At 34.5% G+C, this 72,089-nt stretch overlaps 2 protein-coding genes, 1 long non-coding RNA gene and 4 pseudogenes across 3 annotated transcripts; 2 read left to right on the top strand and 5 right to left on the bottom strand.

Annotated features, from left to right (window-relative positions):
- Window positions 1-2,204: 2,204 nt before the first annotated feature.
- On the bottom strand, window positions 2,205-2,722 carry LOC120122681. The gene is made up of 2 exons (XR_005516102.1): window positions 2,679-2,722; window positions 2,205-2,648 (listed from the first exon to the last, which is right to left on the bottom strand). It is a non-coding gene; the product is annotated as an uncharacterized LOC120122681 (long non-coding RNA).
- A 138-nt stretch (window positions 2,723-2,860) lies between these two features.
- Window positions 2,861-3,707, bottom strand: LOC120122680 (proteasome subunit alpha type-7-like). Its single transcript, XM_039141801.1, has 2 exons — window positions 3,456-3,707; window positions 2,861-3,096 (listed from the first exon to the last, which is right to left on the bottom strand). The coding sequence occupies exons 1-2, from the start codon at window positions 3,626-3,628 to the stop codon at window positions 2,865-2,867; spliced, it is 405 nt and encodes a 134-aa protein (XP_038997732.1). The 5' UTR covers window positions 3,629-3,707; the 3' UTR covers window positions 2,861-2,864.
- A 31,263-nt stretch (window positions 3,708-34,970) lies between these two features.
- Window positions 34,971-38,572, bottom strand: LOC120122519 (annotated as a pseudogene).
- A 3,399-nt stretch (window positions 38,573-41,971) lies between these two features.
- LOC120122520 lies at window positions 41,972-45,773 on the bottom strand (annotated as a pseudogene).
- Window positions 45,774-46,289: 516 nt separating this feature from the next.
- On the top strand, window positions 46,290-47,837 carry LOC120122767. The gene is made up of 3 exons (XM_039141865.1): window positions 46,290-46,488; window positions 46,573-46,834; window positions 46,916-47,837. Exons 1-3 carry the CDS (start codon window positions 46,290-46,292, stop codon window positions 47,835-47,837), a joined length of 1,383 nt encoding a protein of 460 aa, XP_038997796.1.
- A 1,700-nt stretch (window positions 47,838-49,537) lies between these two features.
- LOC120122766 lies at window positions 49,538-51,614 on the top strand (annotated as a pseudogene).
- Window positions 51,615-52,211: 597 nt separating this feature from the next.
- On the bottom strand, window positions 52,212-53,319 carry LOC120122518 (annotated as a pseudogene).
- Between the last annotated feature and the right edge of the window lie 18,770 nt (window positions 53,320-72,089).

Raw genomic sequence — 72,089 nt, 5'->3', positions numbered from 1 at the left:
AGAAAATGGGTGTCTACAGGCGCAAAGCTAGTTATTTTCAAATATATCCTCTGGTTATAACAATAACTTATTAATTTCCTTTTTAGTTATATAAACACTAAGTTTTCATATTGTATCTTTATTTTTTATTTTTTTTTGTACATCAACTTACAATTATTATATTACTAAACGTAAAGGTTTTATAATATATATATATTATTACTACATGAGAGTGTAATTATTAAAGTTTACACTAGATAACCATCCCATCGTGGTTTATGTCATACATTAGATAACTTCAATTTTCAAATTAGTTAATCTCCTCAATGAGGATTGATTTATACTATGGCATTGATATATTTATATTACTGCCTAACTATTAATGATGCATTCTTAATCTATTTCAAGACTCAAGTCTAGTAGTTTATATGTTGTCAAATTTCATGTTTATGTTGCTTTAAAGTACATCAAATGGCCCATTAGCTCGGTTAGAGCATAGTACTAATCACGCCATGTTTGAGCCCTACTTGGGCCAAATTCTGATTTCTGTCCTTGCAAGTTTCATGCTGCAATTAGTGCTGGGTATACGGGTCACCCGTCCGTTTAGCCCGCAGGTTTTGACGGTAAGGGCTTAAACGGAACGTTTTATAAAGCCCGCAATCATAAACGATTTTGAATTCTAAGGCCAGCGGCCCGTCCATTTAACATGCGGGCTAAACAAGCTTACCCGCGGCCCGTTAAATAACAACAATTTTAAATGTTTTAAATGCAATAAAAAATAATGTTCTAACTTGCTACACCTTTAAAAATGATCCAGAACCTTGAAAAGGAAGGTAGTACCGTCAAAATAATAAATAATATTTAAATTTTATTTTAAATAGTCGGAAATGATTATAAAATAATATATTTTTGAATTTTTTAATCATTAATATATATATATATATATATATATATATAACAATATAATTACTTAAACTCAAATTTTAAAAAAAAATATTCACTTATACCACATAATTGAAAAACAAATAAAACAATAATCACATTATACATTTATAAAACACGATTATTCAAGGCTATAATATGAATATACATAAGTGTCTGTAAGCAGAAATTCAAACATAAAAATTCAACAAAGTCAAACATTATACAAATCTAACAAGAAAGTTGTCAAGTGGTCCTAATAATTGTATTTTTGTATACTTTAGAGAAAGACTAAAACATAATATGAAATATAAAATAAAATCTTACAGTATAAGAGTAAATTTGAAAGATACAATTATATTAAAATTGAAAATATAAGTCATTAATTATTAAATATATTTATTTATATATATAATAGAACATTCGGAAACGATATAAAATGTATGAATCATGGGAGTTTGATTAATTAAGAATTGATTGATGCAGCAGATCCAAGATTCTGAAACAACTGAGCAGTTCGTCCAATTTGACATTCTCCTGCTAAGTTTCAATTTTGCTACCTTTTTGTTTGGTTCTTGAATTTTCTTTACATAAAATGTATTAATATATTTTTAATTCCAAAAAATATTATGTGACATACTAGAAATACGACATCGAATATCGCATTGAATATAATATGTTAAACTCAAATTTTCTTTTGTAAAAGCCTTTAAAAGTTGATAAGTATGTTTTCAATTTTTTCTTTTACTTTTCTTTCTTATTTTTAATCCAAATATTACGTGTCATGTGATATATTATTAGAATATAACATACTTTTTATAATTAAAGAACGAAATGAATAACATATTTCATGAAAAAAATAAAGGGCAAAATTAAAAAAAAAAACTTTAAATACCAAAGTGATAATGATGTAAATTTTATAAGACTAAAATACTATATAAATTTTTAAATTTTTATTTTTAAAATGAAGAATAATTTGATACATTGTAAATGAAAAAAAATACAAGTAGCGATAGAATTATGATAAACGCCTTAATAAATTTAAGAACTACAATGATTATAAGTAATATCATATTTATAGATAATTTATTTTCTTTTTCTATAAAATTCTTTAAGTTTATTTTCTATAAAATTTTATAAATTTTAAATTAAGCGGCCTATTGTGAGTTACCCGCGATTATACCGATTAAACCCGCGGGTTTTACGGTTCGGGCTAAAAAGCCCGCACAGGCAGCGGGTTAAACGGGTAGCCCGCGGGCCTTAGCCCATATACCCAGCTCTAGCTGCAATTTCCTATAGTATCAAAACAGTCTTAACTATAATTTAAAAGCAAATAAAACCTGCAGAAATAGCTTCAACCTCCGGAAAGTGTTGAAATTCTTAACTGAAATAACCAACAGTAAACGAATCCCTCATGTGTACAATGAAACAAACTTCAAAGCCAATCAACTAGAAGAAAAGAGAAAAAGAAATGAAAAGTTACAGTTGATGCTTCATTGTCCTTTGGAGGGGCCTTCTTTGCAGCCTCAGCTGCTTCCTTCTCTGCTTCAATCTTTGCTGCAATTGCATCAATTTCAGCTTCATCAAGCTGCCGCAGACCATCCTTAGTCATCACAGCAACTTCAATGTTTTTCCCCCCACTCTCAACAACCTACATGAAAGAGACACAAACCCAATCAATCATTATTATTCATCATATAACATGCATCTTTACCGCATTAGTCGCACATAATGAACTGCATGTAAATCTGATGCTTGACATCGTAGTGGCAAAAGACAGTCTTTGACCTATCCAGACAACTAAACCTCAAACACTGTTCTTAAATCTAGCAAAAAGTAAATACTTTCACCATGCATGTCTTTATTGAGGTCATGCCTCAAAGTAGCAACGCAATGGAAGAAACAATTACACATAATATTCCACATACTATACACAAAACATTTACCCTAGCTTTCTGCGGTGTTCAAAATAAATAACTATGAAATAAGAACTTTCTCTTGTAACATGAATATGAACAATGTTCATGTTGTGAGTTTTTTGCTCCAATATACTCGACGGTAACCGGATCTTCAACAGTCAACCTGTGGCTTTGACATTCAATCCGAGCCCTATTTATAAGGACACGGGCATCTGCTTTGAGTCCAGCACATGCCAATGCAATGTGATCATCCAAATTCACAATCTTCCTAACCGATCTACACAACAGAAGCTGTAAAAGTGTAAAAGAGACCCAATTTTAGGAAATTAAAAAACCCTAGGGTTTTCCTTGCATGTTTTTATCATATAATTCCTAAAGTTTCTAGTTTCTATATCAACAAGACAAACCCTTCATCAAAACTAGTTTTCCTTAATTGGAGTAAAGAATAATTTTTTTCCAGAAAATCCCAATCTAACATACAAGGCTTAAGATAAAAAAATTGCATCTTTTAATTCCAAATCCAAACAAGAAACCCTAAGCCTAAATTTTCTTTTTCAACAAAAAGTTGTGAGAATCGATTTTCGATATACAGAAAGGAAAAGGGAAGTAAAGGGCTAGCATAGAGATAATAGAAACCTGGAGTCCTGGAGTTTGGCGGCGGATTTTTTCTCGACGCCTAGGACAACGATGTCAGTGCCGCGTACACCAACGGCGGCGTTACCCTTACGGACGGCTTCGAGGGCATATTCCACTTGGAACAAATGGCCGTCCGGCGAGAACACCGTGATCGCTCTGTCGTATCTCGCCATTTTCTTCTATTCCTTGGATTTGCTTTTGCTATAACCTATTACAGAGTTGCTGAAGCTTTGCTTTCTCGGTTAGAGCTTCAATTTAAGGAAAGCCTAAAAGAAGGAAAAGCTTTAATCAAAATATTTCTTTAATTATAAAAATTAATGTTTTTATATATTTAAATTAGAGTCAATTTATTAATTAAATTAAAAGCGGACTAACGTCTCACTTTTAACATTTTTCTATTTTTTCTTGTAAAATATTAGTGAAAATAATAAAAATGATTTTTATATTTATAATTTTCCCATCATGCCGGAAACATAAATATAAAATACAAAAAAACTATTTTTATGTTAGAAAAATAAATTATTATTAATTTTATAAATAACGAATGAGTCAATCCTTTATTTGATCACAGAAGTTTACAGGAAATTGGTTAAAGTCGCAGGTATAAAGACGTATTAAAAACTTTTCTTTATCCCCAAGAAATGGAATGCATGTCATCCATCTTTACTTATCAACTCTGAAGCCAGCCAAGACTTTTTCATTGCCAATCCAAATCATATGGTGGAGAATCACAAATCTCTGTCTGCAATCTGTTCGTTTTACATTCGTCTTCGTCAGCACGCAGTTGATGGCTTTGACCGCCTGCACTCCATCTCCGACAGCGACTACTGCAGCTCACATTTTCTCGAGCATGATGGTTGCTACTCTTTGGAGAATTGGTGTATCTTCTGCTAGCAGTACCCGTAGCCTCGGAGCGATTTCTGTTCATTTGTAGCCTTACTTATTATGTACGCATTATATCTGTCTTTTGCATTGCTTCCGACTGAAGGTTGTGTTCCCAGGAACTGGAATTTTGTATTTGAAATCTTTGGTGTATGTAACTTGGGCCTTCCATTTCATTGATCTTCTTCTTTGTGCGTGAACTCGACTAGGCCGTCCCTAAGTGTCGGTGGACCTGATTAGTACGGTCCTTCTCTCGGTTGCTCTCCGATATGCACAGAACTCAGAGAATTAATACCATTGTTTCAGAATATCGGAATCATTCGAGCTGCAAGTCCGAAATTTGGACATTCATGAGAATTTTCGATGCACGTATTGTTCCATTTGGACTTCTGTTTTGAAGTTCAACGGAATTTTCCTTAATCACAGCTTCCAAAATAGGTGATTTTTTCCGAAAATCACCATTGATTTGTATATTTACCGATCTAACACCGTCAGATTATATTTCCCAATCTATCACCCACATAAAGTGCGCCTCCTGAACGCGCTATATGATGATTTTGGCGCCACGTGGAGTATAGCGCGTCCCCTGTACCGCGCTATACGTGACTGGGTTACACGTGGGTATAGCGCTCCCTCCTCCGCGCTATACGCCACTAGGGATATAGAGCGGATCAGGGGCGCTATACGCCATACCAAAATTATATTTAATGCGTCCCTGGTTCGCGCTATATAATAATTACATATACGCGGTGCAGGTACAACGCCTTATATGTTTATAAAGTTCTCACATCTCCTCGCATCTCTCCTCTCTTATAAATTAATACAACAATTCCGTCAACGAGTAATAATTATGGCAATCTTCATAATTGATTTAGAAGTTCGTGCGATTTTTCGTTATAAGGTTTTGTTATAATTTTTTAATTACTTATTGTTTATTATCATTATTTGAAAAATATTATACTAATTATTTTCAATTAATTTTTATGTTTGTAAAATTGAAAAGTGGAAGCATACGTCGAAATAATTTTGCGATGCAGGTAATAATATAAAATTATATTATTTAAATTATTTACGTTGATGTGTAAAAAATTTTTGTGTTATATTTCGTTCATATATATTTATTTAATCATGTTTGTTTCAGTTATTTTTTTGCAGATATAATTGCCGCACTTTTAATTCAAAGAATGACGCGACTTTCAGCTATTGTTTATTATGATGGTGAAATTCGAGAAGATGAAACCGGCGTTGTTTTCGTATCAAATGAGAGTGTTAAAATATCATTCAAGAGAAACATAACTCTTGAGGAGCTGATAACGAGATTTCGAGGAAGATTCATGTTGGAAGTATAAGAATGTCATCGTTGCAGTACAGATTTCCAACATCATTGTTGTCATTAACTTATACAGCATTCGAACTTTCAAACAATGATGTTCAAATGATGGTTGAAGCTCAAAGTAATTATTCAGACGCCGCTATTGAGATGTATGCACATTTTGTTCAAGTGCGTGCTGCTCGGGGTCAATCTTTAAGCTCACATGGGCTGGCTGAACAAGTTGATCAAGTTGACAGCCGACTACAGTAATGTGTAATGATTTTAATGCCATAATGGGAGATTCATCTGCAACTCCTTACGATATGTACCAAGGTGGGTCCATGACAATCCGTATGGCAACACCGCGTCCAGTTCAAGGGGAAGACATTCATCTGCAAATTTCTTTGACCTTAATATGGAGATGTCATCGACGCAACAATCTGTACAGTTCCATTTGACACGATGGCTTCAAGCTCCAGGGGAGGCATTCGACTGCGAGCTTTTTCGATCTGAATGTTGATATGCCTTCCAGTTCAAGGGGAAGTGCAAGTAGTAGGTTCTTCGACCTAAATGTGGAGAGCATAGAGGAACCATCATCTCCACCAAAAGAACTGCTTCGTGAGCCTGGTGCGGATGGTGCTGAGACTGGACTATTCATTCACCTAGAATCACCGCAATTCAACTCCGATGATGATGTTCCAGGAAATGTGGCACAACTGACCCTCCTGCACATGTATGAAGCTGATTATGGTGCAATGTACGGGACAAAATTACGGATATGCCTCATCTCGGTGACTATGAATATTACTCATCAATAAATAATGGTGAGTTATCTTTAGGCATGGAGTTTTCAAGCAAAGAAGAAGCGATGATGGCTATAAAAAATTACAATATTCGTAATTTGTTCAGTCCAGAGTCAACCGATCGACACGAAAAATATGTATGCTACTGTGCCCGACGCGAAAACAGATGCAATTGGATGGTTCGCGTATCGAAAATGAAGAGGAAAAAACATATATGGGAACTACAGTATACAACGGTCCTCACACATGTTTGCTGGAAGGGTCAACCAAGATCATCCCAACTTGGACTGTGAAGTGATATGCCAAGCCATCATGCCCATGGTAAAAACAATCTCTTATATAGCTGTTGCAGTGTTGATTCAGCTATACAATCGCAGTATGGGTACTGTCTCCTATAAAAAAGCTTGGTTGGCAAAACAAAATGCCATTGTCAAACTACATGGCGAATGAGATGCATCTTACAACGAACTTCCAGGTTGGTTTAGGCTGGTGCGGACGTTGAATCCTGGGACAATTGTGGACCTCGAACCTCCTATGCATACCATAATGATCGAGTTCTTCGCGATCGATGCCAATTCTACCGAGTTTTTTGGAGTTACCCATAGTGCGTTAATGCTGCCAAATACTGCAAGCCTGTGGTCCAGATCGACGAGACTTTCTTGTATGGAAAATACAAGCAAGTTTTATTATTGGCATTTGTCCAAGATGGCAATCACAACATTCTTCCAGTTGCTTTTGCTCTTGTCGAAGGAGAAGATACAGATTCTTGGGCTTTTTTCCTCCGAAATTTACGTGCACATGTTATCACGAGGGAAAAAATCTGTCATTTCATATCACGGAGCTAGGATCAAAGCAGCAATGGAGTCTTTGGGTCCAATGTGGCAACCACCCTTTGTCCAACATAGGTATTGTCTCCGACACATTGCTGCGAACTATCTTGGAAGGTACAAGAAGAATGATGAGCGTCAATTAATTGTGCGCATGGGTAAGTGAAAGCAAGTTAGTAAGTTATACATTTTTTGATCATTTTGATTTTGCAAAGAAAGCAAGTTTGTAAGTTATACATTTTTTGATCAAGTTACAACTACTTCCTCGAACGTTTGAATCAATGCTTCAAGATTTGTGGGTAAGAACGAGAAGGATCGATTACATCAGCCTCATCGATAAAGAAATGTGGACGAACGCATATGATGGTGAATATCGATATGGACACATGACGACCAACTTGGCTGAGACAATCAATTCAACCTTAAAGGGTGCACGTCACTTACCTGTAGCGGCTTTGGTAAAAACTACATATTTTCGTTTGAGGGTGCTTTTTGCGAAGCTCGGGGGACAAGCTCAAACCTGGATGTAAGGCGGTCATGTCTATCACCCTAGATTAGTTGCATATCTACAGAAAAAAATTACTGCATCAAATGGAATGTCTGTAACAAGCTTCTCTAGAAGGCATGAAATGTTTCGTGTCACAGAGTTGTCGCGACCTCTTCAAGGGATTGAAGCTGTGTCGTTAAGAGTAATCTAAGGGACAAAACGTGCGACTGAGGGTTTTTTTCAAGCTCTGAAGTATCCATGCTCTCATGTGATAGCAGCTTGCTCACATACATGTCAAGACTATAACCATTTTGTGGATCGTATACCTACTATCTGAAGTTTTTAAGGTATACGAATTTGAGTTTCCCCCCATAATGACAAAGCCCCTGATGAGGTTCAAGATTGGCTTTCCGATTTTACCAAATCTTTTATTGAGGGAGCGTGGTCGTCCAAAATCCAATCGAATTTATTGCGATATGGATATTCGAGAAAGATCTAGACAAGACAGAGATGTGGCCATTGTAGAACCCAAGACACACTAGAAAAACATGTCCATTTCTGTTGTCATCAAGTAACAATTGATGAGGAAATGATGTATTTGTTTATCAAATAAATTCTTGTATTTTAATTTGTATTTACTTCAAGTTAATGTCATTCGATAATCGCTGATGAAGATTAAAAAATCGAACACAATCATTAAATTTTATCAAACTAATAACAATTTGGTATTTAAATACAACAAACTTACAATAAGAATTAAATGAAATGATAACCAAATTACAATAATGATATTAAATGGTAATAAACAAATTTAAATATATAAAAAAAGTCCAACAAATTTAACAAATAAAGTAAGTATTAAATGAGAAATAATAAAAAATTACAATTAAACAAAATAAAGTAAATACAAATAAAAAAAAAAATCTATCGATACCTGCGTCGCGAATGTGTTCCGTAGGGCGGTGACTGTCGGTCTCGAGGAGGATTTCTTCGTATCACTGGTTCTGACTCCTCGCTGTCATAATCATCGTCGTCGTCGTCACCATCGTCATCCTCGTCATCGTCGTCGTCGTCGTCCTGAGTAGGTACATTAGGTTGATGAGGAGCTGATGACGATGAAGCACCTCCATAGAATAAGGACCCTGGAGGTGTATGACTGACTATCCCACTGGCCTGCAAAAACTGGGAAAACCCAAACATCGCTGAGTGTGAAAACTGTACAGGAGGTGTCTGTGCTGCGGCAATGGGTGATGAGGCTGAACCCGCCAATATCCATATGAACCCTAAGTCAGATACAACATAGACCATAATAGCCTCTAGGGTCATCTGTGACGGTGGCGGCGGCGGGGGTCATAAAACCAAGTGAAAGCGGCGGCGACATCATCTGGTAATGAAAAGGCGATGGCGACATCATATATGTTTGTGACATCATAAATAGCTGTGGTGGCTGCTGTGAAGGTCCTGCTGGTGCAGTTGAGGATGAACCGGAAGCACCTACTCTCCGTCCACGAGTCGGGGGACGATGGTGCTGTGTCGGTGAATATCTCTGTCGACGTCGTGGAAAAGTCTGCCCTCGTGCATCTTCGAGAAGTAGAAACGGTTTCCCGTTACTGTTGAACCACAACATGACCCACTCATGATGCCTCACCAGCCAATCTGTATCTTCCTTGCCGTGTTTATCTAAGCTATGCAACTCGTCCATATTGCGAGGTACTTCCGGAATTAGTTGAAAACAACCAAATTGCCGGAGCACGCGATCAGTAGAGTGCCACTCGACGGTCGCATAACAGATCAGAGGGACTATCGCCATCCAAACATCTGATGGACCCTTAACTCAGGTGGGATCACCGCCCTCACATCATCAGAAGAATATGACACCCATTCAAACTAAAACAAATAATATATAATTTTTATCAAAATAATAATCTAATTATATAACTATAATCTAAAATCGATTTTAAACATTAAAATTCATACATGTGTGCCAGCATTCTAATCGATTAGCACCTAATTTTTTCTCTAAATCATCGGTAGCTACTGATGATTTTTCCTATCAGTAGACCACATTCAAGGAAAAAAATTTGTTATACGCTGTATAAAATTATTAATATACAAAATCAGTTTTTTAATTACCTCTGAAGTAGTGGAAATACGAATAGGTTCTTCACAACGGGACATAAAAAGGGCAATCGATACCATGCCTAAGACTGCAGCAGTAGGAGACATCCACCGATAGCATTACGCCTGTAGTCAATGGCTCCACACATCTCCCTGTACAGCAAAGCCAAAACTGTCGAGCCTCAACTGAATGATCCGACGAGATGAAAGTCGCTAAGATGTCGCAACCACATGCAGTGAACTAGGTTGCACGATTTGTCCGGCATCAACAAACCCTCCTATCAGCTGCAGTATGCATGCCCGTGCATACATCTTAACCTCATCCTCAGACGCGTCTGCGCTCAACTCCAAAAATTGGCATCTAACCAATTTAACGGTATCCTACCTCCGATAAAATTTTCCGGGACACGTCCTAGACTATCCTGACACAAAGTAGTCCAAGAACCGGAAGTTATCCCTGATATCACATCTCCATCCACCGGAAGCCCCAGGTGCATAGAAACATCCTCAAGCGTGATCGTGCACTCTCCACACAGAAGATGGAATGTGTGGGTCTCCGGCCTCCACCGCTCTACTAAGGCAGAAATCAGGTCTGGCTCTATCTTACAGTGACCCTGATATCTATCTATATAACCGAATCCAACCTCTACTAAATACGGCAAAAAACGGCTGAGCATCACTAACTTAAGATTCCTAATAAAAGGATCTAATACCCTTCTCCTAAAATAAATAATTACAAAATTAATTCTTAATCTAATACATGTATTAAATAATTTATTACTAATAATTTAATTAATTAAAATGTTAAAATCGTATCAGCAAGTGTCGATATTTAATTCTTAATAATAATCATGCATTAAATAATCAACTAATTATTACTAATAATTTAAATTAAATTAAAACATTAAATGTTACCGTATCAGCAAAGTGTCGAGATATTTAATTCTAATATAATAATCATGCATTAAATAATCAACTAAATATTACTAATAATTTAAATTAAATTAAACGTTAAAATGTTACTGTATCAGCAAAGTGTAGAGATATATGATTTCCATCCGAGCGAAGTAGACTGCCTTCCATTATATATCTGCAAAGAATTATATTAGTAAAATATTAAATAAAGTAAAATACTTAAATAAATTAAATACATAATAGTAAAAATATTATAAAATATACCTTAAAAAGAGAGAGTATTTGAGAGAAATTTATAGAATTTGAGAGAATTTGGTGTGATAAAAGTGATTGAGGATGAGGGTATTTATAGGGAGGATTGGGATATGGAGGGGCAGGTATTTAGGGGTATAGCGCGCCCCCTGCACCGCGCTATACCCCACGTGTCAGATACCCAGGTATAGCGCGGATCAGGGGGCGCGTTATACCCACTGGCGCCAAATCACCGTATATCGCGGGGCAGGGGGCGCGCTATACCCATGTGGTGCCAAATCAGCGTATAGCGCGGTTCAGGGGGCGCGCTTTACAGCTACGGGTGCTAGATCGGGAAATATCTGACCGGTGTTAGATCGGTAAATACCGATCACCGATGATTTATTGGGAAAAACATCTCCAAATGAATCATTTTAGCCTTATATAATGGCTTATAACCATCATTATGTGTCCTTTCCTGCGGAGCTCCATCTTTATAGCATTGGAAGTATCATGATTTAGCATCCGTGCAAATTTCACATGGCTGCAGAATTTGTAGAGAAAATTAAGCTGTTCTTTCCATATGTCGGGGCTCAAGTCGAGCAGCCCCAGATCGACGCCTATGATGTAAACCAGGTTCTTCATGTATAAGGCTTGTATTTGAGGGCCAGGTCTCAGAGGTTTGGCTAGTGAATAAGGAGTGTCAAAACTAGAATTAATAGTTGTGGCATGACACAACTTATGGAGGACTCGTGTTAATTCCACTCAAATGCTTCAAAAATGGGGACTCCATTTTTAGACAGCCACTTTGACATTATCAATCTACCCATGCTACCATCATTCATATTTTAAAACATGTAAGGTACACCAATTCTGGAGATGAGTAAAAGCTGTAAAATCGAGTTTCGAGATCATTGAACTTTACTGAAATCGATTCGTCCTTGTTGTTCTATGACATGCAGTCTGCACTCTGCAGGAGTACTGGGGAGCAAGAATAGTCTCATTAGAGTTCATTGACCATTCTTTTTACATACTTATTTCTCCACCCATCTTGTTAACTCGTCGTCGATGAGCAAAGGAAGATGCAATTCATCATTTCATACAGTTGATTACAAAGATTAAAACTTTCATTGCCCTTTCCTCAAGATTTTAGCAGAACGTAGTGTCGAAATCGTCTTTCGGTTGGGCCCCGGAATTGGGCTTCGACTTAGGAAAATGATTTGGAGTCGTCACTGACCATTTTAAAACGAATTTAGGTGGGTCGGACACCATCTTACCTGATCTGCGCCTTACCAGAAATGTCGTCGGGAGTCGGTACGATCAAGGAATGATTAGCACCTTGAACCGCCCTTTCGGTACCAATTAATTTGTCATTGTCTTTATTTGCGAAAAATTGAAATTTGAATTAAAATTTAAAAAACTCGATTCAAATTACTTACCTTTGATTTGGTAGGAGTTCTTCTAAAAAAAGTAAAAAATTAGATTAAAACAATACATAAATATTAAATAAATCAAGAAAAAAACGTAAAACTAAAATAATAATATAATAATAATCAAAAGACAAAAGAGAAAAAATAAAATAAAAATAAAAAATAATCAAGGAAAATAAAATAAATAAAATAAAAATATATTAAATAAATCAATGGAAAAATGTAAAAAATAATAATAAAAAAGATAAAATAAAAAAAAGGAAAAAAATCAAAGAGAAAAAAATGAAATAAAATAAAATAATATGAATCAAAGGTAAGGGACTAAAAAAATGAAAAACATATATGAAGGAGTAATATGAAATACACAAATTGCTTGAATCAAAATGTTACAAAAGATTGTACATTCCACATGTAATTATCCCATATTTCCCAAATTTGGGCTTTTCCACCTTTGCCAAGGCTATTCCACGAATTTAAGGTTATTTAAAACCTAATTATGCCCTGTCTTGTGCCGTTTCTCCACTTTCCCAACTTTAATTTCATGGCAACGCTCTTTCCTGCAATAACCACTGAACAGGCGACCTTTGGACGACCAATACCTGTGTGTTTAAAGTATTTCGTTTACCTTGTTGTGCAGCATCCGAATTCGACTGCTATTAACAAGGTACTGGTTGGTTGCTCCTTGTTCTCATATTTTTTAGTGTGATTTATGTCTGTTGGATGCCAAATGATATGTAATAATTCACAACAAGTCCAGATTTTGAGAGTACTTGTGTTTGGGTTATTGGCTTCGAACGATGGTAAGGTTTCTTCCCTCTGTTTTCTTTTCTTTTCGGTTGTTTTCGTTCCAGCTCGCCCCTCTAATGTCGATTTTACATATTATTTATACCACAGAGAATGGCTATTTTTAGAGTCCTATCGGACTAACATTCTAAAGTTTGTTGGCCTCTTGGTTTGTTACTTGGAGTGGCGTTGGTGCCGAAAGAACCGGCGTCAAATACACTGTGTGGAATGGACGAGGAGTCGTGAGGTAGGAGGGATCTCCTGGGCTGCTGGCTTAAAATGAATGATGGGTCTGTAAAGAGAAAAAAAAGAAATGTATTAATTTAAGTAATATATATATATAATATACTATATGCATATGGACAAAAATTAGTGTCCACATCCCTCTTTATCATTTTTCGTGAAACGAAAAATAGGACAAAGATAAAATGACAAAAAATTTCGTTCGGTGGAGTTGACAATTGAATCTGATAGTTCAATTAAGTATAACTCCCGGTCGAATTGAGTTCCAGATGGCTCCTCCATCGTGAAGTCGAGTCCATCTTGAAATGATATGGAATTGAAATCGTAGTTCGGAATTTTAATCGGGATGCGGCTTCTCGTTGCCCCAATTGTAGTCAACCTCGGTCTTCTTCTCGGTTTAAAGACCTTGGTTAAAAAATTTGACTAGAAAATAGTTCATAGACTCCTCCCTGTGTTGATAGGCCCTCGAGCTGAATGAAATCGAATTTGGAAGGTCTTCGTCGACAGATAGCTTTTCTCGACTTAAGCTATGCTGTCGGAAAGCAGTTTTTTTCAATAAGACACAGTTAACCCATGTCTTCTTCTCGACTTGAAAACCTCGATTGCAGCCTGACAGTAGTGTGATTGGGGTGTCATCGAACTGAATGGAATCGAACTCGACAATTTTGTTGACGGATGACCCTTTTTGCCTCGAGCTATGCTGTAAGTTTTATTTGCCTTTGAGCTAAATGTAATCGAACTCGAAGGTCTTTGGATGACAGCTAGCCTTTCTCGACTTAAGCTATGCTGCAAATGTTGTGCCTTTGAGCTGGGTGGAATCAAATTCTACGGTCTTTGGCAGAGAACCCTTCTAGCCTTGAGTCTTGCTGCAAATGATGTGCCCTCGAAGCTGAGTGTAGTCGACCTAGAAGGTCTTTGCGTTTCAAGAGAAACATTTTCAAAGGTTTTTTTTGTGTTTCAAGAGAAACGATTTCAAAGGTTTTTTTTGTGTCAAGAGAAACAATTTCAAAGGGTTTTTTTTCAAGAGAAACGATTTCAAAGGTTTTTTGTTTCAAGAGAAACTATCTCCAGGGAGGCAAAATTTGTTTCAAGAGAAGCATATTCAAAGATTGGTGTTTCAAGAGAAACTACTCAAGAGAGACAAAATTTGTTTCAAGAGAAACTCTCAAGAGAGACAAAACTTAGTTCCAAAAGAAACTGTCTCAAGGGAGACGAATTTGTTTCAAGGAAAACATATTCAAAGATTTTGTTTCAAGGAAACTATCTCAAGATAGACAAAATTTGTTTCAAGGGAAACTGTCTCAAGAGAGACAAAATTTGTTTCAAGGGAAACTGTCTCAAGAGAGACAAAATTTGTTTCAAGGGAAACTGTCTCAAGAGAAACAAAATTTGTTTCAAGAGAAACTGTCTTAAGAGAGACAAAACTTAGTTCCAAAGAACTGTCTCAAGGGAGACGAAATTTGTTTCAAGGAAAACATATTCAAAGATTTTGTTTCAAGGGAAAATAAAGAGACAAAATTGTTTCAAGGGAAACTGTCTCAAGAGAGACAAAATTTGTTTCAAGTAAATTAGTCTAAAGCGAGACAACCCCTTATTTCGAGAGAAACAATCTCAAAGGAGATCGATAATCTGCTTGTTCCTGCATGTTAAAGAAATCCTTTCAAAAACTCTAATCATTGACTTAAAGAAGTAAAATCTGTGGATGTCATGTTTGCTGTGACGCTAAATCACTTCATCTGGCACGATATCCTTATTTGTAAAGTTGAAATCGTGGATGGCCCCTTCGTTGAAAGTTGAGCCTTGACTTGAATATCCTTCGTCGTGAAGTTAAAATCATTTGTAAATTGCATCTCTTTCGAGTTCAATACTTTCATTGTAAAGTTGAAAGTGACCACCATCAAGTACTGAATGTGCTTTTGAATCGAGTATCTTTCTTAATGTTGAAACTTGACTCCAAAAGCTTCAAAAAAAATTATGTCTAAAAATGATAAATGTGATGCTCTTAAGTATGTCTAAGATGCATGCAACATGAATTAATTATGTTTATCCCTTGGATGGAGCCTTTTTGTCTGCTGGTCTTGTCCTTGGAATCGACCATGCCCATTTTCTTCTTAGGTTATTGATAATGTCATAAGTTCTATTTGATCTCTCGGACTGATTGTCTTGTGAAATGTTCAAAATTTGGCATCGTTCGTTCTTTCTTCAAGAGAGGAAAAATGAGCCTTAGCACCTTCCAGGACCTTTCACATTTGAGACTGTCCTGTTTGAAAATATTTTTCTCATTTCTCTTATTTTAGGGGGAAGAGAAAAAGAGATATAAAAATTAAGAATTCATGTAAAACATTGCCCCATAATCCAGGCTTACAATCGAATCAAATAATAACATGAGTTTAAAGAACATCAAAGGAATAGCTCTTTTAATGCTTCCAGAGTTATAGCTCTTTGAAAAATATTCAAGTGGATGAGTTGGCTTTTAGGTTGACCTACGGTTTCAGCTATAAAAAATGTCATTTTTCTATTATTGCAACATGTATTTCTTTGGCTTGACATTTTATTGGATGCGACAAATGACACAACTAGCATTATCAATTACTAGACCTTCTATTTCGGTTATCTGAATCTTCCATTTGTTAAAGCTTTGTAAGATCTTCTAACAAAGGTAGTGCATAAATATCGGTCTAAAAATGAAATTCTTGAGTGCTCGTGTGAAATTAACTATAACAGGTGTTCCTTAACTCTCTTAGTTCATTTTTACCGAAACTCCTTATTTAAATAAATTTAATTTGCCATTGTCTGGCTAGCTAAATCCATAAAGTCGGGCGTTTTAACCAATTGCTCTAGAGGGACAACTCAATATGTAAACACCTTTATCAAGTTAGCTAAATCTTATCCATAAAGTCGGGGCGTTTAACCAATTGCTTTAGAGGGACAGCTCAAGCTTTATTGTATAGTATAATCACATTTCAGCTAGCTGAATATTATCCATAAAGCTAGGGCGTTTAACCAATTGCTCTAGAGGGACAACTCAAGCTTTATTGTATATATATAATATTATAATCTGAGTATACGTATCCAATTTCTTAAGTTTGTCAAGGAGAACCTGTTCTAGTCTAAGTGTTTTTGAAAGTCAAGGAATCTCATCTTTAGAGTTCAATTTCCAAACAACTGACCTAAACTAGATTTGTTTACTTGACTATTTCATCTGTGAAGATCATTATCATCACTGAACGTCTTAAACAAAAAGTATAGTAAGTCATATGCAAAAGATGCCCCATGTTGTCTGCACCTATGCACATCTAAATACTAAGCCTCTTTTATTATCTCATGAGAGGAAAATGCTATATTGGTTATTTGCAAGAAAATGGTATGGTGTTCGGGATTTTCGGGGTAAAGTCCTTGTTTTTTCACTTTATCAAAGTTATGTAATTCTGAATCATTTATAGAGTTTTTTAATCCAACTGATATTCAAAGAATTTCAAGTTATAAATTTGATTCAATGCTTAACGCAAATTCATTGAAATATCCTCATAAAAAGAAATACGTCAAAGTTCAAAAGCAGGTTTCAAAAAGAAATATGAGAAAGTTTTAAAAAAACAAGACCAAACAAGATGCTGCAAAATGGAATAAATCCTCATTAGGATGCCCCATTATTTCCAAAATGTTGAGGATTAGGGTCTTCAACCGCACTTGCTTCCCATTTCTCAATCGTTTCACTTGTCATGGCTTCTCAGACGCACAAATTTTTTCTTTGGGAGTGTCCTTGCTTGAGGTGGTGTATCCAATATTTGTTCATTTTTAGGAGACATGCTTCTGTTAGTTAATGCGAATGTAAAGAAATGAAAATAAAAAAAATGCAAAATATGTTTAAATGCATAATGAATGCAATGTTCGAGGCATTGATCCAAAACATATGTATGTTATTATAAATAATCTTTATTGGGGACAAAAGTGTTACGTCTGAAAAGACAAAAAACATTTTGATGGTATAGATCCCGAATAGCCTCTAACAAGTTGATTCTTCTTCAGCCTTTTTCTGTCACTGGTTGAATGGCCTGTCGATCTTTTGGCTCTTTTGGCTAAACTTGTGCCAGTGACGAGTTGCTTGCCCCAAAAAAGGTCTTGAAGGACTACATCTCTGACTTTCACTCTCTGCCGAGCTTGCTTCTAATGAAAGTGCCATTGGAGCACTCCATCGAAAGTTTATCGGCTCGTTTCATTAATTCTTCAATAATGGTCTCCAGCTTAGCTAGGGTTTCGCCATCTTGTTCTCGTAGTTTTTGAAAAGACCGTACGGGTCAGTAACATTTTCCTCATCTTTCCCCTGCAACCTGTGCCTCGGAGTATTCTTTGACCACGACTGGACTTCTGAGCTTTTCATCTCTTTGTATTATAACCCCTTTATCCATTAATGCAAATTATTCATGTTTAACAAACAAATTTTTTGTGGATCAACACCTCATTCAAATGATGCGAATGATGAAAACAAAACAAAAATAACAAAAATTAAAAAAAGTTAGTGAGGTAAATCAAACAATAATAAAATGAAAAATTCTACCCCACATGATATCTACCACATATGCTTATTATTCCTACCCGGACATGATCTCTATCCCGCATGCTAATTTCAAAAAAATCTTAACCGCATATTTGTCTAGTTTGCATGCTTTAAACAGAGAGTAAAACAGGAAACAAAGTAGCTTAGGGTTTGGAATGAGGTTTTGGGGTGGGCTCTAATTCCCTGCACTCTCCCGGTTTAGGTTCTAAAAAAGGTACTCGAGTTCTCCTTACTGGTGCCCCTTGGACCAGACCCTTAGCCCTAAGCCCATTACAAGCTCATGTGAACTAAGTTAAACTCGAGAGGATACATTCCCTTATGCCTATGCAGTGAATAAATTCACATGAAGATATAAGGTATATGAATCCCGAAAGCTACTTTTTAAGCCCGCACGGTGAATAAATTCACACGAAGGCGCGCTTTTCCCCCACTTAAATAGGGTTTAGAGCTCGGGTATAGAGCCTGATATGAAAATTTTTCAAAAATATGAAATCATTTAAAAAAAATATCAGTACAACTAAGTTGAAAACATTTTGATGTTTCGATATAACAAATGAATTTTAAGATTTTGCAAATGATTTTCTAAGTATATTCGATATAATTATTCGAATATCAAAATATTACTCCAAGTCTTTCAAAGTTCATTTTAATCCTTACTAAAGTGTAAAATTGTGTTTTATACTTAAACTATTTTAAAACAATTTTACAAAGTATTTCGATCATTAATCGAGCCAAAAATATTTTTTTTAAAGGGTTTCAAGAAAAATCAGATTGTCCAGGGGGTACATATTCCCCCCAGGGGGTACAGATTCCCCCTGCAGGGAGTACCGATTCCCCCTAGGGGGTACCGATTCCCCCTGTCTAACGGTCGAAATCATATTGTAATTAGGGAACCGATTCCCTATGAGGGGGTACCGATTCCCTCACGCGCCAAGTTTTTTATTAATGGATTCTCATCTCCAAACGGCTCCAAAACATCGCCAACGGCTATATACGACTTCAAACACATTCAAGCTATAAATACAAGCTAAGGACACTTGAAGAAGCAAGAGAACAACTATCCAAGTAATCAAATACAAGAGAAGAGTTTTTCAATCTTATTTCATCTTTCTCTTGTAAATATTTTGTTCTTGTGAGCTCAATCTTGTAACACCTACCTTAGAGAGGTTTTCTTGTTTACATCTTTTATCCTTTTGTAAAGGGGAAAGGTTCTAGCTTAGCCCGTGTAAAAGCTAGGGAAAAGTTCTAGTTTAGCCCGGAAAAAACTAGGGAGTTTGTAAGGTTACTTTTTATCCTCAAAAGAAAGAACAAATTAGTGAATTTGTTGAAAAATCCTTGGTGAGGAGCTAAGGTAGTGGACGTAGACTTTGGTTGAGAAAGCCGAACCACTATAAATCGCTGTACAATTCTCTATCTTTCAATCTCTTTACTCCCTAAACACAAAACTGTTCCGACCCCTCTTTGCAAACCATTCCGGTTGTCGATTCAAGATTCCGAAAATCCTAACAATTGGAATCAGAGCCTAACTCGTTAAGAAGGTTTAACCACCTTGAGAAGGTCCTTGAATAAGCTCTATCAATTCCCAACACAGCCGAGAAGATGGCTTCCACCTCCGGCTCGTTCCACATGGAAGACTCTATACCAATGGACAAGCCTCCATACTTCAATGGAGACAACTATCGTCATTGGAAAAAATTAATGAAGGTATTCATCCAATCCAATGATCTTGATGCATGGGAGATAATCGATAATGGCTACTCTTCTCCAAAGAAGAAGAAGAAGAAGTGGAGTGACAAAGAACAGAAGAAAACACAACTTAATGCCAATGCCATTCATATGGTGTTGTGTGCATTTGGTCCTGAAATCTATGAAGGAGTTTCTTCATGTTCAAGTGCCAAGGAACTTTAGAATAAGCTCGATGAAATCCATGGAAACAAGAAAGAAGAACCAACAAATGTGGTGTCTCTAATGGCTCTTGAAGAGCCTGGGGTATCTTCTAACTCAAATGAATTTAATTCATTTACTTTTGATGAGTTACAAGATGCTTATAATAGGTTGTATTTGGGATTTGAGACCATGAATTCCAAATATACGAAATTAATTTCAAAACTCAAAATTGAAAATAAATTGATTTTGAAAGCTAGAGTTGATTTTGAAAATCAAAATGAAATTTTGAAAAATGATTTAGAACTTTCAAAAATCAAAATAAATGATTTAGAAAAGAAAAATTTTGAGTTAAAGTTAAGCTTGAAAGCTTAACAAAAGAAAAAGAATTGATTTCTAAAAATAATCTATTATGTTTTAAAATGGAAAAAATGCTCACATTGTCATTATCATGTTCATTTGGAACATACTGTCCTTTGAAGAAAGGAAAACGTTTTAAAATTAGGCAAATATGGGTTCCGAAATAAAAAATGGGCATTGAAACTAACGTACAAGGATCCAAAGTAATTTGGATACCAAAATCTACTTAAATGTCTCTTGTAGGTGTATGGAAGCAATTGTGATGAAAATGATGATATTCAAGATGCTCTAGCCACACATGAAAAGGAATGGGTAACCTCTAAGCTTAATTTTTAATTTTAGTTATTTGGTTGCTCATTTGATTTTAAGCATGCATGAGTTTTGTTTTTAAATAATTATACATTATTGTTTTAATCTCATGTATGTTAAAAAGGTTTTATGATGAACATTTTAAAGTTTTAATGATTTTTTTTAATTTTTAGTTCATCATAAGGAATTTTGGTCAAAATTGGTTTTAATGCAAATGATATCTCTCTAACAATTGATATCAAACTTTTCAAATGTTTTGATTTTATAAATTTTAAAATTTTTGACCTAAAATTAAATGTTTATGCGTGTGTGTAAATGAAAATGATATCTCTCTAACAATTTATATCAAAATTTTCAAATGCATAACATTTTTGGAAAACTTTATGCATATGCACTTAATTTCAATAATTGATATTGCATAAAGTATTTTAGACTTGGATGTATTGAATTTCTTGTGCTACTAACATGTTTGTTATTCTTTGTTGAAATTCAATTTTGTTTAAGTGTCAAGATCCTAAAAGCAAAATTTTATTTGGAATGCATTTATTGAGGGGGAGCTTTGATTTTTCTAAAAAAATGTCAAATTTACTACTTACTCTCCAAAGTTATTTTGAACTTCAAAGATTAGAGTCTTTTTGATTTAACAAAAAGGGGGAGAAGTGTTAAAGTGTTTTAAAAGGGAGAAGTGTTAAAGTAAGGAGGAGTAATTTCAAACTTAAATTCAAAATCTTAAAATTACTCAAATGTTTTGTTATATCAAAAAGGGGGAGATTGTTGAATACATTTTGATGTTTCGATATAACAAATGAATTTTAAGATTTTACAAATGATTTTCTGAGTATATTCGATATAATTATTCGAATATCAAAATATTACTCCAAGTCTTTCAAAGTTCATTTTAATCCTTACTAAAGTGTAAAATTGTGTTTTATACTTAAACTATTTTAAAACAAATTTACAAAGTATTTCAAGCCTTAATCGAGCCAAAAATATTTTCTTTTTAAAGGGTTTCAAGAAAAATCAGATTGTCCAGGGGGTACATATTCCCCCCCAGGGGGTACCGATTCCCCCTGCAGGGGTACCGATTCCCCCCAGGGGGTATCGATTCCCCCAGGGGGAACAGATTCCCCCCAGGGGTACCGATTCTCCCCTGTCTAACGGTCGAAATCAGATTGTAATTAGGGAACCGATTCCCTATGAAGGGGTACCGATTCCCCCACGCTCCAAGCTGTTTTATTAATGGATTCTTATCTCCAAACGGCTCCAAAACATCCCCAATGGCTATATACGACTTCAAACACATTCCAAGCTATAAATACAAGCTAAAGACACTTGAAGAAGCAAGAGAACAACTATTCAAGCAATCAAACACAAGAGAAGAGTTTTTCAATCATATTTCATCTTTCTCTTGTAAATATTTTGTTCTTACCTTAGAGAGGTTTTCTTGTTTACATATTTTATCCTTTTGTAAAGGTGAAAGTTCTAGCTTAGCCCGTGTAAAAGCTAGAGAAAGGTTCTAGTTTAGCTCGGAAAAACTAGGGAGTTTGTAAGGTTACTCTTTATCCTCAAAAGAAAGAACAAATTAGTGAATTTGTTGGAAAATCCTTGGTGAGGAGCTAAGGTAGTGGACGTAGACTTTGGTTGAGAAAGTCGAACCACTATAAATCGATGTGCAATTCTCTATCTTTCAATCTCCTTACTCCTAAACACAAAACCGTTCCGACCCTCTTTACAAACTATTCCGGTTATCGATTCGAGCTTCCGAAAATCCTAACAAACTATTTACTTGAAAAATAATCAAAGGTAAATAATTTAAATCAAACAAATAAATTAAAATTTAAACTTAATTTTCGCATAAAAAGACAACCGAAAATTAACTCTGGCTTGACTCACTTACATATCCCCAGCAGAGTCGCCAAGCTGTCGCGACTGTCTTTCGGTTGGGCCCCGGAATTGGACATCGACTTAGGAAAATGATTTGGAGTAGCCACTGACTATTTTAAAACGAATTTAGGTGGGTCGGACACCATCTTACCTGATATGCGCCTTACCAGAAATGTGTCGGGCTCGGGTGTCGGTTACGGTCAAGGAAGGATTAACACCCTTGAACCGCCCTGTTGAGTTAATCGATCGACGAATATAGCAAAGAGGGGGTGAATTGTCAATTAAAATTTCGGTGGAAGCTTTTGCAGAAAATTGAAAATAATTGCATAACGATTGATTTTCCACAAATTACTAATTTGTCTTTCTTTTGAGGACAAAGAGTAACCTTACAAATCCCTCAAGAATTATACCCCAAATTCTTGAGAACACTCTCTCCCAAAGAGAACAATACAAATTTTGCAAACCTACAAGAAAATCCTCACAAGGAAAATGTTTGCACAATTCTAGAATAAAGAAATAACACTCAAGAATAATATAATTGAGCACAATAAGTGTTCTTGAAGGCAAGGATGAATATTGAATGAAATTTGGCTTGAAATTGCTCAAACTTGAGGTTTGATGCTTTCTCTTTGATTCTCCCTTGATTCTTGTTGTTGATCAGTGGCTCCAAACCTTGTTTAAATACTCCTTCAATTGATTCTAAACGTTGGGGATGATTAGTGGAGTCAATAGAACCATTTAAGTGTGAAAACAATTAATAAAATTAGTTGGGAGTGTGTGTGCATCGATGCATAGTCAAGGTGCATCGATGCATCAAGTGTAAATTTCAAATATTTTGACCGTTGGAACACTTAGTGCATTGGTGCACTAATGGTGTATCGATGCATTTTTCGATGTTTCAAAAAAGCCTGAGTGCATCGATGCATGGCCTGTGCATCGATGCATAAAATGCATTCGATGTTTTCATAAAAACCTGAGTAAAATGCATTCGAAATGGTGAGTGCATCGATGCATCAATGAGTGCATCAGTGCATCCCTTCATAAATTTGATTTTTGGCTCGTTTTTGGTTTGAAATACTTTGTGAAAATTGTTTCAAAAATATTTTAAGTATAAAACACAACTTTACACTTTAGTAAGGATTGAAATTGAACTTTGAAAGACTTGGAGTAATATATTGATATTCGAATAATTATATCGAATATACTTAGAAAATCTTTTGTAAAATCTTAAAATTTATTTATTTTAATTTGTTATATCGAAACATCAAAATGTTTTCAACAATCTCCCCCTTTTTGATATAACAAAACATTTGAGTAATTTTAAGATTTTTAAGAAAATCATTTTTGAATCAAATTTGAAAATTACTCCCCTTACTATGATACATCTTCTCCCCCTTTTTGTTAAATAAAAAAGACTCTATTAAAAGTATTTGAAAGAAAAAAAAGTTTTGAAACATAACCAATTGATATTTATAAATATAGCTTGAGCTGCTAAGATCACAGTCAAAAGAGAGATTAGGCATTAGTTCCATCAATATTCATAATCAAAAATGTGAAATGGTAAATTGGTCATAATATGATGCAATAACTTATAAACATTAAGTTCAAATTCAAACCAAATATAAGAATTCAAACATCCACAAAAACATCCAAAATAAAAACCACCCAAAAACATCAAAATGTTTAACAATCCAAGTTCTAAGTTCAACCCAAACAAAAATCAAAGCAAGGCAAGGTCTACTCCATAGTAGGATCGGGAGGAGGAGGATAATGTGCTCGTACTTCAAGTGTGAGAGCATCTATACGTTCACGCATCTTCCGTTGAAACTTAATTAGTTGAGATTCCATGGAAGCAAACCTCAGATCAAATGACTCCATAAATGATCGAAAATATAGAGGCATTTGTTCCTCTTGTTGTGCTGGTTCCGGTGCTGGCTCATCGTCTGGTACGTGATCGTCAATATCTTACATAAGCTGTTGAAACTCTGGATCATCATCCGCAGCTGGTGCTGGTAGAGCACGAGAAGAACTAGGTGCAGGAGGAGCTCGTGAAGAACTAGCTTCCGGAGTTTGCTCAGTGGGTCTATATTCCCATTGACCCGTTACCTTATTTTGTTTCCATCCGACTTTCTTTAAGGAAGTTAGGTTGATTTGGTTTTGGAGAGGCATGGGAAAGTCAACCGAGACCTTAAGACCTAACTTAATAAAAAGATTAGAAAGAAGATAACCGTAAACTAATGTTTCTACATTTTTGGAGGGAATGACGTTTACGGTATCGACAAACTCACCAAAGATAATTTGTGGCAAATTAATTTTCTTATTATGTTGGATACAATGTATCCACCATAAATCTATGACTCTAAGTTTGGAGTACCTACCTCCGGATGGTCTAAACCACCAAGAGATCATCAAATGAAGGAAACGATCGTGATGAGTTTGTAAGGTACTAACACTACCATTATGCTTATAGGAATTAACCATAAGATCTTTTTCATTATCTATCCCATCATCATCTAAACCGAAAACATCAACAATTGTTTTTGAATTGATAAAAAGGACTTCTCCTAAGAGATAAGATCATATACCTATTGTAGCGTCTTGACTAGTATTTTGAACACAGATTGCATTTGAGTAAAAAATACGAACTAATTGCCGATAGACAATGGGCTGAATTTGACACAATTTATCAAATTTCCAGGAACGAAGAACAGGGAGATATGTAAAGTTAATATCTTCCATTGCTTGAATGGAAGGGATTCGTTCCTCTCAAAATTTGTAGGATTGAAAATGACTAACGAACCTATCATATAAATCAACTCTACGACGACTGGGTTGGTTTAAACAAGAGTTAAGAATGGTTAACTCGGGTTCGTTTGGGTTTGGATTTTGTGGTGGAGGAGGAATAGGAGGGCGGTTAGATCGAATTGAAGAGGACCTAGGTCGTTTTGGATTAGACATGGTTTAAGGAATGGAATGGGATATGTAACCTACAATTTGAAAAAACATGTATGCAATATAATAAATCACAAAACTCAATTGAGTCTGCAATAATTTAAGGTTCTCTAAACCGAATCCTAATGGGCAAGATTTTGAAAACTATATAAAATAATATTTGAAAATTATAATACGCATAGTTTTCATGAAAACAATACAATTAAATCAAAACCATCAATAATTTTCGTTTTTTTAATTTCGAAAATTCAAAATTCAATTGAAAATTTGAGTGTTTTTGACGAAATTGTTTGTAAAATCTAGTTTCTAAACACTAAACAATCAATGCCTGATGTAATGTTCATCCTAGAACTAATCAAAACTAGTTCTAATTCAAAAATCAATAAAATAGACGGCTTTGAAATAATACCTTGAAAATTGGATTTAAGTGAGAATGTGATGATGTGTTGCACGATTTGATGATAGAAACAGGATTAGTAGTTGAAGAACAGTTGGATTCCGACTTTAGAATGTTGATTTTGAGCAAATAGAGAGTATAGAATGAGAGATGGATGAATGGCGGCATGTGCTAAAATTGTTTTAAACACTAAGTGAAGATAGGTTAGTTAAACCTAATTCTCTCCTAAGTATCCAAAATCTTTCTTTGTCTAAAGGTTTTGTAAAGATATCTGCTAATTGGTGCAAAGTATCAACAAATTCTAGAACTACATCTTCCTTAGCGACATGGTCTCTAATGAAGTGATGTCTAATTTCAACATGCTTAATTCTAGAGTATTGGATGTGATTTTAGTGAGACAAATAGCACTAGTATTGTCACACTTGATAGGAATGGTACCTACTTCAATTCTATAATCAAAAAGTTGTTGTTTCATCCATAAAACTTGTGCACAACAACTACCAGCTGAAATGTATTTCGCTTCAGTGGTAGATAATGCAACACAATTTTGTTTCTTTGAAAACCAAGAAATCAACATATTTCCTAGGAATTGGCAAGTACCGGAGGTGATTTTCCTATTTATTTTGCATCCTCCATAATCCACATCAGAGAAGACATGCAAGCTAAAGCTAGAGTCTCAAGGATACCAAAGTCCTAAACTAGGAGTATCCTTAAGGTATATAAAGATTCTCTTAACAACTAGTAAATGTGATTCCTTAGGGCATGATTGAAATCTAACACATAAGCAAACACTAAACATAATGTCCGGTCTACTTGCGGTTAGATAAAGCAAAGAACTAATCATTGACCTATATAATTTAACATCCACACATTTACCTCCTTCATCTTTGTCAAGCTTTGTTGATGAGCTCATTGGAGTGACATGAGGTTTTCCATTTTCCAGTCCAAACTTCTTGAGCATATCCTTGACGTACTTAGCTTGATTTATGAAGATGCCATCTTTTCTTTGCTTGATTTGGAGTCCCAAGAAAATGAGAGCTCCCCATCATGCTCATCTCGAATTCACTTTGCATTAGCTTAGAAAATTCTTGGCAATATCATTAGTAGAACCAAATATTATATCATCAATATAAATTTGAACTACTAATAAATCTTTACCTTTATGCTTTAAAAACAATGTAGTGTCAACCTTCCCTTTTGAAAAACCTTTTTCAATTAAAAGTTTGACAATCTTTCATACCAAGCTCTAGGAGCTTGTTTTAAACCATAAAGCGCTTTTTTCAATTTAAGAACATGATTTGGAAATTTTGAATCTTCAAAACCATGAGGTTGTTCCACATACACTTCTTCTTTTATAAAACCATTTAAAAATGCACTTTTAACATCCATTTGATATAATTTAAATTCATTGAAACATGCAAATGCTAATAACATTCTAATTGCTTCCATCCTAACTACGGGAGCATATGTTTCATCATAATCTATGCCTTCTTCTTGAGTATAGCCTTGAGCAACCCTTGTTTCTCACTATATTACCACTTTTATCAAGCTTATTCCTAAATACTCATCTAGTACCTACATTATACTTATTACTAGGCCTTTCAACTAATGTCTATACTTTACTTCTCTCAAATTGATTTAACTCTTCTTGCATAGCCATAATCCAATGTTCATCATTTAATGCTTCTTTAATATTCTTAGGCTCTATGCATGAAATAAATGCAACATAATTACATATATTTCTAAGAGAAGATCGTGTTGTTACCCCTTTGGATGGATCACATATTATTTCACCATCCTTGACATAGTTGTATTCCATTGGATAAGAGACTTCACTTTCTTCAATGGTTGGATTCTCGAGAGGATCTTGAGTTTCTTCATTTTTTGTTTCTTCCTTTGATGATGGTTCTCCAACGTCATGTCCAACGTCATTTATGTTTATAATACCTACATCATCATTCACACAAGAATCCTTCCTCGGAAGGAGATTATCATCGAAAACAATATGTATAGACTCTTCTACAACTAAAGTTCTTTTATTAAATACTCGATAAGCTTTAGAATTTAATGAATAACCCAAAAAAAATCCTTCGTCACTTTTAGCATCAAATTTACCAAGATTGTCTTTACAGTTGTTTAAAACAAAACATTTACATCCAAAAGGATGAAAATAGCTAATGTTAGGTTTTTTATTTTTAAAAAGTTCATATGGAGTTTTCTTCAAAATAGGCTTAATCATTACTCGATTAATAACATAACAAGCGGTATTTGTGGCTTCTGTCCAAAAATATTTTGGCAAATTGTTTTCACAAATCAAGGTTCTAGCTATTTCTTCTAAAATTCGATTTTTCCTCTCAACAACTCCATTTTGTTGAGGGGTTCTCGGTGCTGAAAATTATGGCTAATATCATTAGAATTACAAAATTTAGTAAATCCAATATTTTCAAATTCAGTTCCACGATCACTCCTAACACTAGTTATAAAGTAACCTTTTTTGTTTTGGATTACTTTTGAAAATGTGATGAATTTTTCTAATGCTCATCTTTAATACTTAAGAATAGAACCCAAGTATATCTAGAATAGTCATCTACCAATACAAATGCATATGTTTTCCACCCAAGCTAGTAGTTCTAGATGGCCCAAAAAGATCTAAATGGATCAATTGTAATACTCTACTAGTGGATACGTCATTAATGGATTTAAAAGAAACTCGCTTTTGTTTTCCTTTAGCACAAGCATCAGATTTTATCATTATCAAATTTTAGTTTGGCAACCCTCTAACTAAGTCTCCTTGAATTAGTCGTTGCAAAACACTCATACTAGCATGTCCTAGTCTCCTATGCCATAACCAACTATCAGTTCATCCTTAGCAACTAGGCATAAATTAGTCAGATCTATATAATCTAAATGCACCATATATATGTTTCCTATTCTATGACCAACAAGCATAATCCGATTAGATACAATGTCAATGACTTTACAACCATTAGTTTCAAACATGACATTAATCCCTTATCGCACAATTGACTAATACTCAATAGATTATGCTTTAATACATTCACATATAAAAACATTCTTAATTTGTATGGAAAAGGTATTACCTATAGTGCATATACCTTCAATTTGACCTTTTGAATTATCACCAAAAGTCACTTCTCCTCCATTTTTGGTGTTAATCTCTATGAACCGGCTCTTGTCTCCGGTCATGTGTCTTGAGCATCCACTATCAAGGTACCATGAGTTTGAGTTTGTTTCCCGTGCCTTGTAGCAATGCTCTTTTTCCTACAAACATAGATTAATTTTTATTTTGGTACCCAAATTCTTTGGGTCCATATTCATTAGTTTCCAAAATCCTAGTCCTCTTAGGTATCCATTTTGTAGAATATCATTATCTTCAGTAGTAATGAGTTCTTTAGGAACCCATATACTTCTAAGATTTTTCCATTAAGGTTATTCGGGGACCTCTATGATTATAGTTTTTAAAACTTTTTCTAACAAAGTTGGAGTTTGAACTTTCTCCATTTCCAAAACGTTTTGTTCTAACTTTATCAAAAGAAGCTTTAAGATCATCAATTTTCTTTTGATGATCATCATGAACTTTTGAAAGTAAGTTATGCAAATCATTATTTTTTTTTCAAAATCATCAATTTTGATTTGTAATTCTTTAATCTTACTTTCAAGCTCCTTGTTAGTTTTGGACATAAGTCTGCTTTCATTTTTCAATTTTGAAATATATTTTTGTATTTGAAAATAGAGTCTTATAATCCGAAGTCAACCCATTATAATCCTCTAATAACTCATCATAAGATAAATAATCCAAATCGAATGAGTTAGAGGTTACCTGAGAGTTTTCCCCGATAGCCATCAAGCACAAGTTTGCTATTCTTGTTTCTCTTCATCGAGCCTTCTTCATCGTTCATGTAGCTACATGAGCCTTGTGATTCTTCTTTGATTGACCTTTTTCTTTAATTGAGGGCAATCGTATTTGACATGCCCTAGCTTTTTGCATTCGTAGAAAATGATCGGGTTCTTCTCCTTTGGTTCAGTTTTGAAACCTTCATTTCGTTTGAATTTTGTTCCTCGGTTGGGCCTCATTAATTTTCTGAATCGTTTGGCAAATAAAGTCATTTCCTCGTCATCGTCATCTTCAACCGAATCACTCTCATCTTTGTGGATTTGAGAGCAACTCCAACGTTCTTCTCTTCTTATCCTTCTCCTTTGTGTCTCATCAATCTTATTAAGGTCTACCTATCTTGAAGCATCATTTCATGAGTGAGGAGTGAACCGATTAGTTCTTCAGGGGTTAAGGACTTTAAGTTCTTAGCCTCGAATGATTGTCGCTTCTTTGATTGCCACGATTTTGGAAATGAGTAAACCAACTTCCTCACAAGCATTTCATTTGGAATGATCTCTCCATATGATTTGAGACCATTGACAATCGTGGAAAATCTATCTGTCATAGCTTTGATGTCTTCATCTGGTTTCATCCTGAAATTTTAGAGCTATGAGTTAGAAGACTAATTTTAGATTCTTTTACCTCGTCGGTGCCTTCATGAGTGACTTGTAGTTTTCCCCATATTTCTTTGGAGGTTATATAAGATGAAATTCTTCCATATTCATCTGGTCCAAGAGCACAAAAAATAATATGGATGGCTTTGGAGTTGAGCTGGAACATTCTTGTCTCTCTTTCACTCCACAATCTTGGGTGAGTGGAAGGTTTGATGTATCCATCTTCTATGACATTCCATGCTCCCATGTAACTTGTTTGAATGAAGTACATCATTCTATTTTTCTAATAGACATAATTAACTCCATTGAAGAAATGAGGCTTATTGACGGGCATTGAATCGAGAACGAAGTCAGAGTTTGAAGCGCCGACCATTGATAACTTGAATATCGATGTAACTCTTCCTGAATCGACTCAAGAGGCAATTAAACCTTCAAATGAGTGAGGCTCTGATACAAATTATAGAGTTAATCGATCGACGAATATAGCCAAGAGGGGTGAATTGGCAATTAAAATTTCGGTGGAAGCTTTTGCAGAAAATTAAAATAATTGCACAACGATTTAGACTGGTTCGACTTTCTCAACCAAAGTCTACATCCACACCTTAGCTATCCACACTAAGGATTTCCACAAATTTACTAATTTGTCTTTCTTTTGAGGACAAAGAGTAACCTTACAAATCCCTCAAGAATTATACCCCAAATTCTTGAGAACACTCTCTCCCAAATAGAACAATACAAATTTTGCAAACTTACAAGAAAATCCTCACAAGTAAAGATGTTTGCACAATTCTAGAACAAATAAATAACACTCAAGAATAATATAATTAAGCACAATAAGTGTTCTTGAAAGCAAGGATGAATATTGAATGAAATTTGGCTTGAAATTGCTCAAACTTGAGGTTTGATGCTTTCTCTTTGATTCTCTCTTGATTTTCTCTTGATTCTTGTTTCTTGTTGTTGATCAATGGCTCCAAAGCTTGTTTAAATACTCATTCAATTGATTCTGAATGTTGAGGATGATTACGGAGTCAATAGAGCCGTTTAGTGTGAAAACAATTAATAAAATCAGTTGGGAGCGTGTGTGCATCGATGCATAGTCAAGGTGCATCGATGCATCAAGTGTAAATTTCAAATATTTCGACCATTGGAACACTTAGTGCATCAGTGCACTAAGGGTGCATCGATGCATAAAATGCATTCGATGTTTCAAAAAAGCCTGAGTGCATTGATGCATGGTCTGTGCATCGATGCATAAAATGCATTCGATGTTTTCATAAAAACCTGAGTGCATCGATGCATAAAATGCATTCGAAATGGTGAGTGCATCGATGCATCAATGAGTGCATCGGTGCATCCCTTCATAAATTTGATTTTTGGCTCGTTTTTTGTTCGAAATACTTTGTGAAAATTTTTCAAAATTATTTTAAGTATAAAACACAACTTTACATTTTAGTAAGGATTGAAATTGAACTTTGAAATACTTGGAGTAATATATTGATATTTGAATAATTATATCGAATATACTTAGAAACTCTTTTGTAAAATCTTAAAATTTATTTATTTTAATTTGTTGGGCCCCAGAATTGGGCTTCGACTTAGGAAAATGATTTGGAGTCGCCACCGACCATTTTAAAACGAATTTAGGTGGGTCGGACACCATCTTACATGATCTGCGCCTTACTAGAAATGTGTCGGGCTCGGAGTCGGTTACGGTCAAGGAATGATTAGCACCCTTGAACCGCCTTTCGATACCAATTAATTTGCCGTTGTCTTTATTGCGAAAAATTGAAATTTGAATTAAAATTTTAAAAACTCGATTCAAATTACTTACCTTTGATTTGGTTGGAGTTCTTCTAAAAAAAGTAAAAAATGTTAGATTAAAAAATACATAAATATTAAATAAATCAAAGAAAAACGTAAAACTAATAATAATAATAAATCAAAAGGAGAAAAAATAAAAAAAAAATAAAAAAATAAATCAAAGGAAAATAAATAAAAAATATATCAAATAAATCAATGGAAAAAATGTAAAAAAAAATAATAAATCAAAAGATAAAATAAAATAAATAAAGGAAAATAAATCAGAGAAAAATGAAATAAAATAATAAAATAATAAATGAATCAAAGGTAAGGGACCAAAATAAAATGAAAAAAATATATGAAGGAGTAATATGAAATAAACACAAATTGTTGAATCAATTGTTACAAAAGATTGCACTTCCATATGTAATTATCCCATATTTCCCAAATTTGGGCTTTTCCACCTTTGCCAAGGCTCTTCCACGCATTTAAGTTTATTTAAAACCTAATTATGTCTTGCGCAGTTTCTCCACTTCCCAACTTTAATTTCATGGCAACGCTCTTCCCTGTAATAACCACTGAACAGGCGACGTTTGGACAGCCAATACCATGTGTGTTTGAAGCATTCTGTTTACCTTGTTGTGCAGCATCCGAATTCGACTGCTATTAACAAGATTGGTTGGTTGCTCCTTGTTTTCGTATTTTTCAGTGTGATTTGTGTCTGTTGGATGCCAAATGATGTGTAATAATTCACGGCAAGTCCAATTTGAGAGTACTTGTGTTTGGGTTATTGGCTTCGAACGATGGTAAGGTTTCTTCCCTCTGTTTTCTTTTCTTTTCGGTTGTTTTCGTTCCAGCTCGCCCCTCCAATGTCGATTTTACATATTATTTATACCACAAAGAATGGCTATTTTAGAGTCCTATTCGGACTAACATTCTAAAGTTTGTTGGCCTCTTGGTTTGTTGCTTGGAGTGGCGTTGGTGCCGAAAGAACCGACGTCAAATACGACCGTGTGGAATGGACGAAGAGCCGTGAGGTAGGAGGAATCTCCTGGCTGCTGGCTTGGAACGAATGATGGGTCTGTAAAGAGAAAAAAAGAAATATATATATATATAAGTATATATATATGCATATGGACAAAATTAGTGTCCACACGGTTTCATATGTTCAATGGTATATGGTAAATTTTTTGATGTCAGAAGAATTTCTTCATCAAGAAATTTTTGAGACCGGTGCAACCATACCTGAAAAAACGAAAAAGATGTTGGAACAGAAAGCTCTGTACACTACATTTCTTAATCTTTCCACAGATTTCTTCTACCAATTGACCAGATTATTAAAATTCCATCTTTCTTAATCTTCCTTAATTTTTTAGACCAGATTTGCTTGGATCAATGCCTGCAGATCATGGAGGATAAATTAGTTCAATCTAAGCTACCTAAAAATAGAACATATATATATATATATATATATATATATATATATATATATAATTGCTTTGTTTTAAAATATTTTGTTAAGTACACATTTTAATAAAATTTGAGATCAATCCTTATATTAAAAATATATATAAAAATTTCCTTTTATATTCACTTTAAAAATTTTATTCTAATCACTAAAACCTTAAATATTTTCTGTCAATTTTTTTAAACTTTTACTCGTAGTGAGTATTGAACTCACAACCTAAATAAAATATTAAGATATGTCAATTCAAAACTTTTAATTACGTGCTCTAGAGATTTTAACAATTTTTTTAACTTAACGTACTTATTTCCTGTATAAGTATACGCGATATCATATAGGGCGGCAATCTAATCAACATGCCGAATTGAAAATTTTGATGAAAATAACTAATAATTTTAACGATTGGACATTGATTCTAATATTTAAAAAAAATTAATTTTTTTCAAGGTATAAAAATGTTGATATATTATAATCGGTTTAAAATCAATTTTTTAAAATAAGTGAAGCGTGATAATAAATGATTATAAGAGATAATATTTGTTAAAAACTTTTTTAATTTATTCCCAACACACACAAACTGTTTAAAATCTCTTTATCACTAAAACTACTTGATGAGTTCTCCAATGATCACTTTTTCATATAATGTTAAAGGGGAAGATGGATTTTGTTAAAACAATATCCGGAAAATCATTTTTATGAACATTTCTTTTATAAAAAATTATTTTAACAAAATTAATTTGATCCAACTCGACATGATTCAACTGAAACAATAATTTAAACTGACCAAAACATATATAAAATCAGTAAATTAAATCCAATATGAACTGAATAATTCAAATGCTAAACCAATCCCAAAATAACTCAAATAAAAACTTAACCTTTAAATCAAATCAGTTATAGATGAGAGTTGGGACTATACGTATATTGTTTCCAGGGGACATGTACATAAAAGCATTTATTGATAAGGAATCAGAATAATAAAGAAGGATACTGTACAATCGGTGTTCCTTTTTGAGTGATGCAACAACCAAAGCATTTGTGAATAAAAGGGTCAATTCATACCTATACTTGACACTATATATGTATATATATACCGCTGATATTTTTCCTGAACCGTACAAACCAAACACTAGAAAAAGGATGAAGGAAACATAGGGTGGAAATAATGATGACTAATTTGCATTGCAGACAGGCAGGCATGCAATCAACAAAGGAAATCCACAGAAAACAAATATCACTATAATTTCAGAGATAATTCAGAACTAGAACCTCCACAGGAAGGAAAAGATCATTGCCATCCGCAATTGACGACAAAAAGGGAAACAATCATAGCTGTAAAACATAATGCCTAGAAGATCCTACTCCAAACTAATGTGTTCAAGGGTGAAGCTGATAATATTTTAATCATCGTAATTATCATTACCATAACCGGACTAAAACCTTCTAATTCTTTCCACTAAAGAGAGAATACGTACAGCATAATCTTAAACGAATAACCAGTTACAGAGACCATAACAAATTTGCAGAGCGGATATCTGAAATCAATCACTTTTTAGACTTTGCCTCTTCAACAGTAGCCTTAGCAGCAGCCTTGGCTAGCACACTAGATTTAAGAGCACTTTTTGGGTTCAGTGCCTTTCGGAGTTTAAATGCAGCCCATGCTGTTCCCATAGCAGCCCTGCAGAATTCAGCCCTTCGCTTGTAGCCTCAGCTGCTTTTTCTCCATACCTGCAGAAAGGATAAGCTCTAAATTCGTCTCTTTCTTACTTAACAAGAGGGTTCAGAATAAAAAGAGAGGCTTTGAATGAAATTGTCCTTAAAGCAAGGGCATAGCACTCTGTGTGAGTGTTGAGTGCGTGGACTTGTGGCTACGCCTTTATGCATAATGAGCAGAGTAGAATCTCTATTGATGACACCAATAAAACATTAATATATCATGAACTTACTTTTGGTTGACAAGTTCAGTCGTCACAGTGGATGATGTTGACATCACGTTTTTCCCAGCTGCTTCAGCAGCATCACAAATTTTATCTGTTCACAAGGAAATAGTACAATAGGAGAGATCTAAATGCACTTGAAAATGACTATATAGAAGTCATATCTGACAATCAGAAGCATTACATCTGGTCCTCAAATGCCCAAAATTTGAATTAACAAAGTTGTTAGCTTAATAAGATAATCAGCAAATTGAACCCAGATAAGAATAGTGCAGAATGGCAATAAACTTGTTGGCCGTGAAGGGATAATGGAGAGCTAAAGTAGCTCACCAAAATGGAAACTCAAACAAATTCCATCAGTCAAAGCCAACACCGACATGATTCATCACTATATCAAGAAGCTTAATCACCTTTATGGCATCAAAGAGGCCTCTAAAGTTTATAATATGGTTCTGGGAGTATGAACTCAATTATTCACACACAAAGACAAGTTTCAGTCATCTTCCTCTACTCTGAGTGTGGTCTAATTGAATGACGACATTTGATAAACAAATGTAGACAGAACAGATATGGAATTGACCCTAAGATGAACAAATGGCTAAGGAGTTTGCTAACAAGTTGCTCGATTTATATGAAACACTTCATGAATGGATAATACAAGAAAAAATAGGGTAAAATGGGATAGGAATCGCAAGGCATCTGGATATATCAATGGAGTCTGCACCCATAGGTATCAGCCTATAGAGCCTGAGATCAAACAACTCTAAACAGCCAGCGCATTCAATTCCATTAAGAGAAGAAATCGAAAAACTAGATGCAATTAATCCTTAAGCTTGAATCAATCTACCGTACACCTAACACCAAACTAGCAAACTACTTTCCATTTTCTCAATTGATATCAGTTACTAAAAAAGATCAATAATAATTTTGGGCTGTATAAATCTAGCACAGACCTAAAAGAACGTAAAATCCAATCTAGTGGACATCTTTATTAATTAAAATCCATGAATAAGCAAACAAATCAAATATTCTTTTTTCTTTAGCAAATCATGTCGGGATGGATGGGATTGTAAAATGATGCACCTAAACATAAAAAATAAAGTGGAGACAGATGAATGACATACCGAATCCATCCAGTGTAGCAAGAACCATTTCTCCAGGTAGGAGCCGGAAAACTCTTGCCCAGTTTTGAGTTTGCAACTGAGTTGAGAAATATCCAGATACTTTCACAACACCAGAGAGAACCCCATTTGCCACTTTGTGCGTCACTCTTGTCACCTTCTTAATCCTGTATGTATAGTTAAGCCAAAATATCAAGGAGTTTACTTCAGAGTTGGACATTAAAACGAAAGAAAAATAACTAACTTTTGTACCATTATAATCTATGCCACTCAACTTAAATCAAAACTTTTGGAGTAAAGTTCTTCTGAACAAAGTTGTATTTCAGTTACAGTTCCATTAGTAAATTCTATTGCTTTCAAGCATAGAACTTTGAAAGAATTTCTACATTTGTCTCCCTAAACAGAGCATATCAGTTTCAACATTCTGTCAATACTCATATATTCATTGTGTTCTATTCCTTAAATACACTCCAAATATAATTATATACCAAATTTATCAATAACATTTATTTTCTTTTCGGCGGCATACATCTATGCTATTGGAGCCTTGTCACTATCTCAAATGCAAAGAAGCTAATTGTTTCAGAATTCAACCATGTTAATTGTTACCTCACCAACTATAAATTTCATAAGAATGAATATATATATATATATATATATTATGAAAAGATAACAAAGTAACTTCATAAATCAAAACAGTTCATTTCCTAACCTCTGTATCCTCTTCAATGCCTCGGGACTAATCTCCAAATTCTCCTCTGTTGGAGTCATTCTGCTCTTCAATACTTCGTTCCCTCTATTCAATCTATCTATTGTCACATCTCCACACCACAATATCCCCTTGATCAACTGCCCTGATCCGGCCGCAATCATCTTAGCCGCTGTCCCACTATATTCTTCCACATTAGGCGCCAATGTAGTCCAATAGGCCGCACATCTCCCCTCCATCGCCTCCTTCTTGCTTACCGAATTCAAATCCTCCGGGGACATGTTCTTCCCTCCATCCAAAACCTCCTCGCCTTTTCCCTTTACTTTCTGCACCGTAAAACAACTGTAACATCGCAATATATCATCCAATTGTATCAACAAATTTCCCTGTCCTTTCGAGGCTATTGTCAAACCGTAACTAATCAAATCAGAGCCATCCTCGGAAGCCTTATCGGCTTCCTTAGGGAACTCAAGAGAGAAGAAATAATGAGAATCGTCTAGTTTAACGGCCGTCCCTTGTTTCGTAATCGGCCATTGGACATCATCAGCGACACGCGCGAGTACAGCGACAATGTTGTTGTCCTGCCAGAGACGAACCACCGCGAATTCGCCGCAAGCGAGCTCGACGCTGTAAGATTTGTCGATCAAATGTACGATGGCACCAGGGATTTTTATTAAAACTTCCTCCACAGCTTCAGCTGGGGCCGTTGGCGCGAAAGGAGGATCTGAGTGATCGTTAGAGCCGCTAACGGGAAATTGCTCAGGCGGGGCCGTTATCACGAAAGGAGGATCCGAGTGACCGCTAACGTGATATTGGGAATAGTGGGCCGTTGGCGCAAACGGGGGATATGAGTGGCCGTTATGGCGGCTAACGGAATATGGGGAAAAGTCCGGGAAAAGTTTTTCGACGAAATCACGCTTGTCGATGGTGGGGTAAAGGTTGTTGGAAGAAGAAGAAGAAGAAGCGTATTGGGGGATTTCGGGGTTTGTTCGGATCAATTCCGGGTAAAGAGAGGGTTTCTGGTTCGGGTATTGAGAATCCATTTTCTTTCGTTTGGGAGGAGGGAAAGAAACGAAGAATAAAAGAAAATTATTGACGACGGAGACGCTGGTCGGAGAAAAAAGAGTCGTGGCGGTGACTGGTTGGTGATTTTAACAGTTAAAACCGTATCGGATATCCCGCGTAAGTTTAAAGATTAGATCTGGGCTGCTCATTTTCTAGTTTTCCCTTTCCTCTATAAATGTGATAGCCGTGTTTTAAATAAATTTACTGCATCTATTTGTTAAGAATTTTAATTTCTATTAAAAAGTTAAATTCGTTCTTATAAATGAAAAACAAATATTTTAATTTAATTTATTGGGTGAAATTACCCGAATAATGTGGTGGAAAAAAATCTCACTAATTGCACCCCGGAATTATTCTCTCAAGTAGGATAATTTGAACAATAATGAGAAAATATATGAAAAAACGTATTTTTATGAAGATGCATGGACTACAATACACTTCTATGTAACTCCGACAACACAAAGAAAAGATGACCATGCAGAAAGCTTTCAGACATACACACAATTAGGAGGAAGACATCATGTTGTTCGGATGTCTTCTAACATATACTACAATAATAACACTTTTTGAGAAAATAATACTCTTACACTCCATATTGTCACATTGTCCCATTAAAATTGCCAATCTATTGTTTCGTTTTATTAATTTAGTAGCGAAAATATATTCTCTATTCCATCAATAATTAATGTGTCATTTTTTATTACTTCTCCTAATTAATCACATAACTTAGAATTTTTTTTTATATAATTCTATAAAAATTAATATATAAATTAAAGGCATAATAGTAATTTGTCGATTTTTCAGATCCTCCGATGGAAATGGCTACTATATTGCAGGTAGATTGCTCTATTACTTGCTAGGCTCTAGTTTATTTACCCAAAAAAAGGCATAATAGTAATATTTAGGACCCTTAAATTTTTTATTTTAAATTAAGAAAAAAATGTAACTCTTTGATGAATCAAAACTGAATGTTGATAATTATATTTTATGGATGTGGTGAATAGAGTGCTTATTAAAATTTCAAAAAGAAAGTGCGGATCTCCATTAGACCAAGCTCGACTATAAGAGTTGAGTTATTAAGAGGGCCACCTCTAACAGGGGAAGCCTCTTTGCCATTCTTACCTTCTACTTTCCATGACAATTTCTTCATCTCAGACTTCACTTGATTTGTTGTTAAGCTCGTTTCTTTCACTTCCTTTATCTGAAACAAAGTAACCCAAAAACCCAGCTCAAGTTTTGTCATGCATGCATCATGCATGTACCTACGTATGAGAAGCTTTACATACCGTTCTTGCATTGAACGTCTTCTTTAGTTCAACTTTTGCCAGTTTTGAATACGTAGAATCCTCACCCTCCTAATAAAAACATACAACAGAAGTTTGAAAATTGAGTGTTTAAATGAAGAAATTCGAGTTATGGAATGGGATATCGAGTTACTTACTTCGTACAAATGTGCCGGACGAGAGTAGTTCCGACATCCAGTTCCAGCAGAAGAAACTGCTGGTTTTAGAGGAAAGGAAGAGAGCTGTTTAAAGTAGAGAAATTACATGTTCATGAACTGTCACTTGGAGAGTGATTAAAGCAACGTTGAGCGGTAAAGTGTACCCTGGATCCATGGCATGCAGTTGCCTTTGTCAAATGGGATGATTTCAAGGTCTCCGTTTTCTGAATGATCAATCATTGTGTACAGTTAATGGTATCCTATAGTTGGACATGTACGTATGGCACAATCAAGTTACCATGTTACCTCATGCGTGAGAGCTAAAAGAAGCGGTGAGTAAACTTCTTGACCCGTCGTTCGACGCCACTGTGCAGCCTCTCCTTTCCGGTTGACGCTAACGTAGTAATTCCCTCGAATCTGAGCCGGTTTCTGAAGTTCGATGAACAACCGAGCAACATTTCAGTCGGAATGTCAGTTGAATATTGATAAAGCTAGAAAAAAAAGTAGACATATTTCAGTAGAGTGTACCGTAAGTCCCTCGCTTGTGGTTCCCGCAAAGACTCTTTCGTCAAGGACTTCTACTCCTTTGGAATCATCCGCCTAAGAAAGAAAAGTGAGTTTAATAGGTTCATATTTTCGTTAAAATGCACGTATTATGTGTGAGAATCTATGTTGCCGCATCGGCATGCATTGAACACAGATATATGGAATGTTTGAATGTAGAATGTAAAAGGAAACCTGTGAAGCATGAGTTCTATTTCTTCATCGTGAGAACTACATTGTTAACATAGTGAATAAATTTGTCCATCTGTCGGAACCAAGATTCGGCATATTGATACTGGAAATCATCCCCCATTGTCCACATAATATGGTTCGTCCTTGTCACATTGCCCTATAGACAGAATAAAGGAAACATAAAAACTATCATACGAATGCTTATGGTTCACCTAGGAAGTTATAAGCCAACATGATTCCAACATCAGAACTCGATAAACAACGAAACCCGATAAGGAGCGAATATTACTTGGACCATTGAAGCCTTAATAAAGTCATTAACCCGCTGTTCAACATTGTAATCGAATAGAAGAGGGCAGGGCCGTGGCAGGGTTTTCGGGGTCCTGTACAAATTCTTAAAAAGAAGCCCCTATTTTCTAGATATATTCGATTTCGGGGCAACAATAGTAGCGTTTTCTTAACAAACGCCGCGATAGATCTATCTATAATGGCGTTTTATCAATAAAGCCGTAATAATAGTGTCTTTTTTTTTTTGAAAAAATGTCGCAATAGGTCTATCTATAGTGGCGTTTATTGGAAAAACGCCACTATATATATATTTTTTTAGGGCCCCATTTTTTGGGGCCTGCGCGGTTGCGCAGTTGTAGAAAGTAAATACACGAGGAACACATAACCCGGAAACAGTCCATACATAAATCACTCTTGTTAAAACATCACAGAACCTGGACAGACACACAGTCATCATTCACTTCAAAATGAAAACCGGTTGGAGGGCCCTAACGATCGGAAAAAGCATTTGCAAAAATCTGCAGATAGCCCAACAAGTAAACTATTAATTCAATGAAACTCCTTGCAGAAAGAAAAGGTTAAAATTGCAGGATTTTTCAATTCCAAACCTGAGATGAAGAGCCAAAAGTGTTGGATCCTCGCCATATAACCTCGAGAGATTTGTCGTTCTTCCTTTGTTCTCTATCCTGGTAATCAACTCTTGCAAAATGCACTGAATCGAAACCTACCTGCAGGAACAATGTAATCACCCAAAATGTGTCATTCTCCAGACTAAATGGTGGAAACATAAAGCAGCTAAACTGTTGAGATGCACCTCAGCACCAAGGAGGTAGCCTTGCACAGAAGAATGACCAAAAGGATCGATTTGCCATCCGGCTCTAGGAACCTTGTTGAACTGTTCCTTTATTGTGCGATGGCCTAAAGTTGTTTGATCGATCATGTCTATGTAATGTGTTGCAGCTTCATCATGCATAAACCAACCACCATGACTGCAAAAACATCCCAAAAGGCCGGTTTCAATATATATGCAATAATCAAAACTTTAGATATCAAGTTGCTTGGTAATCAACATACACGAATTCCAGTTGGCCTGCATCTACAAGTTTTTTCACTTGTTCTTGTATTTCCGGACTTTGTTCTGTCCACCACCGTTGGAAAAAAGCCTATTTTCATATCAAAATTCATTATTCGATGCCGAGTAACAATCAAACTCGAAACTAGAAGAGAAACAAGAGGGGAAATAGATTCCGATTTGATGACCCGGATGGATTTACCATTTCAGCAGAAACAAATTTCCGATTCGGATCACGACGCAATGCTTCGACAACCAAGTCAAGCACATTCTGAACACAAGCACCCTGCACAAGAAAATCACTTAAAAGCATCAAACATCACAGAGTAATAGCAATTAACATGGTGAACTGCTAAAAATAATATGAATCAATCTGAATGCTGTTGTTTGATCCAACACAGTACTGATCAACAGTCTTCAACCAACCGACATCGTCATGAGAATGTGGAACCAAATGAACGTTCAGTTTCCCGGTAACAATCCGGGCTCCGGTATCGTACTTCACATAAACTCCTTCAACTGTCCTCACATAAAAACAACAAACAAGAACAACAAAAGCGGAAGCCGAAAAAATCTCATGCTGTATCATTTTCTTCATCTTTTCTCAGCAATAATCCAGTTCTCCGCGTTGTTGTCAATGTCATTGTTACACTTATAAATACCGAGCAGACAGTAGCAAGCATCATAAATGGCAATAACAAAAAGACAAAACAAACCAACTTCTTGCCATTTGCTGGCTGCCGCCAAAGCGCAGTACTATATGGGAAGTTAGTATTAAATGGGGATGAAATAAATGGTTTTCTTAACTTCGATACGTAAAATGATGAATCCGTGAAAGTCCCCGCCAAATATAAGATTAGGGCAAAACTACAACGACACGTATGCCCTTGGTTTTGGCTCTACCTCTTACAGACAAAATCATAGTTTCGATCCGTTCAATGTATGTGCATCATCAATGAGAGAAAAAAGTTTATTTTTCCTTAAAGCCTAAACATTATTCTTCTTGACATTTATACAGAGAATTTTTTTAAGAAATATTTATTTCACACACATTCAAATAGCATAAGTGAATTATTGATTTCAAGTAACCATTTGTAATTATTTGTTTATTATTTAACTATTAATATTCAAGCCATTAATCGATTAATTCGAATCGGATATTACAAAAATCTACTTATAGAAAAAAAATCCTTCCAACCTAAATTACTCCGTTTGCAATATATTGCAAGTCTTTAGTTGTTACAATAGATGCTAAACACTTAACAGATGGAGCAATTTGTAGACCTGTTCTTGTTCTCGCTCTTTAGTTTGGTTTTTGAAGAATTATGAAAGAGAAAATTACAAACAAAAAAAGTTAAATGAATAATAAAATATGTAGAGTGGGCTAGAAGCCTCTAACCAAGAAGACTTAGGATAGATAAGCTAGATGTACTAGAACAATAAGTTGTTAAATTAACTTGAGCTAATAAGAATAGGATAAATTGCTCTTTATTTATATTAATTAGATTTGCAGTTCAATACTAATCATGATTTATACCATCGATAAGATTCAATAAAAGAATCTTGTATATGTATGATAATGACCAAGAGATATTATAAATAAATATTACTTTGTAATCAGATAATTTATAAAAAAAAAATGTATGATAACGACTGATGCATTGAAAAGTAAGGAATGAGATAGTAATATATGGAATCTTGACGTAACTGAGTTGAATGGTAGAATGCCAAAAAATAGGCTTAAATTTATATCGTTTCCTGCTCTAGAACGCATCATCTTCAAAGGTGAATCTTTCTGAAGATGTGGAAAGCCACAAGAAATTTTAACCTTCCCAATTATTCACTAGAAATGGACATAACAATCTTTATTTTCCTAATAATTTTAACCTTCGCTTAAGGGTTAAAAATCCCATAAATGTTTTTAGGGAAAAAACAATTCAGCCCTTGAACTGGATTTTTCCTAACACCTATGTAACTGGATTTCTCATAAGGCAAGGAACAGTTGTTAGAAATGTTGTTGATTCTCCAGAGGGCACTTGTAAAAAAGGACACACACACTTACCTAATGCTAGCTCTGGGTCCTCAGCAGCTGCATCTGACATCTCAGTATCCTGTAAATCTTGGGAAGAGGCAGGCTCATCCACTGACATCGCAAGAGCCTGTTGTAGTAGAGCATTATCATCATCCTGTAACAAACGCAAGATCAGTTGTATCTCAACATGAAAGAATGTGTAAGGGTCAATCATGTGCCATTTTATGAAATGATTTTTCCACTTGAAGCAGCTCTATCCAATCAAACGCATAATTAAATAGGAGTATAATGATACTAACTGGAGTTCCATTTTTCTTATTATCAGCTTCTGAAGGTCCCTCACTGGCACGTTCAGTCATTGTTGCATCTTGTTCTGATGCCTCCTCTGCTTCCTTTTTAGCAGCTGCTTCTTGCCTGGCTCTCTCCTCTTCCATTGAAACTCTAAGAGCAAGGGCCAGTTCCGGATCAAGGTTGGGATCCACACCGAACTCAAAACCTGAGATGCCACCCGCTGCAGCTGCAGCTGCTGTTGCCGATGCTGCAAAACCACTTCCACCCTCCCCATCCCCAGTGAAGATTGGGGTACTGCCATGGATGCAAGAAACATACAACTTCAGCAATAATATCACAATTATGACCAATTAGCATTCAGGAAAGAGAAAACACCTGAATCACTAACCTTGTAAGTACATCAGAGAGAGCATTAGGACCAGCAGGAACATGAACAATATGACTAGTATCATTATTGTTAACAGCAGCAAGAAGTGCTTCAAGCTTCTCTGTCTTCCCTTCATCATCTTCACCAAAATGTACAATATCAAGTGCTACACTGTTCTTTTTCAACTTCTTTCCAATCATCTCCAACGCCTTCTTGTCATGCGTGACAGGGCTGCAAGCAATCAAAGCACATCTTTACAACCAAAAACATAGAAAGAAAACATTTCTCAGTTAACAGTTAACGACAATACCAAAAACGCACCTTCCAGCAAAGACAATAATCCTTTGCTGCTGCTTTTTATCTGTCGATTCTTAAGTGCCAACTGAGCCACTTGGATCCCAGCTGCCAAGTTCATTTCACCACCTATTTCTAAGCCAAGATTTTGATAAGCCAAAGCTCCAATTTAGAAACTTTTAGTATGATACAATGTTAAAGAGAATTGGAATATAAAGCTAAAATAAGCTAAGAAACGAACCGTGCATGCAAGATAAAATTTTGCCAAGATCACTTGTAGGAGTGACCAAAACACTGTATTCTCTGGATTAGACTGTAAAACGAAATCCTCCATTTCAATAAAAGCTCAAACCTTGTTTCTTTTTTAAATCCTCAAATTCAATAAAAGCTCAAATCTGCATTTTGTGTAAAAAAATTGTTTCGTTTGTTGAAATCCTGTTTACCTGAGTTTTAGCTCCGCAAATAAGGTTGACAGCATCGGCTTGAGCCTGAAATCGAGAGGGAGCGTAATCACCATTCCGAATTATCAATGCAGATCATCGTTGCCTGCGAGTGCACAAAAGTTTAAGATCAAAACAATTTAAGTGAAAGGAAATTGAAAGGCTTGAAATTTGGGGGTAGAAAAGTGAAATTGAGGTTCTGGATTACCTCGAGCACCATGGTGGAACGATGGCGAAGAGAAACGAAGGAAGGATCCAGAGAAAGTGAAGAATTTTAGGCTTACAATTTACAAATCTGGTTCCTTACTTGAAATGAAGGAGATGAGTTGCCAATTAGAAAACGACGAAGTATTGATTTGAACAACAGGTGCTCTTCGAATATATATAGGCTACGGACAATGCAGAGAGCCATTGTTGCCACGAGAAATGAAAGTGGGCCCTAAAGAAGATTACGACGCCGTTTTACTGGACTAGATGACTCTGGAAGGAATAAGGAAACACCTAGAACCATTTCTATTAACTCTGGTTTTCACATCAGTGTTTTGCTCACTCATGGTTCTCATCAATTATTCATATTATATAAATCTGAATAAACTAACATTCACTTCTTAAATTTATATAATTTCTTTCAGTTTAGTCTTTATTTTTTGGGTACATATTAGTATTCTGAAATTAATAATTCTTTTTAATATATTCTTTGAATTTGGACTTTGTTAAGAATTAGTCGTTAAAAAATAAAATGTATGATAAAAATTTAAGTTTGAGGATCAAGTTGGGACTAATACAGAATAAAAGAGTCAAGAATAGAAAATAATCAAATTTAAAGATTAATATAGATTTTAAAAAGATTTTAGGGATGAATTAAAAAATACTCTTAAATTTAAGTCCTAAATGCTATGGAACTTCCACCGACTTTCATCACCTGGATTGAAGCTTGTTACTCAGAAGCTAGATACTCCATCTCCTTCAATGGCAGTCTGATTGGCTACTTCAAGGGCACAAGGGGTATTAGGCAGGGTGACCCCCTATCTCCTTTCTTATTTGTTCTCTCAATGAATGTGCTCTCAAGACTTCTAAACTTAGCTGCGGTAAGAGGTATGTTTGGCTTCCACCCTAAATGCAAGAAGATATGTCTAACTCACTTAATGTTTGCGGATGATCTACTTATCTTTTGTAAAGGAAATGTGGAATCTGTTATTGGAGTCATCAGTGTCATAGACAAATTTTATGAACTGTCTGGACTACAGCTTAATGCGGCCAAATGTGAATTTTATGCTGTTGGTATCCCAATAAATATTACAGAGACAATTCACAGAATCACAGGCTTCACACATGGTAGCCTACCTGTGAGATACTTGGGGGTGCCCCTAGTAACGAGAAAACTATCTGAAAAGGACTGTGTAGTCCTCATTGATAAAATCAAATCCAAGCTCCATCACTGGTCAGGAAAACACTTATCTTATGCAGGAAGACTCGAACTTATCAGAGCTGTCTTATTTAGTGTTGCTAACTACTAGTGCAGGCAGTTATTTTTACCGCAGTCTATTATAAACAGATCCGAGCAACTCTGCTCTCGCTTTCTCTGGAAAGGTTTTGACAAGGCTGCCACTGGAGCTAGAGTTAGCTGGAAATTGATTTGCCACTTGAAATCTGAAGGAGGGCTTGGCTTAAAGGACTTAAAAACATGGAACAAAGCGTGTATGATTCAACTCATTCGAAACATCTTAGCAGGAAAGGGCTCACTATGGGTTGCTTGGGTCAAATCCTATGTTTTAAAAGATAAAGACTTCTGGCAGTCAGAATGTGGTACTAATGCTAGTTGGAGCTTGAGAAAACTGCTAAGCCTTAAAAGAGAAGCACAAACTGTTTTTTCTGCAGGAGCATTGACAACTCGCGTCATATGGGATACGACTAGAGTAAAGAGAGACAAAGTTAATTGGCATAATCTAATCTGGTTTCCTCTACACATACCAAAACACAACATGATTGCTTGGATAGCTATCTTGGATAGACTTCCAACTAAGAATAGGCTTCAACATATGGGCATTTTATCCGATGGCTTGTGTGTTCTGTGCAATGATGATATGGAGACGAGAGACCATCTGTTCATCGAATGCTCATTGTTGGATTCCCTTTGGAAGGCCATTCTGCATCTCTCAGGATTAAGGCCATCTTCTTCGTCCTGGAACAACTTATTAGCATCGGCTTCTCATGCTTGGAAAGGTAAATCTTTACTTATCACTATTTTGAAACTTGCATTGTGTGCATTTCTCTATTCTCTATGGGAGGAACGAAACAGAAGGTTGTTCAAAGGAAACTCCAGGAATGAAGCTGAAATTCTTAAAGTTATCAAGGAGATAGTCGGAACTCAACTTAGAGGTCGGAATATTAATATACTTGATAGTGTCAATATAACTCTTTGTAAGAATTGGAGTATTGAATAACTTATACTTGTTTTGTGAATAGATTGTTCTCGACTTTCAGTTGCTTTTAGGTTGTTTTTCATTGATGATTGTTTTGTAGTAGAATTTGTTCCTTTGGGTAATAAATTTTAACTTATCCAAAAAAAAATGTAACTTATACATTTTTTATATGTTTATCTATTTTGTAATACAGTGTGCTACTTTTATATTATCTCAATTTCGTTGTTTCTGTGTCACGTTTATATGAGAAGAATAATTTTTCCTTACGATGGTCTAATCATCTTACCATACTGACGACCCAATGGCTACCAATAGAATAATTATAAGTCTAATCATGTTTAAGCCCTTTAAATTTAAGATTTAATCCCTCTATTTTAAATCTGACATAATTCGATTGATATTTTCAATAAATTCAAACTAATACTCGTGGTTGTTGTTGTTAGTGTGCCGATATGAAATTATTCTAGTATTATTTTCAATAATCGAGTAAAATATATTTCAGGTTACTCAATTATGAGTTTGATAACAATTTCCTTCAAAAAGTTATCATTAAAAAATTTCACAAAAATATAATGTTATAATAATAGTTTTAATCCTTACAAATTATACATTTTATTAATTTGATCTTAATTTGAAACAATTCTATAAATTTAATCATTTATATTTAAAAATTACATCAAATTTAATCTCTTTTTGCAATACCATAAGATGAAGTGAGACTGTTTCATAAAGTAGCAACATGTTACTGTTAGATAAAATGTTAATCCGAGATAATAATAATAATAGTAAATATTATTATATAATCGAATGAAACAAATAAATAAAGAATTAAAATAACGAATTTAATTTGTTTACTCGTATGTAGACACTAAATCAGATGAGTAGAGTAAGATAAATCGGAGGCATGTATGAACAGTTTCCTTAAGACAAATTTGTCATTTCCTTGGTGCTTTGAGTAACGTTGGACGTCGGTCTCCCAAAATACAACAATAAACGATCACAACAATAAACACAACCGTAGTGATCAGTCGAACACATTCTTGCATTTCTCTATCACCGAAAAGAATGAAATTGGAAGGAATTTTTAAGTGTTTTCCTAATTAAACGTTGTGAATTGTGTTTCAAATTTATATCTTGGATTTATGCCTTAACTAACCTATTTATAGAGGAGGAAATTGATTGAAGGGTTAAGACATTTTGACTAAATAACTTAACCTTTTGATTAAAGGACTTATATTTTTTATGAAATGACTTAACCTTTTTATAAAATGGTTTAATCTTTTCATGAAGAGAATTGTTGAATAACATTCACAAAATGACATGACTTATTATTAATTAATTATAAATAGTATTAATTCATTCAATTATTTTTCAACAGTTACTGTTAAACTGCTATATATCAAGAAAGTAATATAACATTTATTAGAGAAGAACCAGTAATTTAGTAGAATAACAAACACTAAAATAATAAAAAAATTAAAATAAAAGGTTTAACTTATTTAATTAGGACAAAATTTTATAATAGGGGACTAAAACATAATTAGACAAGTATCTATTATTTATTGTATGTACGGATTAATAATAGCGATCCACTTTATTAAGCAACCAAGTAAGCTTACAACTTCGGTTTTCCGGAGGTTCCAGTCGTGGGTTTGAAAACCATTAAGCGGCAGCCGACTTTTGTGTAATTTCGACACCATACTCAAGGTAAAACGAAAACTATGAAGAGCAACGGCCAACTGCCAATATTATTCTCCAAGGTCGGAGAAGGGCAATTACTCATTCTTAAAACCAGCATTCTTAAGATCAAAGAGTCGGAGGGAGAAAGCTGTCCGTTCCTGGTTTTCCTGTAGCTGGATCCTCCGGAACCTCAAGAATCCTTAGTTAGAATGAGATTCCAACTCAGCACCTTTTGAGATTTTGAGAAGAGTTGCAGTACGATGAAAGTTGTAAGCTGTGTTCGGGGGAGTTATTGTCTATCGTTAGCCTCTATGGTAGAATCAGTCGGGGATCAGTCGGGGGCCTGAGAGGCGTGGTTTACCCTGTGGCGGATGTCAGCGGTTCAAATCCGTTTATCTCCAACTCGTGAACTTAGCCGAAACAAAATTATATGATCTAATTTTTTTGATTCGGCAGTTCGAAGGGCTTATAGGATATGGAGCTCAATGGCTTGTTGTTAGCCAGAGAATTCGTTCTCTTCCATACTGGCAGGTAAGCTTCTTGTTGTTATACAGTGCTTATAATGGACGCATATGATGTGTCACGTGTCTGCCTTCAATACTTTAGCTAACTTTGTATTACTGTATTACATGATCGATATCAGATGTGTATATTCATGTGTCTTGGAGGCAATAGCACGACATGGATGAACACAGCGGTTCTAGTGACTTGCATGCGAAATTTTCCAAAAAATCGAGGCCGTCTCCGGGATCCTGAAGGGCTACCTTGGACTCGGCACTGCAATATTCACAGATATATGACGGCTCTCTTCTTCAGACCCTTCAACATTGCTCTTCATTCTAGCCATTGTTTGCCTCGTTGCTGTCATCGTCCTCCATGAAACCCCTCCAGCTTCAAAGCCAAGTGAATTCCAACAAGAAACTCAATATTTCCACATCTTCAATGGCATAGCTATCACATTAGCTGTCTACCTTTTGGTGTTTGACATCACTGGAAGTCATGGCCAGCTTCTATCATTGGTATTTGCAGCAGGACTTCTCATCCTATTAGCTACTCCATTGGGAATCCCATTATATTCTATTCTGTCCAAACCAAGGTCTGATTCCGATATTGAGCAACCGATGAAAACGCCATTGCTAGTGGACCAATCAAAGAAGTCGAAGACAACAGCAACGGCAACGACAATGACAACTTCTGGTGTTGAGCTGCAGTATCTTGGACGAAAACATCCGTCTATCGGACAGGACCATACAATGTTCGAGATGATACAAACATTCGATTTCTGGGTATTGTTTGTCTCATTTCTCTGCGGTGTTGGAACAGGACTGTGTGTGATGAACAACATGGGACATATGGGGATAGCTCTCGGATACTCTGATGTATCCATTTTCATATCTCTTACTAGCATCTGGGGCTTCTTTGGACGCATTGCTTCAGGTTTATTGTCAGAATACTTCATCTGGTAATCAAATTTCTTTTCCTTCTCCTCCCAGCTCCAAATCCTTCAATCTCAACAAAATAATTTGATACTTGCAGGAAATTTGGGACGCCAAGGCCTCTATGGAATGCAGCATCTCAAGTTATAATGGCTGTTAGATACATCGTCATGGCCTTTGCCCTTCCAGGCTCACTATACATCGGCTCGATTCTGGTCGGGATATGCTACGGGGTTCAATTGACGATAACAGTCCCGGTTGCTTCGGAGTTGTTCGGACTAAAATATTATGGTCTTTTGTACAACATCCTTATCCTCAATCTTCCTGTGGGATCGTTTCTTTTCTCTGGACTGCTTGCTGGGTATTTATATGATGCCCAGGCCACTCCTCTTGCTGGTGGAGGTAACACCTGTGTTGGGGCACATTGTTACTGCCTTGTATTTGTGGTTATGACTGTAACATGCGTTCTGGGATTGGGGCTGGATGTTTTGTTGGCTATCAGAACCAGAAATGTTTATATCAGGATTCATGAAAGCAAACGATCCATTGCTACATCTACACCAGGTTCTTCTTCAGCAAAATGCTAATAGAATTCTATGAAGAGTTTTTATTTTGTTTAAATATTTGTATATAAGATTTGCGTTCGAAAAATGATTGGTCGCTAGAATGATTCCTGAATGTACTGAAAAAATTTGGTAGAAATGAAAGTTTAGTCAAGAAATGGTCATTCAAAGAACGTTGAGTTTAATTTTGACATTATACGTAAAAGGAATATTTTATTAGTGTATCCAACTTTCATCGATACTTATGACTAGCTAGTAGCTACTTTTTTAAATTTACAATGCACATTTATTAATATACTCGGATCAACTTATAAGAAATTGAAAACTATACTTAAACATCAGATCAGATGCAATAAATTATATAATAATCAGAACATTTGGTAAAATAATTAAGCTTGTGACAGCCAAATCCACACCATGTATCTTAACTAAACAAATCATTAAGTCATCAGACATGGCAACAGCAATAAAACGTAAAAAAAAGGCACTCCGTAGAACGAATGGAGACAAATGACAAAACGAACAAAACATTAACGTTAGCGAACTAATCACTGTCTTTTCCTGCAACTAATGATCGATTCAAAATAAGCCCTCCACCTTTGTCAGCTCTAGTGATGTCTGGTATATATCTGTTTCTCCTTTTTGTACGTATATTTTACAATAGTTTCAAGAAATGCCAAAACTGCCATACTGCGGCCAAAGTGGTGAATGCACCGGCAATGAGAGCTGATGATGCAGGACCAGAACCAGCCGAGACATGGACTGCCACAGGATTGGAGTTGGACGACTTGATACTGCAAACGAAAAATCGACATTGGTAACAAATTTCGAATAAGTTCAATCTGATGATGATTGGTTAATGCCAGATTGCTCCAAGGAACATGCAATGCCATTAGTACCTGATGGAAGGGTTAGGGCAGAAGTAATAACATAATCGGCACTGGCACAAGTGAAGGTACTGGTTCCATCATCATAGGCATAGCTATAAGCTGTAGGACACGCAACTTTGAAATATTCCTAGTAAGAACTAGGCTTGCACGCATTTGGAGTCGAATAAGCTCCACTGCAGCAATATTGGGGGTCACCGAAAGCATTGCATGCGCTATTACACGCCACACCTTCACTCCCATGGAGCACCTTAAGCTCCAGAGGACAATCACCATTCAAATCCGCAGCACATCCGGCTGAGCTACAATTACCGCCCGTTCCACCGTCTGGAACGACCATCATCGGTAGATTGTATCCATCAACAAGGCTAACATCGTAGAAATCCAATCCCCCGGCACCGTTCAGTGTGAACTCCGCAAGAGTAGCAGGAGGGATGGCACCGGCTCCAGAGCATTCTAGTGTAGAAGAGCCGCAATCCCCAGTTAGGTGAGAGAATTTACCGGAAGAGTCTTTGGTGCAAAGAGTTCGACCCCATAGCCGACCTGACCAAGATGCCAGAACATCGATAGATGTCGATTCTCCTGGTTGAGAACGAAACCTGTGGGTGAAAGTGGTGGGATTCCAGCACTTGACAACACCCCTGGCCATACTGTATAACTGCATTTGTTTACAATCGTAAATGTCGACGAGCGAACAGCTGTAACAAAAAATATGGAAACCAGTTAAAACAAACAACAACATGAACAACAATGAGAGATTAACCTGAAAATGATTATGACCTGAGAACAGTTGAAGGAAGAACATAACCAATACAACAGAAACTTGAAGAATAGCCATTGAATAAGTAGGACAGAAGAAATAGGAACACTAAAAGAAGACTGAAAAAGTATTAGAATAAGATGGGGCAGGGGAGTACTAAGAGTGTTTATGTATATATAGAAGGCAAATTGAGCCTAATAAATAGAATAGATGTAGTTACCATGTGATATGTTATAGAGTAGATCTATCAGTGGATAGATTGAGGAAGGGCGGTTGGACCTCTCAGAAAAATTCAAATTATCATAAATTTTAAACATTTTTTTATATTTTTTTATAATCCATTTTTATCTCCTAAAATTTTAGACATTCACCTCACAACATAAAATCATGCATTTGTCTCAGAAAATAGGAGTAAAAAAATTACTAAAACGCTGAAAATACACAAATATTAAAATAAAATAAAAAGAAATAGAAAACAATGATTAAATAGGATTTTGAATGTATTTATGAGGTTACAGAAAGGAAGGCTTCAAATTCATCATACACAAATGGACTTGAGAGAAAAAAACAAAGGACAAATCAAGTCCATCAGGCTTGCAATTTGATAGGAGTCTTGTATTTCAACTAATGGCAGGCAACATAATTTCATCTGATATGCAAGTTGTTAGAAGTAGCAACCAAGCAAGTTATCTATTTAGCTGAGGATGTTAATTGTGCAACTTATTATTCTTGGGTATGAATTTGTGTTGGATGAAGCTAGTAAAATATCATTATCAGCTCCAATGTGTTCAACTTTATACAGTATGTGATGAATTCATTGACTGGTGGTAAAAATGAGTATTGTTTTTCGTAGATGATTCGGATTCGAACAATTATGTACATGCATTGTTAATAGGTTAAAAAAAATTCTAAACAGATATTATCTTATAATGTACATGTAATTAATTGATGACGTTTTATAATAACACATCAATAAAAAATAATTATTTTTTTATTAAATAAATAAATAAAAATGTGGTCTCAATTAAGCCTAACCCAAACGGAGTTATGCAAACGGATAAAAAGAATTTGAATTTTAAGATGATCACTTATAAGTTATTAACCTGGGCAATACTTGCATCTGTGACGATTTGTCAGAGACGAAAAGGGCGGAAACCGCCAAGGGCAGAGGGGGAATATTATACACAATGGCAGTTCCCTTTTCGTGTGTATCGGGGTCTCTCTTCGCTGCTGATGTTGATCTTCAACTCATTGATTATTGACAGGTTTAATCGAAATGCAGGCAAATAGTTCGATAATGGCGATTTTCCATGTACTTGACACTATCTGTTGCAGTGATTGTAATTGGCCTCGTGCTGTTGTTGCGGAGCTATCAGCTATTACTTGCAATAACATTCCCAGCATTTGAAGATGGCGATGAGGATGCTGGTGTGCATCGATGTGGCTCGAAATGGTTAAAATCCTTTCATGGTGTGAAATTCAAAACAGTTTTTTCTTACCGTTCGTTCTATCAAAGAAAACCAGAGGGCTAAAGTGCATAAAAAAAATATAGACTCAAGAAATATGGCTAACAATAAAGTTCAAATTATGGCGGTGAAGGAGAAGAACCCCATTGTTAAATAATATATATATATATATATATAATTCACGAACAAACGTAAATTAAGAAATATTATTATATAAAACAGAAAAGATTAAGATCAAAAGCGTAATAAAATCAAATAAAATTATCAGTTTAATTTTAATTTTTTATGAAATAACTAATTTTATTCCAAATAGTAAATATCCTAAATTAAAATAAAGATTTACAACCATAATAGTAAATTAAGCATATAATTAAAATAATTTCCTATAATCATTTAAATAAAACTAGTAACTTAATATCACATAAAGAATATACAAGAAAATATTAAAATTTAACCAAGAAAACTCGAATAAAGATAGATACAAACAGATCTGATCGCATCGACAAATAAACCACAAAAAGAAATCAAACTACTAAAAGATCGACGACACCAATTTTAATGTTGATCTCCTAGTTTTCTCTTATTGGTAAGTCGTCTATTTCTTTTTCTTTTTGTCTTTATTAATCGACGGCGGCACTAACTTCAATGTTGTTTGTCGACTTTCGATATTCTTTATTATCTTTTTATTTTCTCTTGTTTTTTTTTTATTTTAAATAAGTCTGTTTGTATGGCACGCTTTTTTTCTTTCTTTATGACTCGTTTTCTTCTACCTTTTTGACATGTTTTTCGACCGTTTAATCGTTGTTTTCACTTATCTTTTTTCTAAAGGTTAATTAGACATCGTTACGATTAATAAGATGATATTTATTTATTATATCGTTGATCTTTCATACTTTGAAGAATAAATTTAAATATTCATTATGAATAACTTTTTCACGATCCTCGAATCTAATTTTAAATTTAATTCTTACCACCGTTTTAAATATTTTAATCAATCAATATCGATAAAAGTATGAAACATTATCTTAAAAATTATTGGAGTTTGTAAGCAAAAGTCAAAGTAAAGCCAATCAAGGAAACTATATGGTCCGCTAACTAAATTCCTATGTCACCATGTTCTAGAACAATGATGTATATGTTAATTGGATTCCATTTCTATTATTAAAGGGTAAACTACACATTTGGTAATTAAACTTTACTCTCTCTACTATTTCACTCATCGTACTTTTAATTTTTTCAATTTACTCACTAAACTTTATAGATTAAATTTTTTATCACTCCGTCGTTAAATAATTAAACGACGTTATAACATGACAACTTACATCAAAACGACGTCGTTTTGAATTCCTAAAAAAATTTAGACTAAAATGACGTCGTTTTGATTAAAATACAACCATGTCATAACGCCGTTTAATTATTTAACGGATGAGTGATAAAAAATTCAATCTATAAAATTCAATGAGTAAATTGAAAAAACTGAAAATACGATGAGTGAAATAGGAGAGAAGTAAAATTAAATTACCAAACATGTAGTTTACCCTTTATCAAATTCCATGCCGCCTCATTTGAATTTAAGGTGTAATAAAACCTTCTTTTCTTTTAAAACAAATGTGGAAAAATATAGCTTTTGTTTAACCTCGGTGACTCATACAGAGATAAGATCATATGAATTCGTAATTATGATTAACAAAATAAAAGTTCATTTTGTAGACTTTGAATTCAACACTATTTTCGTACATGAAATATTTGTATATTTATCCAACCCTTTATTGAATACTTTTTTTTTACTTTACATAAATATTGATTACTTATTTTATAAATTGGTTTATAACGTTAGGTTCATATAATTTTAATAAGTTATATTAAGCTACATCATTAATAAATAGTTTTCAAGTGTTAAAAAATAAAAATAACTACTAATAATTAATTAGTTTAGTAAGTTAACGCATTAGATCTTTTAAGTAATGTTAAAAGGAGAATAAGGTTAAAAGACGAATCCTGACGTTGTGAATGAATATCAATAATTAGTATATGTTCAAAGTTTTCTCAGTTATTAACAATACACACATCCTACAAATGTAATCTTTTAAACTCGAGACTTCTAAAAAAACAACACTCCATTTTATCATTCGGATCGCTTAGTAATTTTATTTGTTTATAATGTATAATATTAATATACTATAATTGCATCGTGTATACAAATCCTTTTAGAAAATTATCAATTTAAGAAGTAAATTACATTGATTGGGTCATGGGCGGGTAAGTTTGTATTTTGCTTTTACTCTTTCAACAATATTTAAGCTAGCCATTAAATTCTTTTTTAAAATATTATAATATTTTTTACTTGTCATAATATTGCTTAATTAGTTTAAAGGCATAATATACTATTTAGTACTTGAATATGTAATTTTTGACAAATAAAATACCTACTTGAACCAATTTATATATTTAGTACCTGAAATTTTCACTTTTACAAATATGATACTTATTTTTTCTTCTTTTTAGCAAATTGGTAATGATATTTTTCAAATGTTACATAAAATGGTCAATATCAAATGTGTAATATTTGAAAAGTACACGTATCAAATTAGTAAAAAATAGAATCATAGATACCATATTTGTAAAAATATTACACATTGAATAACATTGGATAACCAATACAAAATATTGTATAAGGTGGTTCATCTATCACGTACTTCGACCAAAAGGGCATGAGACTCTCGAGTATTGCAGGGATCTCCATTCTTTCAGTCTCAGAGGTTGGGATAGAGGTCAGAGCATAGGATGGATTAGAGTCTCGTAAGAGACCTTTGACGACCACATCAATAGCTAATGCAATCAGTTCGACGAGGACTTTGCTTCCCCCTATTTGTGACCATTGTGGTAGGAGGCACTCGGGCGTGTATCATAGGATATCGAGGACTTGCTATGGTTGTGGCTCTCGAGGACATTGATTCTTATTAGTATGTTGATGATTGTTTAATTAATTATATCAATCAATATCGATAAGCTCATCATTTTCTCTAATAATATTTTTGAACTCATTTAGAGTTTTAAGATGGTTTAAACTCCAAGAGCTCCCTCCAATGATTTTTATATAAATTTCATGTAGCTTAATTATATACCATTAAGTTATAATCATTGTTTTGATGTTAGAAACGTTTTTGTGGCCATTAGTGTAACATCCTCAATACCGGGTTAGTAATTTAAGTGTAAGATTTTAAAATTTCAGTGACCAAAGGAAATAAATTGAAAAGTTGAGAGATTTAATGGAAATATTTCATGTAGGATGAATTATCAAATAAGGATAAGTTAAGAGGGCAAATGAGTCTTTTATCAAGAAATAATTAAATATTAAATGGGGTTATATTATAAACCCACGTGGGGCTTATGTAGGAAACAAATGTTTCCAGATTTCTCTCATTTCTTCTTCCTTATTTCTTCATATTCTTCTTCTCTCAAACGTGAAGACCCAAGCTCAAGGTAAGAATTTGAACCTTGGTTGTTTCTTTGATTTTTAGTTTGGAAATGGAAGTTTGGATGTTATATAAGCTAAAGGAAAGCTTATATGACATTAAAACAACAAGATAAATGTTTTAGAGATATATTTGAGAAATGGGGTTTTAGATGAAATTTCGATATGGAATTGATTAATAACATGTTTGAAATTTGGGTATGATTATTGGTTTTAAGAATTTTCAGATTTGAACAGTAAATTTCTGGATAAAATTTACAGATTATGCAGAGGGAACCGATACCCCCTGGGGGGGGAATCGATTCCCCCTAAAGGAAAGTTGAAGTTTGGTTCATTAAATTTGTTTAAGCTATTAGACGTTAATGATAAGGTTTAGGCTTTTGATAATTGTCTCGAAAATTATGTTTATGTAGATATCAAGCCTAAACGAATTCCAGAACAAGTGACAAGTAAGAACAATCGAAGGATTAGAATCGAGTCAAATTAAGCAAGGCTAAGGTGAGTGCATATGTATAACATGATTATAGAAATACATTCAGTTCTAGACTTGTGATAAGTCTAGATTTTATATCTTGATACATGAATAATAATATGTGACTAATATGACTTCTATGTGTACATTACTATGATCATATGTTATGTGTGCTATATGCATTGTTTTACCTGATTTATGTATTACATGAAAATGTGAGATCAATTATGCAGAATAGAGTTATATGATTACATGAAAAGATGATATGAGCTATGTGATAAAGGTAAGAAGTTACATGTCTACACGATATAAACTACGTGAAATGTAAAAGCCCATGTTATGTAGATGAGAACTATAGGTATAGTTGGCATGCCAAGAGTAGAGGGTCTACGCGGTCCTTCGGGACAAAATTCTACGCGGTCCTTCGGGACATATATGTATTCTTTGGAACATGTATGAGGTCTTTTGAGACACCTACTTGATCCTTGGTATATGTATATGATTCTTAAGGAATTTCTATGTGGTCTTTAGGGACATATTATATGGCACTACGATGCAATTCTACGTGGCACTTCGGTGCATTTCTACACGGTCCTTCACGACAAATTCTACGTGGCACTTCGGTGCAAATTTATACGAGTTGTGGTGACAGCATAGTGCACAACCTCACAGTACTCAAATACCTCGGGTTCTCAGTATTTTATCATGGGCTATTAAATCTATTATATGAATTCATGATGGTTAATTTGAGGAGATTATAGGTAAAATGCATTGTTATGCAATTTACATGGATTGCATAGATGTTTTCTTTACATTTTATCTTATTATGGCATCATCATTATATTTCATTGTTATTATTATTATGCCTCACTAAGTCTATGACTTAGCGTGTAAGCGATCTACACGTATGTACCAAGAACCAAGATTAGCAGAAATAGAAGTGGCAAAAACAACAACACTGCTAGAAGATCAGATCAGAAGTAATTGATAAAGAATGTATTTTGATTATGTATAATATGTTGGCATGTAAGAAATGTAATAAGTTGTTAGTATGAACACTCTGATCGATTTTTCTAATGTTTTAAACGTATTTATGTAAATATAATACTGTAGTAGTATTTTACTGTTCACAAATACGTTTTTGCCTCAAAATTTTATAACAAACATAACTCAATAGTTTATTATCGTATTTTCTTAAAATAAGTTCAAATGTTTTGTTATTTTGTAAAGAAAAGTATTTTAAAAAGGCAATGTGACATCTCAGACTCGTATTCGGGTTGGGTATGGGTTAGGGTGTTACAATTAGTTAGCTAACGAGTTAGTGATAGTAAATGAACAATAGATTAGCTATGACAAACTGAAAGGAAAGTGAAAACCAAACAGAATAAAGAATATATTGTTTACTAAAGTCAACCGTATAGCATAAATGCATACAAAATTTTGAAAAAATACAAAATACTTCTCATGGATCATGTATAGTGGGCAGGCCCACTACATATAACATATAAGGCTAACTAACCATCCCAACTACCAGACTTCAATTACAACAAATTAACCAGAAACGGTTACAGCTAATCAACTATAGCCAACTGTTTTATAATACTTTAATATTCTCTAGGTTTTCTAATGATACGAATTGCCACTTCAACATTTTCCTTGCTTCTTCAGACCTGCTTCTCATGGCTGGTACCATTGATTTCTGCCCAAGACTTTTACACCAAGCTGAGAGTGCATATTACTGAATATTGCATGTGGCAACGACTTGGTGAGTATATCAGCCACCTGTTCTACAGAAGGAACAAAACTTACACTGAGTTGTTCAGCTAGAACTCTCTCCCTCACAAAGTGAATATCAATTTCTACATGATTTATACGAGCATGGTGTGTTGGATTTGCTTCCATAGAAATTGTAGAGGTATTATCACACCACACAACTGGCTTTCCATCTATATTCTACTTCTGATGTAGACCTACATACAACACTTTGCTTCTTGGATCACCATGCAATTGGATTTCCCCCAAGATATACACAGTAACCTGTCGTGGATTGTCTATCTTCCACCGAGGATGTCCAATCTGCATTAATGTAGCAGACTACACTAAAGTTTCCAATTTGAGTGAAAAACAAAACATGCTTAAGTGTACCATTGAGATACCTCAATATACGTTTTACTACCCTCCAATGAGTGTCACATGGGCTATTCATGTACTGACTAACCTTGTTAACAACATAGGCTATGTTAGATCTTGTTAAACACACATATTGCAATCCTCCCACAATGCTACAATAAAGATGGACATCTCCAAACAACTGTCCATCATTTGCCTTAAGCTTGGGAGTAAGGGCCATATGAGTAGGTGTAGGTGTTGACTCATCTAGGTTTGATCTTTTCAACAAATCAGAAATATACTTCTTCTGATTTAAAATCAAGCCTTCTAAAGTATGCTCAACTTGCATTCCAAGAAAGAGCTCTAACTTACCCAAGTCTTTGAGTGAGAACTCCTCATTGATTACTTGCACTATGGCATCCACTTCTATTTCCTGGCTTCCTGTGATGATTGTATCATCAATATACACCATTAAAAGCACTTGAGAGCATGCTGAATTTTTTATAAACAATGAGGAATTAGCTTTTGACACAGTGAAACCAAGATTTTCAACCAGAAATTTTCTCAAGGTCTTAAATCATGCTTTAGGAGCTTGTCTAAGCCCATAAAGTGCCTTCCTTAAACAACACACCAGCTCTTTCCCATCTTAACTGTTCTGTTCAAAACCTAGAGGCTGACTCATGTAAATTTCCTCAGTTAACTTTCCATTGAGAAACGCATTGTTAATGTCAATATGTCTAAGCGGCCAATTTTTCATGACAACAACAGCCAGAATAATCCTTAGTGTACTTGATTGAACAACTGGACTAAATGTCTCAGAGAAGTCTCTCCCCACCATTTGTGAATAACCCTTGGCAACCAGACGAAACTTAAACCTATCAATTGACCCATCAGGTTTTTTCTTCACTTTAAAAAGCCACTTGCAACCCACTGCTTCGCGTGTTGGTGGCAGAGGCTTAACTCCCATGTACCATTCTTCATAAGCGTAATATACTCATTGTGAACTGCTTCACACCAGTCAGGAGGCTTCAATGCTTCATAGACACTAGGCTCTTGAAGAGTTTTCTCAGCAAGTAATAGTTTAGGCTTAAACGCAAGCCTTCCCACGAGTGACCATGGAATGAGTATTCTGAATTAGTCGTGACAGTGGTGGTGGTATAGATGATGATGATGGAGATGATTATAATGGAGATGATGGTAGTGATGTAGCAGTTGTGAAAGGATGAGATGAAGATAAAATGGATGGTTGTGATAGAGATACATCATGTGGTGATGAAGTGAATGGATGTGATGATATCGGAGGTGTAAGAGATGTTAGATTTGAAGGTTGAGATGTTGATATTGGAGATGACAACTCTGACACTTATTGCGGTAATGTGGAAGATGGTAAAACTAACTTGTAACTGTGTATGTTAGTGGAAGAAAGAAATGAATGATAAAACAAACTGTTTTGAGAGCTAATATTTTTGACACTTGAACACTTTTGCTCAGTTCTAGTAGGATTGTATATCATTGGTAGAGTAGAGGTTCTAGGAAGGTTTTGAAGTTGTTGATAAGGGAACTCATTTTCTTCAAAATGAACATGGCTTGACATATAGACACGACCACTAGAATCTAAGCATTTGTATCCCTTATGAGTAGGAGAGTAACCCAATAAAACACAAGCAGAAGACCAAAATTGAAATTTATGTTGATTATAAGGTCTTAGAAATGGGTAACACATACAACCAAAGACCCTTAAAAAACTATAATCTGGTGTTTTATGAAAAAAAATTCATATGGCGAAATGCCAGCCAATGCTTGTGTATGTAATCGATTAATAAGGAACATTGCACTAGAGAAAGTATCATTCCAAAAACTTAAAGGCATTGTAGCTTGAGCTAGCATAGAGAGACCTACCTCAACTATTTGTCGATGTTTCCTTTCTACTAAACCATTATGTTCTGAAGTGTGAGGACATGACATCCTATGCACAATGCCTTGCTCCTTTATGTAGGCTTGAAGAACACCAAACTCACCCCCTCCATCTGACTGAAACACCTTGAGCTTGACACCAAACTGTCTTTCTATCTGCTTATGAAACTGAAGAAAAACAGTTTTAACCTCAGATTTTTGTTTTAAAAAGTAAACACAAGTATACTTACTATGAGCATCAGTGAAGGCAACATAGAATCTAAATCCATTAGAGTACACATGGGCAGGACCCCATACATCAGACACTACAAGCTCTAAAGGTTGTGTATAAGTAGTGTGTGATTCATAAAAATGCAGCTTATGTGATTTAGCAAGTTGACATGCTTTGCACAACATTTGTTCTTTATTTATATTAAAAGGAATTACATTTTAGTGTTTTAGTGTAGAAAGTAAAACTTCTTTGGAAGGATGGCCAAGCCTTTTGTGTCATACATCCATAGACACTCTAGTATTTACAAGATGACAGCTTATTGAAGACAAAGAATTATGAGCAGAATCATTAACATGAACCCTATCACCAATAGGTAGGTAATTGTCATTATCAACATACTTATTCATGGAAACATTGAATTTGTACAGTCCTCCATCTTCACTTCCTTTTAACATAATTTTTCGAGTATGCAGGTCACAAACTTGACAAAAATTAAGATACAATTCAAGCAGATCCTGATTGTCCTGAGTGAATTTGGAAACATATAACATATTTTTAGTGATATTAGGAACATACAATATCTTATTTAAATGAAACTTATTAGACCTAGCACAGAAAAAGGAGTGACGAGTGCTCTGTATTGGTAGAGAACTACCATTACCAACAATCACACTACCTGTTCCAGGGTGAGTGTCTTTAACCTGTAAGTTGTTAAATTCTTTAGTGATATGGTGTGTTGCTCCAGAATCTGGATACCAAACATTATCATCCATAGTTTCAAGTGTAGCTATATAAGCTTGAGATGTGACATAAGGTTGAGTAGAAGCTGTGGACTGAGATGAATTTGCAGAAGGAAAAGAGGATATATTGTATGGATTTAAGCATGCCTGATGATGAACATTAAAAGGACTGTGGACGAAAAACAGGGCCTTGAGGAGCTGTTATCAAAGGTGAAGGAGCATAGTACATGGAATTATAAAGGGAATTATAAGGGATAAAGGTGTCACCGTTTGACCTATTAGAACTAACATTGGCTTGAACAATAGAATAGCCTCTGTTATTGATATTCTGTGGAGGGCGAGATGATTCGTTTTTGTAAATCATGTCAAACCTATAATAGCATCTTTCAACAAGGTGTCCCATTCTGCCACACAATTGACACTATGGTCTAGAGGAATAAAACCACCCTCGGCCTCCACCCCTATTATTGTTGTTATTATTATTGAAGTTTTGACCAACATTCTCAAGAAATTCACTCTTATTTTGATATTCAGAATGTGACATATTATTAGTGACCACTTGATCATTTATAGCTTGATTAGTAACATGAGCACAAGTTGTGACATAGTTGAAGGAATGTGACTGTCTAGTGTCAGCATCAATAATATAGTGCTAACAGACCTTAAATCTGGAGGAGTGAAAGTAGCAGCTATAACAGTGATAACTAATTCAAACTCAGGTGGCAACCCATTTAAAATAGCAGTGATATGTTCATGTTATGAAATTATCTCTCCACAGCTAGATAGATTGTCAAAAACATACTTGATTTTCATCAAGTAATCTCTCATACTCAACCCTATCTTCCTCTGAGAATGAAGCATTCTCCTATAGGACATTAACCTAAAAGTAGTCTTACCACTGTCTAACCTATGCAATGTACTCTAGATTTCAGCTACAGTATTGCGACTTATTAGATGAGGCAAAACTTTCTCACTAACAGTTGAGAGCAGCCATGAGGCAAGAGCTCCATCTTACTCCTCATACAACTCATACTCAGGGTTCAAAATAACTAAACCATATGAAGTAACATACTGTGTAGGCCAAGAAACATTTGAATCTATATACTTCTGAAGTCTATGTGTTTTAATAGTGAGAAAAACATGTTGATGACATATCAAATAATTGTGATCATCTAAGGTGACATTAATCTTCTTAGTAAAGAACAATCTATTAGGAGCAGAAGAGGCAGAACTACCAATGGCATTTAGAACACTTTCATCGACAGAATTTACCATTGAGACAGATAGAAGACAAATCACAAGCTTGCAACCAGAAAGCATAAAGGAGTTGCATGCTAAAAGGAGCTGAACAACCAGAATTGAGAAGATGCAACAAATCAACCTGAGAACAAGCACAGACAGAGATCAAATTTTTCAAGAGACCGAAAGAAATCAAACAATTTTGCATCAATTTGCGCTATTAGGGCAAGTGAAGGCGCATCAACAAAATTGAAGCATAACAAAAGTAAAGAATTTCGAAAGAAATCAAATAACTTTGTATCAAGTGAAAGCGCATCAACAAAATTGAAGCAGAACAAAAGTGAAGAATATCGAAAGAAATTAGGCAAATCAAGATGCAGTACGTGAGTTCAATTGAGAACAATAATATAGCAATCTCACCAGAATCGAAAAGTAAAACCGAAGAGGATGAGACGAATCAAGAATCCAAGTGACGAGCAACCGGGGTGAAATTGAAGATTAAGCAAGAAAATCACGCAGAACGGAAGATAAAAGGTCACAAGAATTTAGGCGGATGATGCCATGATAATAAATGAACAATAGATTAGCTATGACAGACTGAAAGGAAATTGAAAACCAAACAGAAAGAAGAAGATGATATTTACTGAAGTCAGCCGTATAGCAGAAATACATACAAAATTCTGAAAAAATACAAAATACTTCTCATGGATCATGTATAGTGGACAGGTCCACTATATATAACATATAAGGCTAACTAACCAGCCCAACTACCAGACTTCAGTTACAACAAATTAACCAAAATGGCTATAACTAATCAGCTATAGCCAGCTGTATTATAATTCTCTAATAGTTAGAACCCTCTAAAAGCAAAGACAAATTAATCCTTGATTGAGCAGGAAGGGTTTTGAGTTGCTTGAGAATTGAGATAACACACTCTTAACTCCTTTATACTATTTGTATGTCATTTACATTTGCTTGCTTGCTTGTATTGGTGTTTAAGCATATTTTGATAATTTAATGCTTGTAAATCACTATAAAATATTTAAACGTTAGAAATGCATGAAAATGATGTAAAATGAATCTTAAAGACTCCCATAAACTTTAGTAATCCTCTTAGGTCTTAAAACAAGTGTTTAGGATGAGTTTGGATGTGATTTTCAAGAAAAATGTAGTATTTTTTGGTTTAAGTATCAACATTGTTCTTCCATGACAAAATGCACGTTTTAATGAGATGAGTATTGATATCATATTCATTGGGTATCGATATTGTTCCTTCGATATCGATACTGATAATATAGTATCAATATTGAGGTGATTTATTCAAACTTCGAGATTTAAATTGGTATCAACACACAATGAGAGTATTGATACCCTTCAGATGAATATCATTATATGTGTAAGGGTATCGATACCATAGATAATTATTAGGACTTTAAACCTATTTTTGGTATTGATACTCAATGAGAGTATTAGTACCCATGATTTGGTATCAATACCCATTTATATGTATCGATATCATCAGTGAATGATAGATAATATACTTTGATATTTTGATGAGACTCGCGAGTGAAGAGTCTAATAATATTGAAATCAAATAATAAGTTATAGAGTTGAAACCTAATAATATGTGATGGATAAGAATAAGAAAGATTATGATGTGAGATTCCTTAAAATTTGTGTCTTTGCTTGGCACACGAAAAATGATGAGGCACCCAAACTACTTGTGTGTAACGATCGTATATTATGTTAAAAGATTTATCTGGATTTTGTAAGAGTCATGTTATGACACATGGGAAATGATGAGGACACCCGAATTACTTGTATGTTACAAAAAATTGTGTTTGGAGAGTTATCCAGAATTTCCAAAAGTTACGTTGTGTCACTTAAATTAAGCTATTAAATGTTTTACATGTTTTATTTTCCATCACATATTTTTTATATTTGAATCAACATTTAATATATAAATTAAAAAATGGTTGGGAAAATGATATGAATGAAATAATGTTATTACTTCTGTTAGGATTGTTGAAGCTTAAATGACAATAGAAAAAGGGCCAAGAAGGGTGAATTAGTAAATTATGTTTAGGGAGTAAAGAAAAAGAGAGTATAGACAATTTTGCTCAATGATTTATAGTGGTTCGACTTAACAACCAAGTCTACATCCACTACATAAGCTCATCACTTAAGATTTTCCAACAAATCCACTAATTTGGTATTTCTTTTTCAAGGACAAAGAGATAACATTTACAAACTCCCTAGCTTTTCAAAGGCTTAGCTAGAACCAAAACCCCTTTACACAAGGAAAAATATGTAAACAAAGAAACCTCTAAAACGAAAGGTGTTTACAAATTAAAGCTCACAAAAACACAATTTTACAAGAGAAATAAAATAAGGAGTGAAAAACGTTTCTCTTGTTTTTGATTGCTTGGATAGGTGTTCTAACTCTTCTTCAAGTGTCTTGAACTTATATGTATATGTTGGAATGAGTTTGTGGTTGTTTATAGCCGTTGGGAGTGATTTATAGCCATGGGGATGTTTTCTCTGTAAAATAAAACTGCCCAGGATTGTACTATTTAAATAAAACTAGATGTTACTAGTTGTTGGGTCTGAGGGTATCGATACTATCCTTCATGGTATTGATACTACTATGTAAAGTAGTATTGATACCCCTTTGGGTATCAGTACCTATTTTACATTCTGGAATTTGGGCAAGCTGGTAGTATCGATACTTCTCTTACCTAGGGTATCGGTAGCACATGAATAGTATCATTACTATTCATATAGTATCGGTATTGTAAGAAAAGTATCGATACATCGTACGTGAAAGTCAATTTTGTGCTCAAACTCACTTTTAGTGAACTTTGAATTATTTTTGAAAACTTTGAATAAATTCAATTCAAGTCCAAAAACATTTTGCCTTAATTTGTTATATCAAAATTGTAACATCCCAAACTATGGGTTAGTGACCAAATTGTAAAGTTTCAGAATTTGGTGACTAAAGTAGAAGAATGGATTAGTTCAGTAATTTATTTGAAAGTATTTCCTAAAAGTTGTTAGTAATTATTAAAGGAACTAAAGGGTAAAATTGTCATTTGATCATTTAAGGAATTAAAAATGTGATAATGGGGGATATATATTTACACGTGAAAGTGTAGGAAACCAAAAGCAATGTTTCCAGAATTCTCTTCTCCTCCTTTCTTCTTTGTGCGTGAAGCTCCAGCTCAAAGGTGAGTTTCTTAATTAGTTGGTTATTTGTTGAATTAAAAGTTGGGTTATGATTCTTAGGTGATACTTAAGCTTAAGGAAAGCTTAAGTTATCTTAAAATCAAAAGATAAATGAGTTAGGGAAGATTAAAGATTTGGAGTTCTTGAGTGAAATCTTGAAATGGAGTTGATAAGTTGAACTTGAAGTTAAATTTGACTTGTCATCAGCTTAATTAAGAAATATTAAGTGTTAGAATTAGATTTGAAACATGCAGAAAATAGGGTATGATTCTTGAAGTTCCTAAAGAGGAGAGGATATTAAGGTTAAAGATGAGATAAATGAATATAAATGAGTTTAAACATGTGTATGAGAGTTAAATATATTAAAGGAGGTGAAAGATGAAGAGTTGAGATGAAAAAAGAGTGAATTTCGTGCTTGCAATGGAATTTATGGGTTGTGTGCATCGATGCATCTTCAATGTGCATCGATACACTCTCAATTAAACAAACATAGAATGTCATTTATGCACTGATGCACAGGTAGTGCATCGATGCCCCGATAGAGAATGCATCGATACAATGTATAGTGCATCGATGCCTACCTTCATTAAAGATGAAAATAGCTTTCTTTTAGCCTAAGAAGTGACAATTTAGAAGATATCAATTAGTATACTGATATGTATCAATGTATTATTATGATGTAGATATAGAATGAAGCTTGTTCCAGAACAATCTAAGGATTAAGATTGATTCAAAGCAAACAAGGCTAAGGTGAGTGCACATTATTTAGTATATGAGGTTCAATGGAAAATAAGACTTATGATAAGTCTATTTCCAATAGTGAAAAGCATGAATTCATAGAAGTATGTGTTTGTTATGATTTATATGTGTGCATGAGTTTATGTGTTATCGATATGAATATGGTAAGTAAAAGGGATAAATGGTGAGGATAAGAATAATAATAATAAGGATAATGAAATGATAGATATATGTGAATATATGTATTGATGTGTTTTTGTATGTATTGTAAGATTATATGTTTATGTGATAACATGATAAGATGACAATGATTTACATGTCATATGAACACATGAGAAATGTTATGAGCTATATGAAAGAGAAAGTATATGTGATACATGAGGGTGAATCCTATGTTTATATGAATATGAACTCATATGAGAATTGACATGAACTACGTGATTACATGTATATGTGAATGAAACCATGAGCTTATATGATATATATTATGGTTACATGAATATGTAAAAGGATATAAAAGATAATGCCCATGTTATGTGTCATGAGAGCTAGGGGTATAGTTGGCATGCCAAGGGTAGAGGCTCTACGTGGTCCTTCGGGATATATATATATTCTTTGGAACATGTGTGAAGTCTTGTGAGACACATACTTGATCCCTAGTCTATGTGTATGATTCTTAAGGAATGATATGTGGTCCTTATGGACATTATTATATGGCACTACGGTGCAATTCTACGCGGCACTACGGTGCAATTCTACGTGGCACTTCGGTGCATTTATACGAGCTGTGGTGACAGCATTAGTGCACAACCTCTATGTACTCGCATATCTTTAGTTCTCACATTTGTATCATAGGCTATTAAAAAGATAATATTAATAAAAATGAATATGATAATATAGTTGCTTGGGTGTACGTGTTTCATGCTAGTATATATGGTATATGTTATATGATATACATGAGTACATGTTAAGGTATATGTGAATGAGTATAATTGATTGAAATGATGATATAATAATAAGTCTATGAGATATATGATATGGACATAAGAGATCATAGGAACATGAGATAAGAGATATGAATGATAAGGACATATATGTATGTATATATATATATATTTGTTACATGTAAAAGTATGAGTTGTATGAAATTATAATAGTAATTGTTTATGTATGATTATTAGTTACCGTTTACATTATATGTTTTATATGCCTCACTAAGTCTTTGACTTAGCGTGTAAGTGATTCTACACGTAGGTTTCGAGAAGAGTAAAGAGCAATGTGGAGCAAGACAGGTCAGTTCTCCTTACTAAAGGTCATATCAGAAAAGATGTGAATAATATGTATTTTAGTATATAAAGTTCTAGTTGGAATGTTTTCAACAGAATACATTGTTTAAGCTATGAACAGTTTTATAAATGTTTTGAATAGTTATATGTAAATAAATAAGTGAAATATACACGCTCTGATTGATTTTGTAATAATGAAAATGTTTTCTTTTATATAAATTAGTCATTTATATGTTATAAAAGTTTTAAATTATTCACTATTTTATACAAGTACATGTTTTGAAAGGTCAATGTGACACCTCGATTCGTATCCGGGTCGGATATGGGTTGGGGTGTTACAAAAATATTATAAAACATGATTCAACAATCTTCACATCTTTTATATAACAAAACATTTGAAAAAATGGTTTTGGCAAAACTCCACCTTAAGAAAACATTTAATGAAAAAGAAACATATTTTTGAAGAACGTTAAAACTCCCCCTTTTTCATTCTTGAAATTGAATTTTTCAAACCTAACTTCTCCCCCTTTTTTGTTATATAAAAAATAATTCAACTTTAAGGTTCAAAAATAACAATGGAGAGTAAGTGGTAAATTTTATCATAAAATCATTTGAAAAATCAAAAACTCCCCCTTAATAAAAGCATTCCAAACAAATATTTGACTTTTAAAAGCTTGACACTTCAAAAAAAATTGAATTTCAACAAAGATGAACAAACATGTTAGTAGCATATGAAATTCAATATATCCAAGTCTAATAAACTTTATGGAATACTAATTGTTGAAATTAAGTGCATATGCAAAAATTAATCCAAAATATGTTATGCATTTGAAAATTTTGATATCAATTGTTGGAGAGATCATTTGCATTTTAAACTATATGCATAAATATTTAAATTTAGGTCAAAATTTAAAATTTGTAAAACCAAAGCATTTGAAAAATTGATATCAATTGTTAGAGAGATATCATTTGCATTTAAAACCAATTTTGACCAAAATTTATTATGATGAACAAACATTTATGAAAAAAAATTAAACTTTAGAAAATGTTCATCATAATTCCTTTTAACATACATGAGATAGAAAATCAACACAAGATCATTTAAGTTCAAAACTCATGCATACATAAATTAAATGAGAAACCAATTATGCAAAAATCAAAAAGCTTTTAAGCTTAGATGTTACCCATTCCTTTTCAAGTGTGGCTAGAGCATTTAAATATCTTCACTTTCATCAGCATTGCTCCCACACACCTACAAGAGACATTTAAGTAGATTTTGGTATCCAAATTGCTTTGGATCCTTAAACATTAGTTTCAATGCCCCTTGTTCCCTTAGGAACTCATATTTGTCTAATTTTAAAAGAATTTTTTTCTTTATGGGACAAATATGTTCCATGTGACCATGAAAATGACAATGTGAGCATTTTACCACTTTTAAAAATAACGAGTAGTTTTTAGAAATTAATTCTTTTTCTTTTGTTAAGATCTCAAGCTTAACTTTCAAATCAAAATTTTCTTTTTCTAAATCATTGATTTTGACTTTTGAAAGCTCTAAATCATTTTTCAAATATTCATTTTGTTTTTCAAAAACAACTTTTGCTTTCAAAACCAAATCATTTTCAACTTTAAGTTTTGAAATTAATTTCTTATATTTGGAATTCATGATCTCAAATTCCAAATACAACTCATCATAGGCAACTTGTAACTCATCAAATGAATAATAATTTAATTAACTAAAGTTTGAAGTTACCACTGAATCTTCATTGATGATCATAAGACATAGATTGGCTACTTCATCTTCATCATTGGAGTCATCTTCATCACTCCAATCTGCCACAAATGCCTTCTTCTTACTTGATCACTTCTTCTTTAGAAGGGGACATGCATACTTGACATGCCCCGTTCTTTGACAATTGAAGCACACTGGGGGACTCTTCTTTTTGATTGATTCATGCTTCACTTCCTTAGAAGTCATAAATCTCTTTAATCTTTTGAAGAGCTTGGCTATCTCTTCTTCTTCATCATCATCTTCATCCACCTCTTCATTTGTATCTCAATTGCTCTCATTGGTG

Source organism: Hibiscus syriacus, unplaced genomic scaffold (genome assembly GCF_006381635.1).
Source record: "Hibiscus syriacus cultivar Baekdansim isolate YM2019G1 unplaced genomic scaffold, ASM638163v2 tig00110387_pilon, whole genome shotgun sequence".
Lineage (NCBI taxonomy): Eukaryota > Viridiplantae > Streptophyta > Magnoliopsida > Malvales > Malvaceae > Hibiscus > Hibiscus syriacus.
The sequence above is the reverse complement of the archived record's forward strand: the minus strand, read 5'-3'. Positions and strand labels throughout refer to the sequence as shown.

Bases quoted from the DNA above. Each gene is read 5' to 3' on its own strand.
- LOC120122680 (XM_039141801.1), bottom strand. From the start codon at position 3,628: ATGGCGAGATACGACAGAGCGATCACGGTGTTCTCGCCGGACGGCCAT. The intron at 3,097-3,455 runs GTTTCTATTATC...TCTGTTGTGTAG, and splicing joins GCCAAACTCCAGGACTCCAG to ATCGGTTAGGAAGATTGTGA.
- LOC120122767 (XM_039141865.1), top strand. From the start codon at position 46,290: ATGGAACTTCCACCGACTTTCATCACCTGGATTGAAGCTTGTTACTCA. The intron at 46,489-46,572 runs GTATGTTTGGCT...TCTTTTGTAAAG, and splicing joins AAACTTAGCTGCGGTAAGAG to GAAATGTGGAATCTGTTATT. The intron at 46,835-46,915 runs GTCAGGAAAACA...CTACTAGTGCAG, and splicing joins AAATCCAAGCTCCATCACTG to GCAGTTATTTTTACCGCAGT.